The following is a 72,089-nucleotide window of genomic DNA, read 5'->3' as shown; positions in this document are numbered from 1 at the left end:
TACTAGACAAAGCACTTCAAGATTTGGTAGTGGACAGAGATATAGATGAAAATGCCTTCCAGTCTATGGTAGGAAATTTGATACAAGGCACATGTATTGCATTCACACAACAAGATATTCCTAGTGATAGACTGCTTCATAACGACCCACTACATCTAGAAGCTTACAGACATAAGAGAAGAATCATAAGAGTACTCATAGATGGAGGATCCGGTCTCAACATTTTTACTTTAAAACTAGTTAAGGCACTAGGATATTCTGAACTTCACATTGATTCATCCAAGATGATAAATATCAAGGCATACAATGATGAAGAACATCCATCAAAAGACATTGTAACATTACTCGTACAAGTGGGACCTATAACAACAAAGGTCGCTTTTCAAGTCTTGGACAAAGAACTGGGATATAACATGTTATTGGGCCGCCCATGGATCCACACCATGCAAGCAGTGCCATCCATATTTCATTAGTGCGTCAAATTCCCATATAATGGTATTGAAATCACCATAAAGGGTGATCCAAATCCCTTCCAACATTGCAATTACTTGAAATAAAGTATGGATAATTAGGTACCTATTAATCAAGAAGCACCTCTCACTACACAACTAGAGGCATTAACAATCACATAAACAAAAAAGGATATGCCTACAACATCCTCCTTACAAATACAAGATATGGGTTGTGGGGAGTATTCTATTGCAAATACTTTAAGTGGCAAAAAGTTGTCTCTTTCTCCTAAGTCTTTTGGGAAACCTCACAATACAATACAAAAACAAGACAAAGGAAAATAAATTGTCAGATATACAGACTCATGCTCTTTCATTAGATGGGATGACTTACAAGAAGAATCCTTGAACGAAGATGTTAACCATTGGATATATAGAGAAGAGGGTCATATGACAATACCTAGAATACCCACAGATCAATATGGAAATGGATTCAAAATCCTCCTAATGATAATCCAGGGAATCAAGGATTGGGGTGTAAGCATGTACCACATATCACAAAAGCAAGACAATGTACCCTTGATATACTAAATCGACTAATGAAACCATCAAACTACATACCACAAAGGGATTTGTCCATGTAGGTGCTTCCATATTCATCTCAAACAAGTAATCAAGTACCCACATCACCTAGTACAAAATCAGATGGAGAAGACATGAGACAACTATTACAAGAACCTAGCACTGAGTCACAAAATGATATAGTTGTTGACACAACAACACAAGCTAATGTTGCAATAGATGCAGGATTAATACTAGCGAATAAATATAATTCATGGTTGTTATCAATACTTTTGCCACGAGAAATGACTCAGGCTCAACCCGACAAATCAAATGAAGAAGGATTGCAAAGGCTTATACCAGGCTTAGGAAGGGTAACTATTAAGTTGGATACATTGGCAGCTAAGAAGAAGCATGAGGAAGCTAATGCATTCCTTGCAGAATTCTATCCTTACTGTAAACAATGGAAGAAAGATTACAGATGTAAGATGGTTGCAAACGTGGAAGTACCTGACTTCAAACCAGTTCAAGGTGAGGACGAGCAAGTCTTCTATGTTTCTCAAAAAAGATGAAATTTTCAAAGACAAGGTATGCCACCTGATCCACTTTCTTTTTCTGGTTATAGTGGTAATTCTTATGCACCAAATAACCAATGGCAACCATAGTATTCTCAAAATTTTGGTAACTATCCACATTGGTATGGTTCACAAGGCCAAGGGCAGCAATTTGCTAATCAAGTTCCACAGTGGCAGCAACCACAAGGGAATTGTATCCACCTCAGGGTTAAGGAAACCAGTTTCAAGGGAAATGGCAACCTACCTCTCAATGGAGGGGAAACCAATCATGGCCAGCCCAATCTTCTATATATCAGCCTCATGTTCAGTAGCCACAACCTCCCGCTTTAATGCCTCCTCCTGCAGCTACGGTTGCATAACCTAAACCAACACAATTTCCTACTCAATCGTTGCCAAATCCAAATATCAAATCTTAGCAACACAACAAGCTTATTCAGTTGATGTTAATCAGTACCCAACCTATTCTTTATCACTAGATGGCATTCACCTCTGATCCAAAACAACTTTACCTAATCCCTCTCATCCAGTTATCACTGAGGTATAGGAGGAGCAAGAAATCTCTAATCCACTAGATACAATACCCCAGAATAAAATATTGCCACCATTTCCCCATAGATTGCAAGACAAAGAAGTTCCCACTGAACAACAGCAAAGCTTTGATATTATTGATCAACTAAAGCACATTTGTGTTAAAATTCCATTGTTGGGAGCAATAAAGGATGTTCCTATATATGGTAAGGCATTGAGAGAAGCATTTCTAAAGAAACCTAGCAAAAAGAAAAAGGAACGACAAACAGTGCATGTTATGGGTCAATTGGCTGATATTATGTTAGGTAAAATTGCAATTCCAAAGTATTATGATCCAGGTAGTCCTTTTGTGATTATAGTCATTAATGGCAGTCAAATAAAAAATGTTTTGATTGATCTAGGGGTAGCCATTAATGCAATGACAAGGTAAGAAATGAAACGTCTAGAGATCAATAGTTTAAGGGCTACACCCACAGTTCTCCAACTTGTTGATGGTTCTACAGTGACACCTAACGGTATCATAGAAGATGTAGTAGTTATTTTATATTCATGGGAATATCCTGCAGACTTTATGATTTTATCTCCAAAAGAAACATGGGGAGGATATCCAGTCATTTTGGGTAGACCTTGGCTTGCCACAGCTGATGCATATATTGGGTGTAGATCAGGGGACATGACTATTTCAAATGGGAGTTCTACAAAAACATGAGACTTGTATTCTCCAGCACAACCACAGCTTGAGCAACAACAAGTTGTTTGGCCTATCTTGGGAGAGGAATCTGAAGAAATTGACTTTATTAATCACCTTATGATGATTAATTGAGGACTACTCATGCCAATATATGATGAGGAATCAATTCTTTATAAAATACTGATAAATCAATTTATAGAAGAGCAAAAATTGTAGGAATTGGTTTCGAATATTGCAGGTTTGGACTTTCCTGCAGCCACTAATATCTTGCATACTTTGTTGCCGCAGGAATTATCTTTTTTCTCATTTTTCTGATATAAACTAGATTGATCTTACTATTAAGATAGAGGTGGAATTGAATAAATATTTGAATATCAATAGAGATCTATCAGATACTCAAAAGAAGGGCATTGTGGATTTGTTGAAACTTCATAAAAATGCTTTTGCATGGGATTACAAGGATATGAATGGGATGATCCAGCTATTTGTACTCACCATATTTACATAAAGGATGAGTGTTGCCCATTTAGACAACCTCAAAGAAGAGTCAATCCTTCCTTGAAGGAGATAGTTAAAAAAGAATTACAGAAATTGTTGAAAGTTGGGTTTATCTATCTTATCTCTGACAGTCAATGGGTATCACCTCTAGTGATATTACCTAAAAAAGGAGGCAAATGGAGGGTATGTGTTGATTATAGAGCTCCGAATTTAGGAACAACCAAAGATCATTTTCCATTGCCATTTGTGGATCGGGTATTGGATTCTCTTGCTGGTAAGAGATATTTTTCATTCCTTGATGGATTTAGTGGCTACAATCAGATACAGATAGCCCCAGAGGATCAAGAGAAGACAACATTTACTAGCCCATGGGGCACATATGCATATTTTGTTCTTCCTTTTGGGTTGTGTAATGCTCCAACCACTTTTCAAAGAGCAGTGACCAATATTTTTTCTGATATTTCTCAAGATATTATGGAATTTTACATGGATGACTTTACAACTTATGGTTCTGAATTTGATCAAGCATTGGGTAATCTGAAGAAAGTTTTGAAGAGATGTGAAGACTACAATTTGTCTTTAAACAGTGAGAAGTGTATCATCATGATGGAAGAAGGAATAGTCCTTGGTCATCATATATATGTAGAAGGCATACAGGTGGATCCAGCAAAGATTGAGATCATTTAGCATATTAATGACCCTGTGAAGCAAAAAGATGTCAGAAGTTTTCTTGGTCATGTTGGATACTACAGAAGGTTTATCAAATATTTCAGTAAAATTGCAAGTCCCTTATATTCACCACTTACTAAAGATGAGGAATTTAAATGGATCCTAGCATGCAATGAAGTTTTCTTAAACCTTAAGCATGCTTTGACTCAAGCACTAGCTCTTAAAGGGCCAAATTGGTATTTATTATTCCAAATCCATACAGATGCATCTGATTATGCAATAGGAGCAGTGCTAGGCCAAAGAATTGACAAACTGGAAAATGCAATATATTATATTAGTAAGAATTTGCAGGGACCTAAATTGAATTGCACAGTTACTGAAAAGGAAATGCTAGCTATCATATATGCACTTAACAAATTTAGACACTATATCACAGGGTATCCCATATTTGTGCATACAAATCATACTGCAATTAGATATCTCATGAATAAGCCATCAATCACTAGTAGATTAGCTTGCTGGTTATTGTTAATGTAGGAATTTGATATCAAAGTTGTTGATAAGTCAAGGAAGTCTAATGTGGTTGTAGATTATCTTTCACGTCTTCAATTGCAAGAAGATTCTATAATAATAGATGACACTTTTTCAGATGAACATTTGTTTCTCATACAGGCTCACACTCCTTGGTATGTTGATATTGCCAACTATCTAGCTACAGCTAAGATGCCAATTTATTTCTCTCCTAAGGAAAAAAGGTTGCTAGTTGAAAAAAGTTTTAACTTTTCATGGATTGTTGATTGTCTATTTTATACTGGACCTGACCAAGCCATGCGAAGATGTGTCAGAGAAGATGAAACATATGACATCTTGCATGCATGTCATGATGAGCCATGTGGAGGTCATTTTGCTGCCAAAAGATTAACACTAAAAATACTCAATACATGATACTATTGGCCCACATTACACAAGGATGTAGCTCAATATACAAGGAAATGTGATAGATGTCAACGAATGGGAAAACCTACAAAATCTAATGAGATGCCACTATATCCTCAAATATCTGTTGCACCATTTGGCAAGTGGGGATTAGATTTTGTTGGCCCAATGGATCCACCTTCTAATGGCAAATCTTATATCTTGGTATGTACAGACTATGTAACAAATTGGGTAGAAGCTCGAGCCATGAAACATGCAAGAGATAATAAGGTGGTTGAGTTTCTCTATGAAGAGATATTTACAAGATATGGAGTACCAAGGGAAATTATCTCCGACCAAGGACCTCAATTTACTTCAATATTGATAAAGGCTTTGGTCAATGAATACAATATAAGACACAGGAAATCTACTCCATGTCATCCATAGTCTAATGGACAAGTAGAAGTTACAAATAGAGAGTTTGAGGCTATTCTTAGAAAAACAGTGTCTATTCACAAGAAAGATTGGTCTCATCGACTTTCAGAAGCAATTTGGGCATATAGAACAACTTGGAAAACACCAATTGGTTTCACACCTTTTGAGATGGTTTATGGCAAAACAGCAATGATGCCTATTGAATTTGAGCATAAAACTTTGAGGACAGCTTTGCAATTAAATATGACATTATCTGAAGAAGAACGCATTCAACAATTAAATGCTCTAGATGAATGGAGAAAGATAGTTGTTCAACAGACAGAATTGATTCAAAATCAATGAGCAAAATGGCATGATAAATATATCAGGGAAAATAAATTCAAAGTAGGTGACTGGGCACTTCTATATGATTCCAGATATAAAGATGCTATGGGAAAGCTTCAAACCAGGTGGTTAGGTCCTTATGAGATAGAAGAAGTTTTCCGGAATGGAGCAGTCTGTTTTTCCATAATTGATCCTATTCGATTTAAACTCTTAGTAAATGGCCACCGACTATGACTATATCATAAGTCATCTACTAAAGAAGAGTTCCTACAAGAGTTTACTCCACAAAGTGACATAAAGGTTCCTGCAACAACTAAAAATGTTCCTACAGCAACTGACATTGACTCTGCAGCAACTCATGAGCTTCCTGTTGCAATTGAGCAAGGTAATAAAGGTAATGCTCCTGCAGCCTCTGCACTGAACATATTTGTCATTTCATAATAAAATATTTCTATTTTATATGGGAATATTCTTCTCCGTACATGAAATCCCATCCACAACATTCCATCCCACGTTCTTACCTATCATTTCATTTCATTTCACCTTTATTTTCGTGCAATTGAGGTACGTGTATATTGTATTTTATTTTAATTATGCATTTATTAGTTCATTATGATTATATCTTGTTTAAATCCACTCCACTACCCAAAATCTTGTTAGCTTGTGTGGACACGTGCTAGGTTAAGTTTGGGGGGGGGGGGGGGGTGGGTACTTTATGGTTCATTTTCCAATATGATTAATTATTAGTCCTTTTTGGTACCCCGAATTGATTTTCTACCCATCATTACTTATGATGCTATTATTTCACGCAAGTGAATAATAAAGTCTACCACCAAAATTAAGATATGTAAGAAGATTTCATTTTTAGAAAGACTGTCAAATATTTTGGTTCAGCTGCAGAGTAAAAAATATCAGAGTAAAAGATGGGTGGTGATCTAATTCGCCATGAGCCAACGGTCCATGAAGGGTTGCTACAAGATGGTCTTTGTGAGCATTATTTTTGAAACCATGGCTGGTTGGATTACTTCTTGAAAATCAGGGATTACAACGAAGAAATTGCTGCAAAATTTATGCATTCCTTTAATGAAGGAGAAGCTACAGTTAAAGGTTTGAGGGTAATTGCTACGGAGCAGCGAATAGCAGAAGTAACGAGGTTGCTGCAGGAAGGGGAACTCTTTTTGGAATCAAAAGAGGCAAGGAGTTCCAGGGCAGAGTTCACAACTCCCACTAATGGACCCTTAATGGTGGATAGACAAGGAACTAGAAGGGTTTCTCTACCAGCACATTGGCCTCAAGTAGTTTTGTATGTTATGAAATACATTACATGTGAAGGGCGGTATTCAAATATGCATTCACCTCATTTTAAGATACTTAGTCATCTGTGGCATGGCCGGCAGGTTAATGTTCCTAATTTCTTATACCATCTCATTTCTACAAGTGCTAAAGAGACGCAAAAAAATGGAAATCGCTCTGTTAGCCATCATGGATTGGTTAAGCTACTTGTACAATGGTCCTTGAGAGATGTTTTGCAAATGGAATGGGGTGTATTTGAGGATATACAACAATTTAGGGCTGCTAATGCCCCTGTTGCAAATAATCCGCCGGTTGAAGAAGAGAATGTTGCAGATAATCCGCCTATTGAAGATGAGGGTTTGTTTGTTGCTGAAGGAGCCGCAGTTATTATGGAAGAAAATATTGAAGCGGAATCAATTGAAGAACGACCCTCTACTTCTCTTCAAAGAGATTCGCTAGTTTTGTGAAGGAAAGGAAAAGAGTTAGAAAGGGGTGAAACAGATGAAGAACTTATTACCCAGCCGTAAGTAATTTAGATTCCTCCTGCAGCCATTCCAAAAGTGTATGTAAGAAGAACACGAAGGAGGACACAGAAGACTCAACCTGTGGGTAATCTAGTAGAGGTTATTGCAGTAGAAACTTCAGAAGAAGGAAGCCCTGCGGAGGATGAAATTCAAGAAAATGTTGTTGAGGATGAAATTCAAGAAAATGTTGTTGAGGATAAACTAGCAAATCTTGCTTCTATGGCATTGCAATTTGAAGAAATTGTTGAAGATGTTCTATAGCAGCCTGAGAAAAATATGGGAGATATGCCACCTTAGAATGAGGAGTTTATTGAAGAAATCTTGCGATCTAAGGTAGTACTTATTAGACCTCCTTCATCCCTAAGTAGTTTATCTATTGCTTTAACATTTTATAGACAATGGGAAATAGAGAAGGATAGGTTGCAAGGGATTATTGATAAATAGCAAAAAGAGATTCAAAAGAGAGATAACAGAATTGAGGAATTAGAGGCTTGTTGTGACTTTTTCACACATCGCCCCATTGCTAACGAGGACCCCCCCTCTTTGCTAGCTTCCTGCGTCATTAGGTTAGGGTTTTGGTTGCTTAGTGGGCAATTTTGCATTTTCCATGCCCAAGTCTTAGGGCTTTGATCATGCCTAGTGTCGTCTAGGGTTTTTGAAGTGTTAGGATCAAGTTGCAAAAGATGATATTTTTAATGATCCTAAGTTTTGCTAAGTGTTTCAGCATTTGAACGTTAACATGTTTTTAAACATGCACATCAATAATTTTAAAGTGCTAAGATATTCACAGACCTTTTTGGAGTTGTTTCTCGCTCCTAAGGTAATATTTAAATTGGTTTCACACTTTATTCCAACATCTTCCTAGCGTTTGGCTCATATTTTTGGAAAATTAGTCTAAGTCCAATTTGAATTTAAAGTCGCTGAGTGATTTTGAGTGGTTAAAATGTTAAAATCCTAAGGGAAATCCATATTCCAAGGGTTAAAGGGTCAAAATCCATGCTAGAGGTGATTTTCCCCTCACATTCCAGACTACCCAACCCATTCCCCCACTCAAAATCCATACTACACATGGGTTTCCCCTGGAATCCATACTGGCCACTAATTTCCCCCATTGTTTATCCACACTTGGAGCGATTTTCCCCTGGAGATGCTAAAATTTGGCTAAGTGTCAGGATTTATCCAGACACCCATCGAATTTCCCCTGGGAGTGCGGACTGGAGTGCAAGGATAATTCCACGCCTGGGTCATTTTTCCACCAAGATTTTTGTGACAACTAAGTTACAATTTTTGTCCAGACAGGGATCAATTTTCCACTAGGAACATTATGAAGAGTTTTTTGAGTCCGGATTTTTGTCCAGACTGAGGTCGAATTTCCACCAGGGAGGTATTTTTTTCAAGTTAAGTGATTTTTGAGTGTGGATTTTTGTCCAGACACCCATCGAATTTCCCCTGGGGGGTGATTTTTGCAAAATGAGTGCATTTTTGTCTGAATTTTTGTCCAAACTCCTATCGATTTTCCCCTGGAGGGTGATTTTTGTGCATTTTGATGATTTTGAGCATGGATTTTTATCCAAGCATGGGTTGAATTTCCCCTATGGGGCAAATTTTGACACTTAAGCGATTTTTGAAGGGATTTTTTAATCCCAACCTATAGCGATTTTCCCCTAGAGGCTTTATTTTGGATTTAAATTGGAATATTTTAAATAAAAGCCCCATTTTGATTGCTTTTAAATAATTATTAAATGATTATTTAAAATTTAAAAGCAAATTTAATAACTTGCAATAATTATTAAATGCTTGAATCTTCTAGAAGCAAGTTAGGGTTTCACCAAGCAAGTATTTATACAAGTGTTTTTTTATCCCACATTGCTTGTGTGGTGAAAGTTGGACCTGAAAGCAAGTATATGAGAGGAACTTCAGCATTATTTTATTATTATTTCTGCCACGTGTCTCCATGAGAGCGATTTTGTTTTCAAGTTAGGCGAATTTTTTTAGCAAGGCACTTTTGTGAAGTGAGGGATTGAGGATTTATTTTCCTCCATTTTTTCCAGCTTTCTGATTTATTCCTCTTGGCTGCCATTAAAGACCAGTTTCAGATTTTTGATTTTGCTAAGTTTGGCGATTTTTTCCAAATTTAGCATTTTTTGGTGAAAGTTGGTGAATTTGTGTTTGGAGACCTTGGGCGATTTTTCCTCCACCATTGTTGCTTGCTGTTCAGACCTTCATTTCTGCAGATTGTTGCCATTAACAACAATTTTCAGAATTTTGAAAATTTTGATTTTTTTTGCTAAGGAAGGCAAATTTTTGTGTTTGGGGTTTTCAATCCCAACTTGGGCGATTTTTCCAGATTATTGCCCTCCTCCATTGCTGCAGATATGAGCTATCATTGGCATCAAATTTTCAGATTTCCATTTTAGTGCTAGACTTGGGAAAATTTCAATTTTGCTTGGAGGCCACATTTTGGTGGATTTTTCATGCATGTTTGTTGGTTGTCATCATTTCCAACCTGCTGATTCGCTTCAAATCTGTGGTTTGCTTCAGATTTTGACCTCCATTAATGGCTGCCATTAATTTTCATACTTAAGTTTTTCTTGCCCAACCAATTCTAACTTAAATATTTAGCATTTGGACACATCTTGTGGAGTTTTCTGTGCACTTTTTAGACCATTTTATCGCTGTTGCGGGTCCGAAACTCCATTGTTAGGCAGTTGTCCTCAGAAATTTTTATTTCCAACCACCTAACCAATTTTGGCAAATTTGCTTGTGGTTGTTTCCTAAGCCATTTTTCATCATTTTCAGGGATTTAAACCACTTTGCAAGGTGCTGGTAAGTCTGAAGTGTTTGATTTTCGAAGTTGTCCTCAGAAAACTAATTTTTACTAGCCATACTTACATTCCAAAAAATGATTGTTTTCATCAATAAAACTATTTTTTATTGATTTTATGCACATTTTGAAGATTACAACATATTTTTGAAGTCTTAATTTTCAGGTTGTCTTCAGAATTTTGACCTCCATTGTTGACTGCGGAAGGTGTCTTCAGACATTCATTGTGTGAAAACACAACCTTTCACACCTTTCTTAAGTCATCATCAATCTGGTATACTCCTTTGCATTCTTTGCTTGCATATTTTCTAAGCGTAAGGAGGTATAAATGAATTTTTATGGAAGGCTTCCATGCATTAGTGTTGTCACACATTGAATGTAATTGCTAAAATTTACCAAGTGTATGGATTATTTTCCTGACTCCATGCTCTAAACTAGCTAAATCTCTAGAAAGTCAGGAATTTTATTAAAAGTATTTATTTTTATCCTAGGACTAACTTCCAGTTTCGTACAGATGCGATGTCAAAGTCAAGATACAAGGAAAGAAAAGAGTTGTTGAAGACGTTGGAGATTGGATTTTATCCAGAGTTCAAGATTTCATCCAGATGGAGGGAGATCACTGATACCAACATGCATTTCCTGGACTTCGACCAGATGCGGCATCGGATATTCAGATCCAGAGATCAGGTTCCCTCTCCAACATATTCGAATATTATGAAGAGTGACATTTTCCATGCCGCTAGGTTTCCACAATCCATACAGTGCAGTGAGTTGATCTTGGAGTGTGCATGATGTTACGATCTGCTCACAAGAATGATCAAGAGCTCGAAGGGTGTTGTCATCGCCTACCTTGCTGAGGATGCCATTGCTGAGGTATTCAAAATTCCACGCAGTACAGACATGAAGGATGTGACCAAGGAAGATTATGCAGATAGATACACAAAGAAGATGGGTGTATGCAAGAGTTTAATTAATAAAGAATGGATGATTCAACCTAGGAATCATCATTCCAAGGCTCCCAAGACACTTATGTGCATAGATTTTAAGGAGGAATATAGTGATTTGATATTCCTACTCAACAGAGTGATGGGAATGCCGTATGGAGCAATATTTCATGGATGGATGTTCTACTTCATCCAGGATAGTCTTAAAGGAACACTAGTGAATTGGTCTAAGATCATAAGTGACAATCTAGATTTTTAGTTGAGGATTGTAGAGCGGTCCAAGTCATTCGCCATGACTTCTTACCTGGTGTACCTGCTTGCATGATTTGTTTCATACAGAGGATTAATATGAAAAGGTGAAGTCGGGAATGGGCAAGGACAGTTTAAGAGTTATGAATGCTAACCCCAGTTGAGTATGCACAGAATTGAAGACTACAAGAGAGTGAATGATGCATTCACTATGTACATCACACGGATGTTGCAGGGTGGAATCCACAAAAGATTGTCCAAGGAGGCAACAGAGTTAATAGAAAAATATGGATCATGGTATATACAGTTTCCCACTTTCACATACCTCAGGATTCATGGGTTTCAATCTGAACCCTGCAGACTTCCTAGGTATCCTACTAATAGAATGATATTGTTGGAAGTGGTAAGACAGCTTCTAGAGTTCGATGTTATCCAGAGAGAGAAGCACAGATAGGAATGACATTCCCTATTTCAGTTGGGAAGACGTCAGAGGTCTGCCAATCCGCCATAGCTGCCAGCACTGCAGGTGAGGAGATTGCATTCTACAAATTTGCTACCTACAAGAAAAGAGAGAGATTTGATCTAGACAAGAAGGTTGGAAGGATCAGAGGAGAGAAGTTCACTCACAAGGTTGACATAGAGGATTATTGGGCTAACTTAATGGACGAACAAGCAGTAAAGAGAAGAATGTGGTCCAGAATGTCAGTGGATTTCATGAGGAAGTGTGGACTTTTCCTCATCCCTGATCAGGTATTAGATGATAGAGATCATACACACTCACATTATGAGAATGAAATGAAGAAGGCAATCCTATTGCCAAATTGGTTAAAGTTAGAGGAGACTGATCTGAATATATTGATGAGAGAAGTCTTGAATTTCTCCCGCACATGGGTAGATATGCAGATGAACAGATTAGTTGACATGGGTGTTCCCTTCACTTATGAGAGGATGAAGATGGAAGAGTCTACTTTCGAGGATGATCAGAGGACTGTCAGTGATGTCAGGATTCATGCAGACGAAGAGAGTCAAGCTCCCAAGAGAAGGAAGAACATGCCTGGAGTCAAGGCTAGAGGGAAGAGGATTGAGGATGTGAAGAAGAAATAGAAGACTATCATTCCTCCACTTATCATTCTTTCACCCCCTCCCAGTGTCTCATCAATCGAAGTGATTGACGTAACAGAACAGAATAAGGAGACTCAGCAGTGTTCCAACATAGTGATACTACCTGAGAATACTCAGGAATTTCATGCCACAAATACATCTGCACCTCTTGATGAGAATGATGACCAGCCGGGATCCCCTACTGTCCTTTTGGAAGTTAGTTTGGGAAATGATGTATATGATTGGACCAGGAATAATCCTGATGATAATGATGAAGTTATCTCGGCACTGAAGGACCTTGATCAAGAAATATGTCTTGATGATGGTATGGAGATGACTGCTATTCCTGAATGGTTGAAGAAGAGTATGGAAAAAAGTAAACAAATGATAGAAGTACAACCTATTGAGGATATTGATGACTACCTAGCTAGGAGTGCTAAGAAGAAGGAGCCCAAGAGAGCGGAGATTTTGTCGCACATAGCTAGAGATGAGACAGGAATGCGGATTGCGCAGATTGTTGTTCCTAGAGTCGGCATGACAGTGGACACTGCTACTCCCATGGATTTCCAGATCACTTCAGTTGCCCTTGGTCGTCCATCCATAGGGCAGGAATTTTAGGAGATTGGTGACAACCTCCAAGCAATCAATGCAAAGTTAGACACAGCGATTGCGGAGAATGAAAGGTACAAAGAAGAAAATATTAGACTCAAAGAGTATATTGCAAGGACAAGGCGTGGAGATCCCTCCCTTATTTCCTCGATTGCAATTGACCATGGAATACATTCACACTATGAGGTAGCAAGAGGTACACACTCAGAGGTGGAAAAGTGGATTGAAAGCACAAGAAAGCAGGCAGATGATTTCCTTACTCAGTTTGTCCAAGCATATGATAAGACAACAACGCTTGTATTCAGGATCCAGTATTTGGAGGGAGTTTGGGAAGAATTCCGGCCTATCCAAGAGAAGACTATTCCATGCCTCCTGGCATTGAAGAAGGTTTCTAATTCCATTTTGGTCAATGAGAACATTGTGCACAGTGGAGACATATATAATTTTCATGGCTGGTATTGTGCACTAGCTTTGAAGAAATCAGCTTATGAGAACACCCAATTGAGTTGTATGGAGATGGAAGGATTAATTCAGGACATTCAGATGAAGATCCTTGCCTCGATTGAGGAATTATTGGGTGTTGATGTTAGTGATGCTAGTGGTTTACACTTAGCCGAATTAAGAGACAAGATAAAATTTATGTATTTTTGCCAGTTGGACTCTTTGCAGAAGAGTCAGATAGATGACTTGGTCTCTTTGTTGATTCATGTTCATAATTCATAGAAGCTCATGCCTGAATGGGAGAACACTTTGAATGCTTGCTCGGATTCATTGGATGTGATTGATTTACAGTAGGATACCTTGCCTAGCATTTCCATGGAGGAGTTAGATTCAGTTTTGGCTAGATTCTTGGAGTATGCTAGGAGAGAGAGAGATGCAAGGAGGAATCTTCTAGAAGATTCTCTATATGATGACTAGGTATCTTTCTATTGGGCCATATGTTGGTGGCACCATTTTTTATGTAACCCTAATTAGGGCAATTCTAGGGTTTTGTTGGCATGATATCAGCCGTTGATCTTAGATCAATCTGGGCCATCCATTTTGTAAGAGACTCTATATATGCCCCTTTGTCTCTCATTTGTAAGAGAGAGTTTTTGTAGAATTGTTGGTATATGCTACAGCTATTTGAATCCTAATCATTGTTCAATTGTTGGTGATTTTGCTCTTCAAATGTTGTATTTGCATTCATGGTTCTCAATTCCTCCAAGTTAGATTAGAATTTAGATTAGAATTTATTTTCATGTATGTTAGATTGAATGGAAGATTTGTTTATATTTGTGTGGAATCCTTAATCCATACCACTAGCCTCTTTCCACTAGTAAGTGCACCTTGTGTGGTCAACTGGAGTTTGAGCAAGCATAACTTCAACTATTATGCATCCGTTGACAAGCATCAACTTGGATGGTGTCTACGTTTGATGGTAATAGTTTGAAAATCATTAAGTATACCTTAGATGATTGCACTAAGCTTGTGTCAATACCTGATTGTGAGACCTTGCCTGGTTTGATTCCATTAAATCCATTCACCATTTCCTACATTCCTAAGATTATAATAGATTTCCTAAACCCTATTCTTTTTCCCCCTTTTTTTAGTAAGAATTAAACCCCGAGCCTTATGATAAATCTTAAGTTGTCAGCACACCTATTCCACATCATTCATGATAATCCAAACATTTGCATAAGTCCCCAAAGTGAAACACAGCAATTCACATCAACCACTGAACTTACCCACTCATCAAGACCTGACATGTAGAAACCTTGGAATCATTTTAGTTGATCTCATTCTTAGCATCTGAGGTGATTTTGTTCAAGAGAGGGTAAATTACTTTGGTAATTTATTCTATATTGTTATGTGCATAAAAACACATCAACAAGGCTAAGGTAGAAATATTTTATGGTATGGTTCCTGAGTTGATGCAGTGTAGGGCACCTCCAAGAGTTTATGCAGAACATTTGAAAAAGCAGTATCTGAACTTCAAACTAAACCGCATTGTTAGGGACCTTAATCCTTCCTTAGAAACAACTAAAGAATTCTTTTCTGCTTATCAAACCTCTCCACCTATTGTGAAGAATGCTATGTGAATTATATTTACATAATTATCTTGTACCTTCAAACAGGGAGTAGAATCCTTTATTGTATATTGGGGATATCCATATCAAAGCTTTAATGACATGAATCCAAAATGAGATTATCATAGGGCCACAAGCCAGGGAGTATGAAAAATTAGAGCTTGACTATCCATTACCATTAAGAAGGGAATCACAAGCACCAAGAGTTCTTTATTATCATTGTCAAAAGTTACTTATAAGAGATGATGTTAGTAAAATAGTGCTTCTAATGAGAGAAGAAGTCTAACTGGCAGGACAGCTGCAATAGAAGGGTTAACTCGGCGCTGGAATAATGTACCGAAACATTTAAAACAGGGAGAACCTTACTACAAAATTTTCATGCAGTCATGCAAAGAGCCCCCAGATACATACAGTTAGGCAGGGAGAAAGCCAACAACCAGCTACCATTTATCTTTCAACCTTCAATCCTTATGTGGCCACTTTTGGCATGCCAACCAATAGAGCAGAACTATGATGCAGTCACAGAAGAAACAGCTAGATGGTCTAGGCTGGAAAAAATGAAAGGATTTTATTAGAACTTGGCTTCAGGGGGGACAGGTCCGAGCACTATCAGTGATTTAAGGGTTATAGCGAGAATCAAAAATTTTCCTTTTGCTGCAGGATCAGCAAACTCTTAAAGTTGGGGGGCATGATAAGTCGATACTTTGTCATGTTTTTATCATCAAAACTCTTAGGTTTTTGGCATCTTTTCGGTTGCATTGTGGTAGTAAAGTATTGTGAATTGACTATATGTATTTCATGTGTTAAACCTGAACTTATGAAATCATGTTTGAACTTTGTCGGTCTATTCCTACAGCCATGCCAATTTATTCATGCAGCCAAGTGATTTGTTCCTGTTGTTATGCAGATTATTTGGGATAGTTTCATATGTGAGTTAATGAATGTATTAATCAAGTAAAATACATATGCATGTCCTTGTATGTTGTTTTTGTTTTAGTGCAGATAATAAATGATGTTGTGGTGGATGTTCTCCTTTCGTGCCTAAGGAATGAAGAATCACGTATGAGATAACTGGAGATCAAACTGAAGAGGAGTCGAGCGAGCGCAAGGTATGGCATAACCGGAGTAGCCATACATCACTATGGGATTTTAACTCTAGTGGGCATTAAATTCGCAAAATATCGCTACGGCGTGCAAAGACTATGGTTCGGTTTAGATCCATGTTTCCTACAACTAAGCTCTAGTTATCTTCTTCATTTGTCAATCATCTGTCTCTTCTTCTGGGCGTGATTTGAGTTGTCCATTGTAGTTGATCTTTTCTTTATAATAAGCTCTTCCTTTTTCTAAGAGGTTAGACAAAATAGAAAGGAATAGAGCAAAGAAGTTTTACAAGCATTCTAGAGTTTTTCTTTTAGAACATGTAATCATTTTCAAGAAGCAATGAATGAAAGATATATTGTTCTGATCTGTTAAAAGTATTTTTCTAGAAACTTGATATCACTCATCCAAGGGGGCCCACTTGGTGAGTGATCCTGTGTTTATGTTCATTGAAATTAGTTCTTCTTTAGTTACAGTAGAAGTTCATGCCTAGATTGTTCCTGCAGCCACTGGAAATAAATCCACTGACTATTCCTGCAGCCAAGCCAGAACAAAGTGATTTCTGTTATTTACATTAGATCATTCTAGCATAGTTTTTTATAAGCTTTCATGTAGTCTTCTATGATTTCCATTCTTGCTTTTCCTTTATGCATAATGTTAGTTACTACAGCAATGCAGAATAGCCATTGAAGGAGCTTAGTGCATATATAGTGCATACCCATTTCAAGTTCTACATCCCTAGGTTGATAACTAAATGAACACTAGCCATGAAAATAGTAACGTTACCAGATGAATGTCCAAACTTCGGATTGAGATTTCAATTAGAGTTATTATTATTATAGTTGGAGTAGACAGGCAGCACAAACTTGGTTCTGGTGGTTACATGAAATTTGCCGCATGAATTGTAAGTATCAATAAATGAAATATCACATCAAAATTATAATTGTAAATTTTTTTTAATCACACAATAGAAGCAAAATTCATGATATTATGCAAAAATGCAGGGCTTTGAATTCAATAGAGCGCTCGCAGAAGATGACATGAAGATTGCCTTCTAGCAAGGCTATGGAGTCTTGGTTGTGTTTATGGTGAAAATGGATAACAATAAACAACAATATTGAAAGGCTAAAATGAATCCAACCACTAAACCCTAGCCTAACAATGAAGAAAGATCCACCATAACATATGAAGATTACCTAAGACAATGCAAATAACTCAAAATCACAAAGATTATACCATCACATGTCCAATAGGGTTTTGATCTCCATTCTTCCTATCTCCATTGATCTTGCTTGATATATTTGCTCTCAGATTTTTATATGCACAAGAGCTCAACAAAGAACGGAATGTGGTTGCAAGTAGGATCGTAGTGTAGCCAAGTTGCATGAAAGATCATTAGGATGTGTCATTAGGGTTTGACAATGAAGAAAGCATCTCCTTAAATAGAAGACACAATATGAAATGGAGGGTTAAGATTGAGAGGTGTAAAAAGAGAGGTCGGCTAAGATTAGAGGGTAGGTAAAAGAAATAGTAAAATAATGAAAGAGGTAGGTAGTGTATGAATTAAGAGATGAATGACATGTGTCATGTGTAGAAAAAGATAATGAATTAATTAAATAAATAAAGATTTATTTAATTAATAGAAGAAGTAGGACAATTAAATAAATAAAATATTTATTTAATTTAGGAAAGGGATGATTTAAATAAATAAATGTATTTATTTAAATGAGAAATAAGGCTAGAAGAGGATAAATGAATTAATTAAATAAATAAAAATTTATTTAATTAATAGAAGAATTAGGCTTAGATAATTAAATAAATAAAATATTTATTTAATTAGACATGACAATTTTGAGTGTCTACATTTTGCCCCTCTTTGAGACAATGCGGCTTGTCGCCTTGTTTCAAAGAAGATAAGATGAACTGATACAGAGTTGCCCCAAGATGGGAATTATATGCCCCCTCGAGAGATTGGATGAAAATGTCTGAAAAGATTGCAGACAATCTCTCGATAAGAAAGAAAGGCTAGAATGGGTTGATCAGATAAAGTGACAAAGTCATGGGATAAGGAAGACTGACTCGGGAAATGAGGGCGAGGGCTAGGGTAGGCTATAAGATAGACCACGGGCAAAAGACATCCTCATTGTCATCCACACCCTTACAAGATCACAGTGCAGAGCGAGAAAAGAGCAGCAGCAGTCAGCAGCGATGGCTTTCATTCATAGATTCGACCGCGTTCGCCGATTTCAGCGACCAGCAGATGCAGAAGAGCCGGTAAGTAGAGGCAGCTTGTTGACAGGGTATGCAGACAGTTCGGCCGGATCCAGAGGATGCCGCGAGGCTCGGGCATGTATGCCCGTACAGTCAGAGATCAGGTACAGTTCGGGCCACTTCTATCATATGATCAGGCCGTGACACAGATGGCCGAGATGATGCCATTACCGTGGGACATGTGGCCGGAGGTAGAGGATGCAGGGATGGACGCAGAGTACTCTGCATATTGGGCAGAGCATCCATTTTCGAGGTTGACAAATCTAGGAGAGCTGCTGGAGGGAGAGGTGGGAGGGGATGATGATGATGATGGTGGAGGAGGAGGGGAGTAGTGGGGGAGAGGCGGGTAGCACCTCAGAGGGAGGGAGGACAGGAGAGAGCAGCTCAGGTGGTGAGGGGTCGAGGTGGATTGCCCCTACAGGTACCAGCAGCACAGGGTCCTAGAGCATAGGGACCTAGACAGGTGCAGGGACAGGAGCAGGTGCAGGGACAGGTACCTATGCAGGCACCTAGACAGGTACAGGGAGAGGCACAGGTACAGGCACCTGCAGAGGAGGAGCCATAGGCAGAGGCTGAGGGTGGAGATCCTGAGGAGGATGAGCTGTTAGAGCTGAGAGAGATCTGCCAGGGCCAGGCAGACGAGATTGCTGATTTGGTTTGGGAGAGAGATCGCCTCAGGATCAGGCTCAGGGACACAGAGCGGGAGAGAGACCAGGCCATCCAAAGATATACTGAGGCCGAGACAGCTCTGAGGGCAGGGAGGCGGGCAGCAGAGGATGCAGGGGCAGGCTACGCATATGTGCTGCGAGCCGGAGAGGAGATCGCCTACTGGAGGGATCTGTACTATGGTGTCGTGCCAGCGGATCAGCAGGCGAGGAGCTTCCATAGATCGTCGCGCATAGCGATGGCTACGGGAGGGAGTCGTAGGAGGCAGGCATCCAGCGGTGGGTTCATGGGTCCTCCACCACCACCAGACAGGCAGGGGGATCCTGGAGCGGGACCATCTAGAGCTCAGACTCCGTCGAGGCCAGGCGGCTCCGAGGGAGGGAGTTCATCATAGCCATAGAGGGCTCCCCTTTGTATCAGTATATGGACCATTTTTTGTATTGTAGACACCTGCGGGTGATTTTGTAGCCATATGATTCTTTTGACATCATTGTATCATGACACTTTTGGTTATATATGAGATGATCCTTTTTTGCGGCAACTATATGCATGTGTACCTTATGTGATGAAATGTTCTTTATGTGATGGATGCAAATATGTATATGATGCAATATATTTTTGTTCTTTTATGTTGTATATGTGATGCATGATGCAAATGTGAATGTATGTAATGCAAATGAATATGATAATGCAAATGATTATTTACATAATGAAAATGTGAGATGTGCTAACATGTGTTGTATGCAGGATGTGATGCAATTGTGATACCTATATGTATGTATGAAATGCTTATATGTGGTAATGCAGGTGCAAACTATATGAAATGCAAATGTTTTTGGTGTGTCATCATACTCAATCATGTGATAGCGGGCTACGTGGACTCGAGAAGGACAATGGAAGTCAATCAAGAAAGGGGGATGGAAGATAGAAGATATGAATGTGAAAGAGCTTCTTGTGCGTTATCATCATTGAGCTTTTATTATGGCAGAATGGGTTATGACAATCGAGGCATTTGTTCGGCCCAGAAAGTCATTGTACCTGTTTTGCATGGAGATAAGACAGTCACAAACAAGGAATGCCCCAGTTCATACTAGACTCATAGTGTCCTCATATCCTTGGACAAGTCATAGCATTACTAAAAGACAATCGACAGACAGCAAATGCAAATAGGTGACGATACCCCATCCTCGCCTTTCTAGTCAAAGACATCCTGGAGATAGAATCTCTAGTCAAAGACATCCTGGAAAAGCTAAAAGACATGTCACCAAAAAGATAAAATCAAAAGAAAACCAAGACTCGACACCAACATCCACTGTAGTCCTCAAGTTTAGTGTCTCTTGTCACTTGTATAAGTCATGTTCGATTGTGGTCACAATGTTCACTTTCACAAAAAGGATAGATAGCACTGAACCATATGTTGTCTGAGTCTGTTGAAAGATTTGATTTTGTTGAAGCTCATTGTTGCTGCTGTGTCTCATTTGAAACTGACTGAATCCATGAAACTGATACTTTATTGTGGAGAAGATGGAACTTTATTGTGGACTGGCGATGCAGATGTTGCTTTATTGCGGATTGTGCATGAATAGACTTGAAGGAAGCTGGAAGAGACTGTACTCCTCGAAACATGTGATGTTCTCAGTTCCATACCCATCACTAGATGTAGGAATTGGCCGTAGTCACAGATAGGATCTGATTTATTATGGATGGAAAGGAAGTGAAAAGGGAGGGTTATGGATGGCTAACCAATCTTAGGTAGATCAATAACAAGCCATGGTGGGAATGGGTAAGTTTATTGTGAGTGAATAGGTTGTGAGTGTGTGCAAAGTGAAAGATGAAAGAGAATCCTAAAAGAGGGAGGAGCAAAGTCTCTACGCATGGCGCTGGTGACCCAGTTTTCACCATGGTACTTGCCCAGGGCGCCACCAAAGTGGTTTTCACCGTTGGACGAAATTATTTCTCTTTACTTTTTTCGATTTTTCAATTCTTTTGTTGTCACAAGGCGCCTGTTTGCCAGGTTTTCACCAAGTGACGATTTTTTTTTGTTTTATAATTTTTTTTTGTATTTTTGAAATTTTTTGATTTTTTTGTATTTTTGAATTAGGATGTTCCGAAGAGCTTATGTGTAGAACCTGCGAAGGTGCATGCTGTTGATAGGATCCTCTAAGGGTTCACCTTCTGTAGTTGAGAGCTGATATGCCCTAGATCCATATGCTGCTATGATGATATAAGGACCAAGCCAGTTTGGTTCGAACTTGCCCTTCTTATCTCTGTCTTGCTGATTCTTGGGGTTCTCTATGAGTACTAAGTCACCTACCTCAAATGTGCGAGGCTTGACTTTGTGATTGTAACTGTCACTCATTCGTTGTTGGTAAGCCTTGAGATGATTAAAAGCAGTGTGCCTTCGTTCCTCCAGCAGTTCTAGTTCTTGTAAGCGAGAAACCCTGTAGTCTTCATCGTTGATTATGTTTCTTAAGGAGACCCGTAAAGAAGGTAACTCGACCTCAATAGGCAAGATGGCTTCAGAGCCGTAGACAAGTGAGTAAGGTGTAGCTCCTGTAGGTGTGCGGACACTTGTGCGATAGGCCCAGAGTGCAGGATTGAGTTGGATATGCCAGTTACGGCCAGCGTCATCGACTGTCTTTTTAAGGATTTTGAGAATTGTTTTATTAGACGCCTCAGCTTGGCCATTACCTTGGGGGTAATATGGTGTCGAGAAATGATGGGAGATATGGAAGCGCTCACAGAGTTCACGAACATCCTGATTTTTGAAGGGACGTCCGTTATCAGTAATAATGGAAGTAGGAATCCCGTATCGGCAAATGATGTAGTTCAGGATGAAGGTAGAGATTTGTTTCCCAGTAACTTGTGTGAGAGGCACGGCTTCAATCCACTTTGTGAAATACTCTGTGGCTGTGATAATGAATTTATGACCATTGGAAGAAGGAGGATGAATCTTGCCTATGAGATCGAGTCCCCACTGACAAAAGGGCCAAGGAGATGCAAGTGGTTGTAGTTCCTGTGCTGGTGCATGTATAAGGTCTCCATAAATTTGACACTCCTTACACTTCTTGACAAACTGATATGAATCTTTTTCCATAGTAGGCCAATAGTATCCAGTCCTGATAAGTTTCTTGGCCAAGGTAGGACCACTAGTATGCGGGCCACATATCCCTTCATGCACTTCTCGTAACGCAATCTGAGCTTCGTCACTCTCTAAACATCTAAGAAGGGTGCCATCTAGACCTCGTCAGTATAGGGTATCAGCTAAAATGACGTATCGAGAGGATTGGCGAATGAAAGTACGGCGTTGATTGTTCGATAGATCAGGAGGTAAGATATTGTTGCGAAGGTATGTGAATATGGAACCATATAACTGGGATTCAGGACCAACAACACATATCATTTATGTAGGAGTGATCTCATATGACGGAGTCAGCAGGTTGTCTACCAGGAATTCATAGCAGGTCTCATTTTGCGGTAGATCAATGAGCGAAGCAATTGTAGCCATGGCATCTGCAGCACGATTCTGTTCTCTTGGTATCTGCTCAAACTCTATCTTTGCGAAGTGCTGTTTCAGATCATCTACCAGTTGTTTGTAAGGCAGTAGCTTTTCATCTTTTGTTTGATAATCATCAGTTGCTTGCCGGATGACAAGTCGAGAATCCCCAAAAACACGAAGTTCTTGGATCTTCCATTGAACTGCAATTCTTAACCCAGTTGTTAATGCCTCATATTCCGCTATATTGTTGGTGCAAGGAAATGATAAGCGGTATGACTTTGGTATAGAATCGCCTTGAGGAGTTATAAAGAGTATACCCGCTCCTGCCCCATGCTATGTATATGAGCCGTCAAAGTATAATTGCCATGGCTTTGCATGTGATATTGTTAGAATGGACTCATCTGGAAATTCTAACTGTAGATGAACATCATCTATCATGGGAGCATCTGCCAATTGATCTGCAATTGCTTGTCCTTTTATAGCTTTTCTGTCCACGTATTCGATGTCAAATTCACTCAAGATCATTACCCACTTGGCCAGCCGCCCAGTAAGTGTAGCTTTGTTGAGAAGATATTTTAGTGGATCAATTCGGGCAATCAGCTTAGTCTTGTGAGTGAGCATATAATGTCACAACTTCTGTGAAGCAAAGACCACAGCGAGACATGCACGCTCGATTGGTGTGTAGTTTAGCTCATATCCCACCAATGTGCGACTGATATAGTAGACTGCTTTTTCCTTGCCGTCAGGTATTTGTTGTGCTAGGAGTGCCCCCAGTGCTGTCCGAGTAGCTGATATGTAAAGTAGCAATGGTTGATCGGGAATTGGTGGCATCAAAACTGGCGGGTTCAAAAGATAGTCTTTGAGGGCCTGAAAAGCCTGTTGACAGTTCTCGTCCCATTTGAACTTGATTTTTTTGTGTAGCAGGTGCTGGAAAGGGTTACACTTATCTGCAAGTTGTGCTATGAATCTTCGTATGGACTGGAGTCTCCCTTGTAAAGATCGAAGTTGACTGATATTCTTGGGTGGCGACATGTCCAAGATAGCCTTGACTTTTGCTGGATCAGCTTCTATTCCTCTTTTAGACACAATGAATCCTAGGAGCTTCCCGGAGGTTACTCCAAAGACACATTTCTTAGGATTTAACCTTACCTTGTATTTTTCTAGCCGATCAAAGACAACTGAAAGTATGTCCAAGTGTGTGTCTCTGTCTATTATTTTCCCAAAAGATCGTCAACATAATCTTCCACGGTTATGTGCATGAGATCATGAAAGATAGTAGTCATCGCTCGTTGATACGTGGCACCTGCATTTTTCAGCCCAAAGGGCATGACATTCCAACAAAATGTTCCCCATGGACAAGTGAATGATGTTTTATGTTGATCTTCAGGTGCAATCCTGATTTGATTATATCCAGAGAACCCGTCCATTAAGGATAACATCTCATGGCCTGCTGTGAGATCAACAATTAAGTCAATGTTTGGTAATGGGAAATCGTCCTTTGGACAAGCCTTGTTGATATCTCTGAAGTCTGTACATATTCAGATGCTATGATCCGGTTTGCTGACAGGTACTAAGTTGGAAATCCATTCGGGATAATCAATTGGGCGTATGAATCCGACATCCAGCAATTTCTCCAGCTCTGCCTTGACTAGCAATGCCACTTGTGGATGCATTTTCCTCAATTTCTGTTTTACTGGTTTTGCCCCCGGTTTGACTGTCAAATGATGCATTACTAAATCCGGGTCTAGCCCAGGCATATCCGTGTAAGACCATGCGAAGTTGATTTGTCATCCCTTAAAGAAGCTTATGAATTTTGCTCTCTCGGCCTCTGTCAATGATTGAGCCAAAAATATGTTGTGTGGAACCTCTGCTGTACCAATGTTTGTCTTTATAGTCTCTTCTACCAACATGGATGATTTTTCCTCATATGATGCTGGGAGAATGTCGAGCCTTCCATCTTCGGGCACCTTAGAGAGGTTTTCACCATCAGATACGTCCTTTCTTTTTACTTTTTTGGAGTCAGATAGCGCCACAGTGTGGTTTTCGCCATAAGACCCTTTTTTTGTTTTTATTTTCACATTTTTACGACTAGAAGGCCCGACACCCTCACCAAAGTATGCTATGTTGTTGAGCTCTATGGCGTATCCTGCTTTATGGTCTCCAGGGGGAAGATCATCTCGAATGCCAAGATAGTCGATAATAGCTTCGTCATTTTGAAATGTATCAAATTGTGCTGGTCCTTCATGATCCCAGTCAATGAGTTGGGGATGAACAAGGGGAAGGTCATTAGTGTTTTCAGAATTTGCTGGACGAAGAGTGAAGATGTGGTTATATTCAGGTATGTCAAGGTAATCGTCGAGGTCATCGATGGCACTCTCCTCATCAGTTTCGATTGTGAGCGAATCCAAATTGTCATCCCTAGTAGCGCCTTCCGGGACAGGTGTCCTCATCCTATGTGATTTTGACCTAGGACCTTGAAACGAAGCTTGTGAGGGATCCTTATGGGTTGGTTCTTGACCAACTCTGAACTTTTTGTAAAATTCCTCCTCCTCTGTAGGTTCATCTGGCTCTCTGAATGTCTCGGTGAGCTCATAGTCACTGGAGGATTTGTCTGAACCCCATTCCCACTCATTGGAGTCTGTGGAATAGTAATCCTCTTGTTGAACTTCGGCAACTTTAATTCACCATGTCTCTTTTGTTCTTTTATTGTTTGGTCTAGGATTCAGAAAACCAAGCCCCTTGGAGCGTTCCCTTCTTGTAGTTAGCTCAGGTTGCAAGGGCTCCATGACACCTTCTTTGCGTAGTCCGAGAGGGCTTTTTCCATCATACCCGAATCTTTGCAGAATTTTGAAGCCTTTGCCATAGTTCTCACAGGGTATAATAATCTGATCCTGTGTGTCCCCTTCAACGTCCTTATAGAGCATTTTATATAAATTTTCTTCTTCTAGTTCACCCCATTTTTGAAAGATGGTAGGATCCCATTTGAGTATCATGATGGAGATTTGCTTGTTAGGATGTGGCCTCCCATATTCCTTGGGAGAGGTCATGACTTGTCGTAAAAACATTGTTTGATTCAAAGTGTATTCTCCCATGCCTTTGTCTTGAAACTTGGCTCCAAGTTCACCTTGTTTGGATGTCGAGGGCTTTAATGACTCAGGATCAATATATGCTGAAGAAGGAGTAGCCTCACGATTGCTGGGAATGATAGTCTCAGTATGTGATCTCAAGTTATTACAATATATGAATGGATTTGGATCACCATTGACCATTACCTCGACTCCATTGTGAGGAAACTTAATGCACTGATGGTATGTTGATGGGACTGCCCTCATTTCATGAATCCACGGACGTCCTAGCAATATGTTATACGTGAGATCTAGATCTAGGACTTGACAAACCACATCCTTTGTGACTGGCCCTATTCTTAATGGTAAGATGACCGTGCCCTTGGATGAGCACTCTTCATCATCATAAGCCTTAATGGTGATTTGGTTTGTAGAATTCAGAGCTTTGTCAGAATATCCCAATTGTCTGATGGTGCTCAATGTACAAATATTAAGACCTGCTCCTCCATCTATCAGGACTCGCTTTATTCGATGTTTATGTATGAAGGCTTCAACATGTAGAGGTGCATTATGTGGCTGACTTATGGAGGCGTCATCGGCTTCTGTGAACGTAAGGGAATGTGGAACAGATAGGTATCCCACCATGGCTTGAAACTGGTCCACGTTCAGATCAGTAGGGACGGTAGTATCTCTCAAGATTTTATCAAGGATAGCTTTATGTGCAGGAGATATACGTAAGAGCTCAAGAATAGAGATGAGTGCAGGTGTCTTCCCTAGTTGTTCTACAAGGTCGTACTCAGGCTTGATTGATGAAGGATTGGTATTCTTAGTGGAGGCACCTGGCAATGTAATCTTACCTCGACGGGTTGTAACATGACATTCAGAGGTAGATTCGGACGAAGATCCCACACCTTTTAGGACGATCTTGGGTCTCTGAGAAGGATTCTCAGGATTTTTGTTTTTGATAGTAATGGTAGAAATATGATTGTCCATTGAGATGTGATTGATAGTAGAATCATAATTGTAAGGTGCTCTAGTGTAATTGGCTTGATCATCTGTGACTTTGCCTTTTCCTTTGTCATGTTTTGGGAATGGTTCCTTAAACACCTCATGTTCTTGATTAGATGAATGTCCCTCAATCTCTATATCTCCTCTGTCAATGAGATCTTACACAATGTTTTTCAATCGATGGCAATTACCCGTCTTATGGCCCTTGCTCTTATGAAACTCACAAAACTCATCATCATTCCACCAATTTGGTTTTACCTTTGGTTCATAAGGAGGAAAGTCTGGAACTGTAATCACTTTGTTTGCCACAAGCTTTTTGAATACTGATTCAAGTGGTTCTCCCAATGGAGTGTACTTCCTTCAAGGTTTAGAAGTTGTTTGGTTGTTCACCTGATTGTTGGTAGAACTTGATCCAGAAAAGACGAACTTTGGTCTCACTGTATTGGCATCAACAACGCCATCATTAACTGTATTCTTGTTCTTGTTCCAAAATTTTGGTTTGTCCTTTCCTTTAAAGTCCTCTTTGTTTTCTTTGAATAGTTTGATAACTCCTTGTTCAATTAAGACCTTTTCTGTTGCTAGGCCCTTTTCAATGACATCCTTGAATGTAGACAAACAAGCTTTTCTGAGATCATAGCCAATAGCCTTATTAACGTTTTGTGTGAACATCTCCACCATTTGTTTCTGCGGGATTTCACAAGAGCATCTGGTAGCTAAGTTTCTCCATCTCTGTAAAAATGTTGCGAAAGATTCTCCTTCCTTTTGTTTAGTATTGCACAAGGTAGTAACTGAGACATCTGTTTCAATGTTGTAAGAGAAATGCTGAATGAATGCCTCTGCTAAGTCGCCCCATGACTTAATACCAGGAGGTAATTGAGAAAACCATTCCATAGCTTGATCTCCTAAGCTCTGTGGGAACAACCTCATTAAGTATGTTTCTTCTGCCGCTACCTCAATGCAAGCTGTGAAGAATTGTCTTATGTGTGCCTTGGGGTCTCCTCTCCCTCTATATTTGTCAAATTTTGGTGTCACAAAGTGTGGAGAAAATGGAGGCATTGGAATGCTCTTATCGAAGGGATAAGGGCATATATCTCTCATAGTATATGTAGGTTTGGATGTACTCATGTCCTCCACTTTCTTTTGTAGATCTCTAATTTGTTGCTCCAAATTATTTTTGGGAGGAGATTGATTTCTTGTAGCATACCCCATGTTTGAAACACCCATTTGAGGAGGAGCTTGTTGCATATATGGATGATACTGATCGTAGACATGTCCATATGGAGGTCTATATTGTTGCGACATATATGGAGCACTTGGCATAACTTCTTATTGGGGAACCCCATATCTGTTTTGTGTGTATAAACCATATTCAATAGGCCTTTCATTTTCCATTGTGTTGCCCCCAATTTTGACATGAGGTCTCCTTGTGTCAAAATTTTGAGGATGTCCTTGAGTATCCACTTGTTTTGATTGATCCATACCTTGAGCATGTGGTTGAGCATAAGGCCTCCATAATGGTCTTTGAGTGTAAGTATCATATGTTTGAGCTTGTGTATGTGGGATTGCTGGCTTTTGAAGCAAAGCTGATGGTGACTCCGGCATCATATTATTCGGTCCTCTATTTCCTCCACTATTTGGTCTCCTTTGATCCATGTTGGGTTGAGTTTGTTGTGAGGGTCGACCTTCCATAAGTTGAGATAAGTCAAAATTATGCGGTATTTTAGCTCCACTATGTGCCATCATGTTTAGAAAGTATTGTCGATCTCTCCTCATTATCTCTTCAACCAATCTATTGAATTGAGGATTCATTATGGATTCTTCTATGTCTACTGATAGTATTGAAGAGTTGTCCACGGTGTCATTGTGTGTAGCATTGTTGTTTATAGTGTTTGCGCTTTCCACATTTGGATTGTGTCTATAAACATTCATGTCTGGTAATGTAGTGTGCTCAGGATTGTAGAATAGATCATTGTCATACTCATAAGAACTCATGTTTATGGATTCTTGAGCTTCTTTAGCTATTCTCCTAGATTTTTGAAGGCGGGTTTCAACCATGAACTAGGTGCTAAACCAAGATGTGAGAAACTAGATGAAAAATGACAAGAGTATGGAAGACCAAGAGTTGTATGGAGTGTAAATGAATCTTGGGGTGTACTTGCAATGTCCAAAGTGTAAGACCAAGTATGTAAGTAGTAGAGTAGGTGTGACTTCCAAAGAGAGGATAGTTTCTCTTGATGAGGTAAGCTGACCTTGACCCTAAGTAAGACCAAATGAGACCCAAAGGTAAGAAACCTTGATGAGGGACCACTTAGCAAAGTGTAGTTGTATGTTGTGTGTTGACAAAGTATGATGAGGACAAGCAAGTGACCCTTTTGACTCAAGTTTAGACAATTGTGAATGTAAAATGAGATATGAAGCAATGATGGACTGTGTGAAACCTTAGAACAGGCTGAATGCTAGATGAAACCTGAAGAGACAACCTAAGAAGCTCAAGTATGCCGAAAATGATTTTCTTTGTTCGCTTGACTGTTAAAGTTTTCAAATCCTGACACAGACGCCTCTCTGTTTGACGCAGACGCTGATAAAAACACAGACGCTATTCTGTACTTCACAGACGCGCTTATCTGACGCAAACGCGGTTTGAACAGACACAGACGCGTTTCTGTAACCTTAGTGCAATTTTTCCTGTCTGTGAAGTTGTTTTGTTGTGACCAAATCTGATTGTTCGACTGTTTTTCATGACAAGCGGACACAATGTTGATGACTCAATGTTTGCCAACTGTTTAGACTCCAAAAGTGTGTTGTTTGATGTAAAAAGTTTTTGCATACACTTGAAGACACAAAAGACACAATGTTTTGTTGTTTTGTCTTGAATGTTTGAGTGTTTAGCATAAGACAAGCACAAATCTTAGGGCTAGCCAAGACAATAGTTGTTGATCCCACATAGGGTTTTACCCCCGAGGCTACGCTATTCAGAGTGGATACTTAGATGCTTGACCTCACTGGCTCCACCCTCGGCACTCACTTCTCGGGTCAGCCAAGCATCAGTCCCCATGAAAACTCCCCATGGCGAACTTTGTATCTCTACTAAGAACCGTATGTGTGTGGGCCGCTACCAGAGGTCCGACCTCCTGCCTCAACAACTAGAAGGATTTGGGCTTCTAAAACAAAAAGGTGCTAGTAAGGGCATCCGCTCATGTGGCCATACATGCGGCACTTTCAGCTCTGTAAATACAGAAGGCTCCCAGCCGGTAGGGGTTACGCCCTACAAATGATCAAATAAATTTGATCAAACGGGTTTATGGGGAGACATAGTGTCAGTATGAACTAATCAGCACACGTTATTCATAGTTTTCACCATGAATACATTTGATTATAGTGGTTCGGAAGAGGTGGGTTTTCCTCGCTACCACTTGGGTCGTTCTCTTCTCACTAGTAGTCCTAATGACCACACGGGAAGACAGGCCCTCTAAAGATTAAACAAAAAGAGCCTATTGCTCAAGACACAAAAGACAATGATTCAATTTTAGTGCACCAATGGAAGTGTTTGCTAAGCTATGAAAACAAGGCACACAACAAAATTACAAAACCCTAGCTAAGGCCCTGCAAACAAAATTGTTAGTAGTTTAGGTTGTTTCAAATGATAACCCCTTCCTGCAAGCACACAAGTTAGGTAAATTTTAGAAAACCCAAAAGACTTTGTGAAAAGGGGCCTTCAACAAAAACGTATTTGCCTCCAAAGCAAGCTGCACAAACTAGGTTAGCTGGATCTGCAAGGGTTAGCCGAAAAATAAACCAGATCTGAAACCCTAAGTACGAAATCCGAAAACCCGATTCAAAGAAAATTGAAATTGCAAAACAGAAAACACAGACGCTTCTATACCAGACACAGACGCATCTGTATGACACAGACGCGGTTCTGTGAAGCACAGACGCGATCAGAGGTCACAGGCGCTGTTAAATGACACAGACGCAATCTGATGCATCGCAGACGCGGTTATGGATCGCAGACGCACCTTTCGGAAACCTGCAAAATAAAAATTGCAAAAAACACAGACGCGATTCAAGAGTATACAGACGCCTCTGAAACACAAAAACGCGATCCGAACACTCGCAGACGCGGAAAAACCTAAAATTTCGTCGAAAACTGTCCGATCTGCAACTTCAAAAATGCAAAATTTGCAACAAAATGTTAAATGCAAAGGGACAAGGGTCCCACCGAGCGTGCCAAAATGTTTATGGTGAAAATGGATAACAATAAACAACAATATTGAAAGGCTAAAATGAATCCAACCACTAAAGCCTAGCCTAACAATGAAGAAAGATCCACCATAACATATGAAGATTACCTAAGACAATGCAAATAACTCAAAATCACAAAGATTATACCATCACATGTCCAATAGGGTTTTGATCTCCATTCTTCCTATCTCCATTGATCTTGCTTGATATATTTGCTCTTAGATTTTTATATGCACAAGAGCTCAACAAAGAATGGAATGTGGTTGCAAGTAGGATCGTAGTGTAGCCAAGTTGCATGAAAGATCATTAGGATGTGTCATTAGGGTTTGACAATGAAGAAAGCATCTCCTTAAATAGAAGACACAATATGAAATGGAGGGTTAAGATTGAGAGGTGTAAAAAGAGAGGTCGGCTAAGATTAGAGGGTAGGTAAAAGAAATAGTAAAATAATGAAAGAGGTAGGTAGTGTATGAATTAAGAGATGAATGACATGTGTCATGTGTAGAAAAAGATAATGAATTAATTAAATAAATAAAGATTTATTTAATTAATAGAAGAAGTAGGACAATTAAATAAATAAAATATTTATTTAATTTAGGAAAGGGATGATTTAAATAAATAAATGTATTTATTTAAATGAGAAATAAGGCTAGAAGAGGATAAATGAATTAATTAAATAAATAAAAATTTATTTAATTAATAGAAGAATTAGGCTTAGATAATTAAATAAATAAAATATTTATTTAATTAGACATGACAATTTTGAGTGTCTACAGGTTGAATGCCTAAGAGTCTTGAGTGGGAAAGCACAAGCTTCCAGTGCATCTGTCACATGGGTAAATAACCTAAATGAAGATTATTTAAAACTGAATACTTGAGAAATAATCTATTCGATATTAATTTCCACCATAAAGTGACTATATTTGTTTTAAATAAGCAAGCAATGATAAAAATGCACATGACATTAGAATGCAACTTGTTGAGGGTGGAGCATAATCTGCACATGATGAAGGTCATTATGTGCATCCCGATATTGGAGGTATTCATGTGCTATACAATTTTTTTTATGTAATTATTAATACAATTAAACATCTTTAATTGCAATTGGTGTAGTAATTAATGTAACCTTTTTTCTGATTTTACTTTAGACATATAGAGTGTGATAAAAAAGTTGAGCATGATCAGGCTAGACAACATCAGGAACGTGATGTCCCTCCATTAGGTAAAGAGGACCACTGTTATTCTTTTAAATGAATTTAATTGCAATTGGTGTATTGATTAATGTAACCTTTTGTGTTTCAACTCCAAAGGATTTAGAGGGTGTTTAGCATGTTGAGGATGAGACTAGACGAAATGATTAGGAAGATGATATGGACCCATTAGGTAAAGAGCACACCTGTAATGTTCGTTTAATTAATGAAATACTTGTAACAATAAATAAAAAACTTGTCAATTTAACCCATTTCTTTGTTATTGCAGTGGACCCCCCTTTGCATAGGCGTCCACTTCATGACTACAAGACTAAGCATACATTAAGATCACGAGAAGAGGGCACAACAATTGAAGAGGGGAAAATGATGAAGAAAATGATGCTCCACTTAGTCTTTACTTCGCTTCAAAACAAAAAAACAAAAAAAGAAATGATTGTAATCATATTATGTGTTAATGAATGAATTTTATGTGTTAATGAATGTTACGTGTTAATTAATGCTATGCGATAATGAATGAATGTTATATTTTATTAATAGGTGAAATAATGAATAAATGTTATATGTTAACGGGTAATTTAGAGTGATGTTGGGGGTGGGGGGCAAATGAGCTTCCACCTTCATGTGGTTGGTTCTATTAAGTAGATAATATTAAACTGTTCTTGAAACAAAGAGAAGCTCAATAAGGTAACACACTTTTCAATATTTCATTATGCTCCACTATTAATCTTATTGAATAATATGTATTGAATCTAAATTGTAGGGTCCAACGAAGCCAACACGAACAACAACACAACAAGTTACTTAGTGGAGACCATCATAGGTAAGGTCCTTGATTAAGATTTCTGATTTTTGTTTCAGATTTTTGTTTACTTATCAGCGTGTTGATTATCAATCTTAATTCAACATGTAATCAGTTTAAAAATTTGATACAACTTGCATCAAATAGCAAATGTATTGGCCAACATTCACCAATTATGTATCCTTCATCCTAATGTTGAGTATAATCTTCATATACCATTCATCCTTCCATCAAGTATTGACACCCTTATCTCTTCTTCTTGTACATCATCTTGTGTAAGATCTTCTTCTACCCTAGGTTCCCTTTCTTTGGTTATCTCTTCCTTAACATTAACTTTTGAAACATTAGTCTTTTTAAGAACTCGTTCCTCAATATTTTTTATATCAATGGTCTAAGATTTTTTGCTGAGTGGTATCCTTTTCTGGTATTATTTAGAGTGGTTGGTCTTCTTGTCTTCTTTAGAAGATTCAATAGTCATTTGTTTGGAGCCTTTTCTTAATCTCTTATGGGCCATTGGAATGTCTGCAGGTGCTTCCTTAGTTCTTCTTTAGCCTTAGAGGACCCTGTCCTTTGATGGATTAAAAAAGGAGTTGTAGTAGCAATAGTAACAAGTTTCTCCTTTCTAAGCTTATCCTTGCTAAATGAATGGATCTTTTGAGCTCCTTGCTAAAAGAGAAAAGGATTCATGTTCTCATCATTGTCTCTATTAATGCCTCAACTCTTGGACTGATCCTTTTGGGTTTGACTAAGACCATGGAGGCTTTGAAGCCTTTTCTTACTATCATATGTCTGAGCTAATGCATCTTAGATTGTGCGCATATTTTTTCATACTGATATGACCTCCTTGTTCATTGTCTTTGAACTTGCTTCATAACTATGTAGAGATTATTTGTGACCTTTGCCTTGGTTGAGGTCCTTTTGAGATTTTTTGCTATCCATAGCTAGTTTCTTTTCTCACCAACTCAATAGGTGAAACTTCTTCTTTGACTCCTCAACCTACTCACTAGGCTTCAATAGCTCGAACTCACTCAAGCCTTCTCAAGCCCTTGTCCAACCACTCACATAAATTCTTCCACTCATAATCAACCTTCTTGAACTCTTAACCATGCTCCTAAACTCTAAGACAATCATCAACACCATTTTGGCTACTCAACTAGGACTGTCCAACTGGGATCTCATTCCTTATTTTGTAGTAACTCGTAACATGTAACAACTCTTCCTCAAACCATGGGAATCAAGAGAGAAACTATCAAAACTCTCCTTTAAGGTGCTCACTGACCCATACAACCTGCACTTTGATAGGTTTGAGGCATCCTCTCAACTACTCCCGTCAATGGAGTATCCAATGGTTGCAACTCAAGTGTTCATCCAGACATCCACCTCTCCTACTGCCACAAACTCACTTCCCTACCTCACCTAGGAGTCACTTTATCCTCTCACTCTAGTCTCTTGGCAGCCACAACTAGGTTCTCTCCTAACCTGTTCCAACACCTTCTCTACAGTTAGGTGGATCCACACCTGCAACCAAACACAACACAAACCACAAAATAACTTTTCCAACCTAGACCTTTTGCTAGGCTCAATAAGTTAACATACTTTTCAATATTTCATAATGTTGCATTGTTAATCTTATTGAATAATGTGTAATGAATCTTAATTGTAGGGTCCAACAAATCCAACACAAACAACATCACCACAAGTTGCTTGGAAAGGCTTCTTAAACATAGAGTTATAGATTCCCATGAACATCAAACCTTAAAGGAAAAGATGAGAGAAAAGATGAGTACACTAACGAGTCTATACTATGAACCATTGGATGTGTTTGTGTCTTTGGGGATCCAATGCTTCATGGTATAGAATATTTAGTCTATTCATCTTTTCTTTTAAGGTTTGGCATTCATGGGAATCAACCTCTCTCTCTCTCTTCCTGTCTTTGGGGTATCCGATGCTTCAAGTCCTGATCTTTCAAACTAAGAGAAATACTTGACATCATCAGATCGGTTGAGAACTTCAGTATTTTGTCTTCAACAAAATTGCCAGAAGAAGGTATCTGTGAGCAGTGTGGCTAAATTTGAAGCTAGGTAATTTGACTAAATTACCTAAATTATTGACTAAATTAATTTTATATTCTTGTAATTTGTTTGGTTAAATTTTTCACTTTCTACCACATAAGCTAACATGTAATTGTTAATAAATGTTGGTTACAGATTAGGCGAGGAACAGTTCAGGTATGCTTACCCTTTAAAGACTCATTGATGGCTAACTTTGACTATGGTTTACATGGAAATAACTCACCATTTCTATTTCATTTTGTTACCAAGGGTTGAATCCATTTATGTTCATATTTTCTTTAAGACGGATCAATACAACTTGTGTGGGAAGGTATATATATATATTTCAATTTTTCTTTTCTCTCTTTAATTTTCAAGAGCTATTATAACCTCTTGATGTTGTATTGTTGGATACTTTTCCATGGGTAGGATAACATGATTGTTTTGAGATAGGGTTAGATATACTAACTCTATATGCTAATGTAATTTCATTTTATAATCATGATCCATAATTATAGATCGGCTTCTTACACGTAGAGTTATAGATTCTCGTGAACATCAAACCTTAAAAGAAAAGATAAGTAGACTAACGAGCCTATACTATGAAGCATTGGATGTGTTTGTGTCTTAATTGGGGCATCCAATGCTTCATAATATAGACTTGTTAGTCTATCCATATTTTCTTTCTTCTTGTCTTTGGGGCATCTGATGCTTCAAGTCCCAATCTTTCAGACTAAGAGCAATACTTGACATCATTAGATTGGTTGAGAACTTCATTATTTTTTCAACATAATTGCGAGAACAAGGTATCTGTGAGCGATGTGGCTATATTTCAAGCCAGGTAATTTGACTAAATTACCTAAATTATTGACTAAATTAAGTGTATATTCTTGTATTTTGTTTGGTTAATTTTTTTACTTTCTACCACATAAGCTAACACTTATGTAATTGTTGATACATGTTGGTTATAGATTAGGCGAGCAATAGTTCAGGTATGCTTACCCTTCAAAGACTCATTGATGGTTGACTTTGACTATGGTTTACATGGAAATAACTCACCATTTCTATTTCATTTTGTTACGAGGGGTTGAATCCATTGATGTTCATATTTGCTTTAAGACGGATCAATACAACCTATGTGGGAAGGTATAAATCTATATATTTTTCAAGTTTTCTTTCCTCTCTTTAATTTTCTTGAAGCTTTGCAGATGGATTGCTTTTTTTTTTACAATAGTAGCATCTTGTAAATGCAATCATTAGGGTTTGTCACTATCAAATACATATGGATATTTTGAGCTTAGTCAAGCTAAGGATGTAAATAAGACAAAAACATATCCCCTCATATTTAAGGCTTCCCATAAATAGTCTTACATTTCAAGATTTTAGAGCATCTTCTACACAAAACTTGCAATTATTGAACTAATAATTTTGCAATTAAAACATTACCCAAAATTACATAATAGTAACTTGGTTGCTTCGAGTCTTCCTTTGATAGTGTCTCTCTAATCTAAAACCTCTCATTACTATCACTTCTTGGTGAGTGATTGAACTCAAGGGTTTTTTAATCGTATTCTTGGAATTTCTTTCACGCTATCTTTTATCACCTCATGATACTCAAAAACCCTTATCTCTATTTGATAATAAAAACCTCATAGCACTGATGTTTCGACAGCACTGATGTTTTCCAAAGTTAAGTTTAAGTTTCGACAACCTTCTATAACCCTTAACCAAATTAGAGTAACTTAACCATCTATAAGCCAAGTAAAATTTTCCAAAGCTAAGTTTAAGTTTGTACTGATATGTAATGCAAATAATATGGATATAGAGAGTTTGTAGTGAACCATCAATCCCCAAACCTAACTCTCAACCTTGTAAAGAAAGGGAGAGATAGAGATAGAGGCCGACAGGGAGAAGGGGATAGAGAGATAGAGAGTGGGAGGGAGAGAATTGATAGAATGGGATAGAGACACCTAAGAGAAAGAAAGAGGCAAAGAGAGGGAGAAATACAGATAGAGGGCGAGAGAGAGAGAGGGAAAGAATGGATAGAATGGGATAGAGACACCTGAGAGAGAGAGAAAGAGAGGCAAAGAGAGGGAGAGATAGAGATAGAGGAGAGAGAGAGAGAGAGAGAGAGAGAGAGAGAGAGAGAGAGAGAGAGAGAGAGAGAGAGAGAGAGAGAGATTGACTGACATTTTTTTTTTTTTTTAATATTAACTTTTCATTGGAATTTCGACGAACACCCCCAAAATGCCCCGACAAGACTACTAAATTTTCGACGAAATTTTTCGTTGGAGGCACAACATTCTCGTCGGAGTATAGTGGCAGTCTGTCAGAATTCCAATGATCGATGTCATAGAAATTCGCCACACGTATAGCATGGTTTCGACCGGAATGCTATATGTGCGACGAAAAACTACCATGGTTTCCGTTGGAGTTTCGACGAAAATTGTTGCATGGTTTTGTGCGAGGTGAAATTGGTTTCCGATGGAATGTTCATTAGTTGTTCGATGAAATGTCCTATGCCGGACGCTCTGACAAAATTTCAACGACAAAAAACTCGTCACCATTTCGTCGAACCTAGGACACATAACCGTCGAAATTCTGACAATATTTCATCGAAAAATGTGTCCAAATGTGTTAGTGGAAGCAATACAGGTTTTCGGTGATGGGGGAACTATCAGGAAGAGAAGTTAGTTGGTTACTACGTGGAGTCCAACGGGAGATGCTCTGGTGGTTGTGTGGAGCCCAGCGAGAGAAATCAATGTCAGGAAGAGAACCTCCCAGAGATGCATCGAAGCACGGGAGGTGGAGCATGTCAAGAAAGAGGGGGCCAGTGATAGCGGTATGGTGAGAAGAGCTACCAAAAAATTCCCTACACAATTTTTAAATGCGCAAAGTACAGTGTCAGGAGGAACCCATCGTAAAATATATCTTTTTTATTATTTTTTTTAATAAATAAAACTTTTACAACAATAAAAAAACTCTGCAATTTTTTTTGAGAAATAAAGAATGAAAATATTTTTTGCAGTATAATTTTTTTTTAAATAAAATCGTACCGTACGCCCAAATTAGGCAAATTTTTCCTCCAATGCCCCGAAATATGATTTTCACCAAATATAGGCAAATTTATACCCAAAATTTATGGAAATGGCCTCCCAGACTCAACGGTGAGGTCGAAATCACCATAGGATACCCCCAAAATGTGAGCTTCCTAGATCCAAAAAAGCAAAGCTCCAAAATCTCTCCAAAAAGACTAATTAATGAAGCCCCAATGGCTCCGATACCATGTAAGAATTTTTCAAATATAGCCAAGATCTAGAAGCACATTAAATAGCACAAAAGAGAGACAATAGATTTGATAAGAATATACTCTATTATAATCAAGATGCAAAATATTGATCAACTAGATCATCAAAAATTTCATGCGATGTAGATGAGTCTTCTTATAAAGGTAAGACCATATGGATATGTGATCACACAATCATGACATATGGCTCAATGAGAAATGACTATGTAAGGGTAGGTAAGAGAAATAATAAAATATTCCACAAGAGGTGGATCACCCATCGAAGGTGGAATGTAACGAGAAGATAAGACCACAAAAGGTGGAATTTCTCTTACATACATTATCCCTTTGTGCACACTTTGTAAAAGTTGTAGAAATACAGCCTCATAGAACCAATGAACACCTGTATGCAAATAACCTGTCACAACAATGGAAGATTCACAAAACACAAAGATTGCTTTGAAAACCTAGAGCAAAAGAATGCAATAATGATAATCAGATTTGTTAAGGATTACAAAGGAATCAATCCTTATATAAGGAGGTCAAACCTAGAAAGGAAAAACCCTACAAGAAATTAATAATTAATATTCCTAAGTGTAGCTTCCTAAATTTAGCTTAAGTGAAATAGAGAAAAGGTGACTTTATTATTAAATCAATATGATTTAATTAATTAAGTAAACTAATACCTTTTACTCTAACACCCCCCCTTAATATGAAGTTAGGGAGAAGCTAAAAAAACTAAGGACTAGATGCTAGAAAGATAAAATGGGTATCGGCAACAAAGCCTGATGAGGCACCCAAGTACAATGAAATCTCTGTAAAGTGGAGAAAAAGGAGAAAACCCAGTGGGAACAAACTCCTCTCCAAGAAGAGATGAAATCTCAAGTGAAGGACTAAGAAGCCTCCAAACAAGAATGTTCCAAAAGATAGAAACAAAAGACGAGCATGAAGAATCATTGAAGCATCAAGAAGCTGCAAACTTTGTCGTAGAGTGATTGCTAAGATGCTAAAATAAGAACCTCCTCTGAAACAAAAGATGGGCAAGATCAAGAAGACATGAATCTACATGGGTGCCTACAATGAAACTACTTGAATCTGAATCAGATGGCAAATACAAGCAAAACATTTGGAATCCAAAGATACAGATGGCATAAGTACCAACAGTCTGAAGAACTTATCAAATGAAAAATGGAAGGTTGCCTTCAAAAAATAGGAATGCAAGAGTGTCCATATGGTAAGTATTTCATCTCACAAAAATGCATGGGTAACCAGTCACTGCATCTGCCTAGTACATAGGAACAAATACTGAATACATAGCTCACTCCAATGCGAAACTAGGGAAGCATTAGCACCAACAATAGAAACCCCCCCCATAATGCTGACAAGGGAGAGGTATGACATGTACACTAAAACTGAAATCCATAATGTAGTGCATGAAGAAGAACCAAGAACATCTAACCATGCAGACATGAAAGTACAAGCAAATACAAAGGGTGTGCAAACCAAGGCACACACGCATGAGAAAGGTATGAAGGCAAACATCAAACCCCCATGACACTTTATATCATAGTGCAAGTACAATAAGGCACAAAATTGATGTGCAAGATCTCATAATACATGTGCAATACAAAGGCATTTTATCTCAGTGCGATTACAAAATCATAAGTGCTTACAATGGAAGCTCATAAAATCAAAAAAAGATATAAGATTGGAAATACATGAAGAACAACCAAAAACAAGTCATCCCATGTAAACGAGAAGTTTCCATGACCTCATTTGTCCAAGTAATTCACCAGAGTTTGAAAACACAAAAACTAAATAAAATGTACCTAGAGTAAAATCTAGAAAAAATTTATGGATGGTTGTGAAGAGATCTGAAACACCATCCCAATGCCACTGGAATTGTGAAAATCAGAGAAACTGGCAAAAAATTATGGACTTGGGACTGAAAACAATACCTCTGACTTCAAATGTATGTAGAATACACCAGCAGAAAAACCAGGTAATGAAACCCACATATTTGGAAAGAAGATGAAACCAGCTTTCCGACGATATCTCGTTTTTCAAAAACCGATATCGTATGCCCAAGTTATGGCCAAAAGAAAGAAAGAAAAAAAACCCTCTTTTAGGACACAAAGAGGGTCACAGGAGCCATGCATGTTGTCCGTCATGCTGACTATACCACTGACATCAGCATGATGTCATGTTGATGTCATCGATGATGCAATGTACTTTTGCTACAAAGGGTTGACTTTGTTTTTTGTTAATTACAAATAATCTTTTAACAACTTGCACCAACTTGATTTTTTTTATTTTTTTTAAATTAAAAACCTAGCTATCAAAAATTTATTTTTTTACCACCCAGTTGATTTTTTTTTTGAAAATATTTCTAACATAGATGCAAGTACGGTCGTATGGATTTGTGTGTCTCGAAAATGTGCCAATAAAAAATCATGTTCCAGATGCCCCTGTCACTGAAAATAGTCAAATTATATATCAAAATTCATGGAATTGACCTTTTAATCCAATCGTGAGGTCCTTTTGGGCCCAAATTTCTCTAAAAACAGGTGCCCCCTAGATCACAAAAAAAAATTGAGTCTTCAAGCCCTCACAGATCTGGCCCCGTGAATCAAGAATTGACAAACAAAAGGTCAATCTTGACTATTTCCCACATGTCGGATTCAACGGTGAGGTTCAAATCAATCCAAATTGCACAAAAGACCTGCTCTGGTAGAATCTCTCAATCAGAAGAACGGGAAAGCCTCAGGTCTGAAGCTCTGATACCATGTAAAAGTTGTAGAAATACCTCACAGAACCCAGTGAACACCTATATGCAAATAACCTGTCACAACAATGGAAGATTCATAAAACACAAAGATTGCTTTGAAAACCTAGAGCAAAAGAATGCAATAATGATAATCAAATTGGTTAAGGATTACAAAGGGATCAATCCTTATAAAAGGAGATCAAACCTAAAAATGGAAAACCCTAAAATCAATTAATAATTAATTATTAATATTCCTAAATTTAGCTTAAATGAAATAGAGAAAATGTGACTTAATTATTAAATCAATATGATTTAATTAAATAAGTAAACTAATACCTTTTACTCCAATACACTTCTTTAAGTGTCTCATATCCAAATTACTATGAAATGCATTACCCTAAATCAACTTAAGTAAAGTGTAATTATGAGACATAATTTTACACCAACACCTTCGATGTAATCACAATTTTCATCATGTATAAATAATAAGATAGGGGTGATAAAATTAGACTAATTGTTAAACATAATAAATACTCAAAATGTCTACCCAATACCTATTAGTCTAGAATATTCTATTTAAAACATTCCTTTTAAATACGTTTTTAGTAGATATTATATTTTTAGAACAATGTTGTTTAGATCTCAAATTGTGGATATATTTTCCTTGAAAAAGAAAAAATAATCTCTATATAGATTGGAATATCTTAAGTCTCTCTATAGCCTTGTTTGTCACCTAAATAAAAGTAAAGAGTATTAAAGAGTATTAAAGAGTATTTAGTGATCCAATTTAATAACATTGCATCATTACTAAACATTTTCAAATTATTATTACATAATTAAATAGATATTATTACTAAACATTTCAAAGTATTATTGCATAGTTATTATTCTATTTAACTGTATATTTAATTCAAAACTTTCACATCATTATTCTATGCATTAATTATTCCTATCATATTACATCCTCATGAAGTAAATTTATGATTTTGCTTATATTATACTTGCTCACTTAATACATGACTAAATTTGGTCTTGTTGATGTTGATATTAGCATGTGTGGTATCTTCTAACAAACCTAGAACTTTATTTCATCTCTCGTTTAACTTAAATTACCAAGTACTATGTATATGTCTACTTAATGGTTGAGCTTATTATGACAACAAAAAAATTGCAAGTTTGAAAGAACTCTATGAGTGAAAACACTTCATATTGCAATATTTGTCTTTAATCAATGAAATGAAAGGGTAGAGTCGAGGGGGGATAGTAAGGAAGTGAAATTCTCAAAAAAGGTGCATAAAAAATTCTAACCATGCGAATTTTTATGTTGGTTTATCAGTTATGTAGGTTTTAAAAAAATGACAAATGTATAGGGTTGTAGTTGGAAAACATAGAAGGTATGATATTGCTATCAAGGTTCAACTGTGTAGTTTTTAAGTCAAACTCATTGACCCATGTTTCATGAGTAGTTGTTCCCAAGAACTCATCTCTCGTGAGAATGAATGGTCCACTTAGCACTCATTACATCTAGGTGATGCTCATAGGGGTGAAGCATTGGGACTTCCCAAGAGGTCACCCATCCCAATACTACTCCAACTCAAGCGCGCTTAACCACAGAGTTCCCTCCAAGGTTGTACTGGGATGGGTGACCTCTCGGGAACTCCCAATGCTTCACCCATGTGAGCATCACCTAGATGCAATGAGTGCTAATGGACCATTCATTCGCATGAGAGATGGGTTCTTGTGAGCCACTACTCATGAAACATGGGCCAATGAGTTTGACTCAAAAACTACACAGTTGAACCTTGATAGCAATATCATAGTTTGACTTGTGGAAAATGCCTCCTACTTATCAACATAGAAGGTATTGTTGTAAACACAAAAGTGTGAATTATTTACTATTGGAAGAAATTTTTAAATATGGTTAATCATGTGATGGGGTACTAAAAAATTGAACCAAGTGATTTTTTTTTTACGTTTTCTCATTTTGGGAAGAGATTTAATTTTAAATTCAACAAGTGAATTGCAAGGTTGAAAACATGATGGATTTTGAAAGCAAGCAAGGGAGAAAGTAAAGAAGTGTTATTCGATTGACATGTTAGTGGAAAGTGAACTAAATCTTTTTTATTTATTTTTGTAACATTGAACTAACTTTCCCACTTTGGGTTTCTTGTTGTGTCTCTCTCGTCCTATGATATTTATTTATGTTGTATACCTAATCATTTTTTTTTATACAATTACTCTATTCATTCCCATCACTTTAATGAGCATTTAAATTCTACTTTTAAGCTCATTTTAATATATTGGTAATTTATGGAATAAAAAATTATCATAATACCTTTGTTGTTAGTTCATTTTCTAGTTGGGGGTTTGGCTTCAACAGGTTGCACAACTTTTTCATGGATTTGGTATTGTTGGGTTTGGCTATAATTTGCATATAAAATATGTAATATTAAATCTAGAAATGATAACAGAGTTGATGATTAATAATTTAATGGTGATTGGCAAATATTTTTTATTAATTAAATAGGGAGAAGGGTTTGAATACATAAGAACAAAGATAGAAGAGCCCCTTAAACAAGAAACGATACCGAAAGGAACACCATAACTATAATGGAGAAATGCCAAAGTGGATAACAAAAAGAAGGGCAAAGCGCAGTACTAGAATCAGCACCAATGGACGAAAGGAAAAAGTTACACCCCATGATGGGCAATAAGGTCTCTCTAATCCTTGCACATGGTCTTCAATTTATCCTCCCATGAACAAGTTGTAGTATCCACCTAGAATCCTTTTCATTTTAGAACTAGTTTTATCTTCATGCACTTGGTTGCATTTTTAGAGCTTTAGTACAAAATTACAATATCAGAAGTAGCATGTCTCATCATATCATCATTAGTGTTCACAATATCATTCAAAGCATCTTCAATCCTATGTAACTCGTTTTACAAAAATATGTATCTTTCCATGCATCTCTATTCATTTTCCATTGCTAACCTCACAGTCGTGAATCTTGTTAGTAATGTCTTTGAACTTTCTCATCCTTCTTGGAAATCATTCAAGTTGTCATCCATCTCAATCAATTTTTCATTACAATGATTGTAGTTGTGAACTTTATCCATATTGTTGTCCTCATTAACACTCCTTTGTAGGAGACTAATACGCATCCTCATTTTTCTCATTAATAGGGGAATTATAGATTAGCTCCTCACAATCAACATGAAAGAATGCCTGTAAAATATGCACCAACAATTTCAAAAGAGAATTTATGAAAAAAATAGTACTACAATGACAAAACCCTTATTCCAAATATTGCATCAATGTATTCACAATACCAATCTTGTTGCAATATATCAATAGGCTCCACTATTCAAAAGGGACCAACCAACAAATGTTTGGAGAAATTTTGACAACACAATCCCTGCAAAAATTACAACACTACATCTTCATCCTAGGTATAAATATGTAGAAGATATAAAATAGGAAATCGCAAATAGCAAACCATAAACTATAGGAGAATAGTACCCCAAAAATAGTGTCTAACCACCATGATTAATCAACATGCTTATATTAGAAAATCCTCTTATGTTGTCTTAATCCATCATAACCAACTTAGATTTTTATTTTGGCCCCATTATTCTCATTCAAAGATGCCTTATGACACATCATAGCATGTGCCCTATTGTTAGTCAAAATTTCAATGCAACTCTCTTAATAATCAACGCTCTTATGCACCATAGAATCTATAATAAGTAACTCCCATCTTACAATGTCATAAGATGCTCTCAAACATCACAATAACATTAGATGCTTTTACAACCTCTTGTACACATTACAAAAGATCAACACATGACTAGAAATGCAATAGTGGAGTGCCCTCTTTCCATCGAGGACAACATAACAAATAAATAAATAATATTGGGATGCATGTTTGAGATAGATTTCTTAACAAAATTGTCATATTGAAGAATATATTATGTTTAAAAGTGGATACATCCTTATAGCACCATTATTGTTTGGGAAGGCATGAAATGGTTTGGGGTCTCTAGAGAATGTTCACTCTTTTTAAAAAACAACTTTCAATGGACTCATAATAGGATTAAGTACACTCTTATTATGGTTATTCTAGCAAACAATATATATATATATATATATATATATATATATATATATATATAATGCAAACATTATATTTTTTAAGCTTTCACATGGCTCGTCATTAATGAACATATAACTAAGAATTGTGATCCTATGTACTTTGTGCAGTAAGGTTAACCTCTTGGTCTTGAGTTGTATGTGTTAGCAAAAGAATCCATTTACTATTTTCTTTCCCATTAAATTTCTCAAATCTTGGGCAAGGGTATTATTATTCTTGACTATCTCAACTAATTATTAAATAGACATTTTAGTAGTTATTTTCACTTTTCCTAAAAATGAACTTTATATAAAGCCATGTCTTGGCCTTGTAGAAGAAGTTCAACATTCAAGGACATAAAAATTGATGTTATCAACAAAGAATAATGAGCATGCCAAATTGGTTGGAAGTGCTCCATAGACATGGACTAAACTAGTGAATGTATTCAAATTCTTGGGCATCTCTTTTTCTTTTGAATGATTTTTTATCATCCCTCTAGAAGTACATTCTTCAACAAGAAAAGAAGTCCCAAACAATTTCGTTATAAAATCGACATTAGAACCTTTGTATGCTTTCAAAAGTTATACATTGTGGTTGCTTTGTAAAATGTTAATCCCTTTTTTTTTGCCATTTGAAAAGAATAATGTATGTTGGATTTCATAAGATCTCACCTAAGGCTTGTGTCATCTACACACATGAGATGGTAAAGGAGGCAGAAAAGAGCTCATTTTTCATGGTGCTTAGTCAAAGAATTGTAGGAGAGCAACTCCCTCATCATAGTGTTATCAATCTAAGTGTCATAAAAGCATCAAGGTGTGGAGATATAGTCTCTTTTCTAGACTTGCTCACATACCTAAAATGCCTTGACATGGATTCATAATTGGGTGGAAAGCTTTTGGGAAAATTTTGTTTCATTCATGTGTCTATGTTTCAAATCGTACTCTGCATTCCATCCTTGGGCTTAGGTAGAAATAATATGTTGATTGCAAAAATATTTCAATGTATATAGTATGTGATCCTATAACTAATATTGGTTCTTGATATGTGCTTTGGGTTCCTTAAATTAGTGTAAGGTTTCATCCTCATGCTTGATGCAAAAAGATCCATAGATCTATGGAAAATCAATAGTGGCATAGTATTTGGACCTACCTAAAGAGCCTTCTTATAGGTCCACAAATGTCGACATGGACAATAAGTAGTTTTTTTTCTCCATAAGCTCCTCTCATTGGTTTTTCCCAAATACAGTGTTAGGAGGCATATAAGGGGAAATTCATAGACAGTTCATTTATTTATCATTTGGCTCAATTTCACATAGTTGATGTGACCCAAGCAATGATGCCAAGAGTGTTGATACCTCCCTCTTAGCAACCAATACAATGAACCAAAAAGAAGAACTATAAATAGAAGATGGAACGAAGTATAACCTTCAAGGAGAGAGGAACTTATTCCTCCTAGTTTTCTCAACATCTTTTTCAAGATCTCAAATCCCATGATAACAAATTGTGTGCTCATGGCAACATGTTGCACTAGTCACATTTTTCCATGGAAAATGTGGCCTACCTTTTTGTTTCTTCTCTTATAAATAAGTACCTTGAACTTGATGGTTTTCCTCTTCCATTTGTGTTTCTTCCGGTAGGTGATCCAGTCCTTGAACTCTAGATCTCTATGATCTTATTTGCAATATTGGGCAAAGAGCTTGTGAGAGCATGCAGATAAGTTGCCTTTGGACTAGACTGAAAATGCCTTCGTATCTAAAAAATCAGACGATGTGCCCTTCAAAATGTAAATAAGTCAGATATTTTCCAAAATTTGTGACACGTAGAGCAAATTTATGAAAAAGCACTAAAAATGTAATAACTCTATCAAAAGGATGGAAGAAATCTGACATTTGGACTGTAGCGCCCTTACATAGATCCCCAACTTCCCTACAAAAATCACTATAAAATTTGCAACAATTTATAATAGATGCACAAATCTCTCGGTGACCCTCTTTAGGTTGAGATGCCTTCTAAGAAAGTTGTCTACCCTAATACCATATAGAAATTAGCAGGTATGCACCCTTTGAAATGAAGTAACTAAGCATTAACAAAACAAGAAACAAGAAGGAAAGGGAACAACAGCATGCAATAGTGCTCATAGGCAATACAGTTCTAAAAAAATGAATCGAATGAGAAACAAATTTGGGCTTGGATTTGTATATATACACACATCTAGACATATATCCAAAGGAAGCTGAACTAAAAAAGGCACTTTGCCTAAAATACATTAGAATGTCCATAAAGAACAGTAGAAACTCTCCCAAATTAGGTCTATATACTCTTAATCATCAGTAATCATGCTTGTGAGAACAATGTACAAGGCTACAAAATCTTCGCAATGTAAATACTCAGCACCGTTGAGCTTGAAGAATGCTCCAGAAAAATCTGAATTCAATTCAAAACTAATATATAAGCTGTCATTTGGCAAAGAATGCTAACATAATTAATACCTTTGTCATGCTTCTTCCCTTTCAAAGAGTAAGCATAAATTATGTTTTCCATGGGCTCCAGAGCCAGACCAATAAAAGACTATCTTCAACAGGCTATCTAAAAACTTTTTTAAGCATATTATATATTACTAATTTACATAAATTGCAATGCCAAATCATACAAAAAATTGAGAGTTTACTCAACAGTTCATCAATCAATTTATGGCTTATCTCTAGAAGCTCCGCATACTATGCAAATATGACAGCCATTTGACCCTACCTTTTGATCACCTTATCGTCAGGAAAATTACTGCAAAGCACATTTGAATCAAACCTTGCATATCTTTTCACAATCTATTGGAGTATACAAGAAATTATAATAATCACTAAAAACCTTCCCACAGTGCTTAAATAAAACTATCCCTCTGCTTTAGATTAGTGACCACTCCACTTGAACAAATAAGCCTTTCTGAACAACATTCTAAGCAATTGCATTATAAGACTTATTTTTTGTTTCTGATATCAAAAACTGTTCCAATGTCCAATAAAAGAACTCAAGTTCCAATCAGTCGAAGTCGTTGCCATCGTAGTAGCACAAGAATTCTACTACTTCCTAAGGCTAATATTTCAATGAGAGTAAATATGATAGATGCTCAAATTCTACTGAGATTTCTCAGGGCATTTATTTAAAATTTTCACAACTATTAGGTGTTGAAGGTGTTTAGCTGGTAGTGTTATAGTTAGAAGTCAAAGATAAAGAGGCTTGTGTTTTCCTTAAATTACTGCAGCTCCTCCACCACAATTCAACATCATATACTGATTTCTACATATTTTACAAAAGTAATCCAAATAGTAGATTACCATTAGTTCCTAGATAGCATATTGTTAAATATTGAGCACGTTTAAGCTCAATCTGATATCATAAAAGGAAGAAATCAAATCCTATATAGCATATTGTTAGATATTGAGCATGTTTTACCTAAATCTGATAGCATTGGATGAAGAAATTAAGGTTTAAGAGATACGCATTTCAATTATCACTGCAGGTTCTCCACCACAATTCAGCTATCATATTCCAGATAGCTTACTAAACAAAGTAAACCACGTTGTTACTCCAGTGTCACCCAAGTGATTAACAGATGAAATTTGCCCGTTGTAATAATTTCCAGGAAGTAATTGCATGGCACCTCCTGTGCCTAGAAAAAGTAAAAAGATGGAATTCAACACATATACCACCAACCCATTAACGTGGACATGATTGATAGCTGAGTTTGAGATGCATATTCAACTAAAAAATGTAGCTTGCATTCTAGATCAGCCCTGCAACAGATTCCATACAAGCAAATTCATCTATATATTCCATGGCTTGTGCTCTCCAAGTGGCAATTTTAAGAGTAATATAAATATTTCATAATTGATAAATTAATTGCTGAAATCTCCAGCTATTCAAAGGGATTAAGGATATACATTGTAGACAATAAGCAGTCTAACTTTCAAAAAAACGATCCAGAAGAGCAAAAATTTAACATAATTTAGAATTAAGGTTCATGGTACAGGACTTTGATTAAACTTTAAACCTGAATGATATCCGTATAATTCTAAACACTTCTAAAACAGCATCCAAAACAATCAATTTCCTCATATAATTACAACAGTATACTATAAGTTTGGTTGGCAGGTTATCAACCAACTCCTGGTGACATGATAGGAAAAAATCTCCAATTTTTCATTCCATTTTCTGCAGATCTTTTCCCTCCATGTTCTACCCACAAATCTCCTTTTATGCTAATGTCACCATTTCCTTCCACCTTATCAAATTTGAAATCACCAGTACTTGGAAATATCTCATCAGTTTGAGAACAATATTTTGAATGATTTAAGGGTGACTTGTCTTTGGTACCTGAATTGTGTAAATGTGTTTGGTTAGCTGTCAAGGGATACTGTAACTTGTCAGCATCATGACACACATGCTCATGTTCAGCATGTTCTGAACTATCTGATATCCCTGGTCCAGTGACCTGTTTATCACCACCTGTGATATCAAAGGAGTAGTCATCGCTAGTTGGAGTTGCAGACCTTTCTAATAAAACAGAGCCTAGAAGGCCATCCCCGGAGTCTTTTCTAGCTTGGACCTCTATAAACTGGCTGAAGCAAATGGTAGAGTTATTAGCTCTACCATCTGACAACCCTAACTGTGTCATCTGCATCTCTTCCTTCCTGCTATACTTCTCAGATGTAGCTATATTTCCTGAGTACAATTTTTGTGCCCCTAATTGGGACCCAAAAAATATATCACCTGAAACTAGTGAATGGGAATCACAAGTACTCACAACTTCATTGGGACTAAGTCCAAATGATGCCCTGTTTGCTTCGAGCTGATCAACTTCAGATTTACTTGAACACTCTATTCCAGATTCATTCACTGTACTTGTACCACATGTATCTGTTCCTGTTACTCTCTTTTGGTGCACATCTTCCCCACTAGAAGAGCACATATCTGATAATAAAGTAGAATTATATTGTTCACTTCCACAGTGGATATTAGAATGGTATATCCCCTTTACCTTATCTACACGGAATGTCTCTGACATAGCAAGGCAGGAAACCTCTGAATCATGAGACAATATAAAAGCTCTTGGCGGTACCTTATCAAGATTAAAAATCTTTGATGGCTCGTACTTTGGAAAGGAGGCATCTTGACCAGAATGTGTACTCCACCTTGGAGGAAATTCTGAGTCAGGGAATGGAGAAGAAGCACCTGATCCAGAAACTGCCGATTTTGGTGATATTAGATGACTGAGAGGACTCCCTGGATATAGCTGGTACGCAGCCTGAAGATCTTTTGTTTGAATATACCGTGGTGATGTAAGAGGAGAAGGCAGGATTAACCCATTCTTTTTAGAAGCACCTTTTGCATCTAACGGGGATGCAAACAGCTGTGCAAAGGGCACTTCAGGTGAAGAAGGAGTGGTAAGATGAACGGACTCAGGTGGTGGAGTATAGGGAGCAGTAGATGGTTCTGTGTTAAGTGTTGAGAAAGCAGGAGGTGACACCAATTGGGTTTCATGTGCATATGGCCCTGTGACAAACATGTTTGATGTTGGTCCACCAGGTGAGTATACACTTGCTGACATAGCAGAAAGAGAGAAGAAGGCAGCAGGAGACTGTGCAGCAGATGGATTGCTTGAGTTTAAAAATGAAGCTGGTGATGAGGGAGGTGCCAATATTAACAGAGTTGATGTTGCAGGTGGATTGTCACCATCCACTGGTTGAACTCCGTTTCCTGGTACAGGTCGTTCTGGATTAATTTGTTTTGCTTGCTTCTGTGACCCAAAACACCAGAAACCACTCCAGAAACCTCTCCATCTTCTTTTCTGTCAAACAAGGCCAGACTCCAAATCATTCAATGCAATAGCTAAATATATTAAAGTTGCACCAAAACTTCATAATTTATTAAAGAAAAGAACTGTTTCTCCGCTCTCTCTCTTATAAACATGATAAACAGAGATGTGACAGTTTGGAAGATGAGGTTCACACAAATATCAGAAACATTTTTCATCCAGTTCAGCTTAAAATGAATGATTACATGAAAACCTTCTAGTTTCATCTCAAGACCTTCAACAGTTTAACTGAGAGACAACCACCATTAAGGCAATCAATCCTGCCACTTCTGTAACAGATGCAATTTACCCAATTCTCTGATTCCAGTGGACATTGCAGAACCCAAAACTAAAAAAACCAATAGACATAATCTGTCACTACAAAAATGTTGATTAAACAACTATTCAGAAACCTGTAGTGCAAACCCACAGCAATAATAGAGAATTTTGTTGTGTGGCTAGCATCTAATCGGTGGAAAAAATTTAAAAATCACATTAAACGGACATACAATTTGACTTAACTCTCCTGGAAAACCAGAAAGAAAAAAGAAGAAATTATATTAGTGTCCACAAATGACCAAAAGTAGATCAATGGGACTCAAAAAGTAGAAAGTTCTAGAATAAAGGAATCCTAGATTGCTAAAAAATAATTAAACATTAAGTAAGAAGTAAACGTAAACATAGCAAGCTGTAACTTAAAATGGTTACCACCCAAATTATAAGAGTTAAGTACAAATAATCTTGTAAGGGAAGGATCCCAAAAGGAAACATGGAGCTGACAAAGATAAGAACATAAAATCATGAACAGAAGCAATTACATGTGTAGCAAGGTTTGAAACAAAAAACCTACGTCATCTATCACCGTGAAAAGGCCAATGCAGAATCTGATAATGATCATAAAGGAATATCTAAGGCTGAAGGTCCTAGGCTGGACGATCCTAAGAATAAGTCAATGGTACCTCTAGAACCACTCTTGCGAATACTTAAATACGATGACAAAAGCAGCAAGCTGCGATAAGAAATGGCCATCTATATTGAAAACCTATTTACATCCTAAACATGAACATAATACTTTGCAGCAGTTAAGATTGCAATATTTTAAAAATAAAAGTGACTTTATTGATTACGAACTAGGATATCTGCAAATAGTTTTGTTCTATTTTTAAAATGTATTGTTCTTTAAAAAAAATACTCTCAATAATCTACTATCAATGTTTTACTTCTTTTTGAATAGTTCAGCACTCAATTTCTTCCTGAATATTTGATATATAAAATTTAAAATTATACAAATCTCTGTAGTATAGAAAAAGTTTAGCTTACGATAATTGACAATGTAATTTTAACTGACAGCACACTATAAAGCTTATCCTCTGCAACAAACGTTCATAACAACCAATTCCAAACACGTTCTGGTTATCACATGAAATCCACTTATAGTTTAGCTTTCAAAAACAATCAAAATAAACTCTCCTAAAACTTATCTCTCTCTTCATGCCAAGCTTTTGTACTCCTTGCAACTTACATTCTCTCATATCTTTGTATATTTAGCCAACCTGTTGATACCACACCAAACAAAATTTCCAACTAGAGTTTTAGGAATATGCTTAGCTTATAGAAGATAATAATCCATGATTGAATGAGAATCCAATGAATCACAGATACTTGATTTTATAATTTTATACCTTTTGGATAAAGTCTCATGGCTGTTACAGTCAAGCACCTAACGAGATTTTTTCAGGAGAATGGACACAAGTGACAAGCTACCTAGTCTCACTTCACCATCTAATTCCATATATGGCATTCTGCCACCTGCCTGGTCTTCCACTGGAGTTAATACCATTAAATTTCATTGCCCACTGCTCACCTTCTACATGTTTAGCTACCTCTCAATTTCATTCACATATTGACATGTAGCCTGCATGTTTAGCTATCCCACAATTTCTCATTGCGTACCACATGTCATGAAACCTTGAGAATTGATCTTAACATTATTGTTTCCATAATAATTTTTTTCCTTGTAAAGATTTATCCCACAAAGAGCAGATGCTAATACGCAACATAAATTTTCTCCATTCATGCAGGCATTTAACACTTATTCATCTGTCGGAGACTTAGGTGAAGATTAACGAAGAGAATAACAAAACCTCATTGATGAAAGTTGAAACAACAACCTTTTGCAAAACATATAAAGTCTATAGTAACTGACAAATCTAACAAATAATGAACAGTTTGCATGACTTTTTGAGCATTTTGAGCCAAGATTACAGATCTACAAACTTCCATAGAAGAAGAGTTGGAAATTGAAAAGGGGTAGGAAAGTAAGATTCAAAGCTAATATGTGTTAGCAGACTAAGGAAAGGGATAGATGAGAAATTGCAAATCAAGAAATTATTCCACCAAGTCCCATTTTGGAGGGAATGATGAAAGTTGAAACACAGACAAGAGAAGGCAGTGCCACGATGTTCTACCAAATCCTACAAACAACATTTGAATACCAAAATAGCATGGGAAGAGGAATAGGGGAGAGGGGTTGGGGGATTCAAGTTACCCTGTTCCTTCTAGGATATTGAGGGGTGAAGATGCATCCCTTTGTAACACCAAAAAAAAAAATAATCACCCTTCAAATATGGTTTGATACTTCTTCAAACTACAAACTGTATTCAAGAAGAAGCTAAAACCAATTCTTGGTCAAATTAAAATAGTGGATTGAGTCAGAGTTCAATATTTTGTAAAACTAACAATAATGCAAGCTTAGATTTGAAATGATATATAGAATAATATGATCAAATATATTTTAAGTTGGCTTTACTTTCAGCAGATACCATAGCTTTACCTCAATCCCCTTTACCTGTCATTGGATAAATCCTCATTTGTTTTCGGTTCTAACAAGTGCTGTGCAACTTGGTTAAGCATGTGACATATCATTGATAATTTTCTAGTTTATAAAAATGAGCATGGCAATCACAAAAGAGCTTTACACAGTTGTATACACTCACCTAATCTGGCCAGCAATATGCTAATAAGACTTGGGCTCTATCATTGCAAATTTAAACAAAAGTTTGACGTTTAGGTTCTTTTGTAGAGATGCTTGGGACAAAATTCAAACTTTAGGCGCAATTATTGAATGTCTATATGATTAATCTGACCTTGTTGAAAATAACTCTGGTTAAAAAAATATAACAGCATATTTAGCACCATTCGTCTATTAGTGTTTTGACATTCTTCTTCTTTTGTCAGTGATAAAATATTATCATTCATTAGCACATGCTTCCTTTGACATCAGCGTCTTCAACCAGATCATTTTGATGTGAGATTTCTTTAAGTTAGTTACAAACTACTTTGAAATTTTATTCAATAGCAATAAATTTTTTAAGATTATGTTTATCCTCAACTTTATGATGAACAGTCTTCAGTCTAAGACTAAGATATATCACACTGCTACTATGAAACAGTCCTTTATGAATGCACACTCCTCCATTTTCAACAAGCAAAAAGAAACGTGTCTCCTTCCTGCCAAACATGTTTAGCTTCAAGCCTGCAATTTATGCCTGGAAAGTGGAAAGCAGATCTTAATAGCAATATAAACATGAGGTTTTCAGATTGAAATTTTATGCAACTCTTATATAGGTTTGTATGATATCCACAATAAATATTTTACGAATCTAGCACAGAGGTCACAGATATTTATAGTATTACCTAGAAATTAGACAGCCGATCTGTCAAGATGAAATGAACAGTTTCTTGGATATCTAAACTGCATGTTTCCTATCTAGCAGGAGATGAATCCATGTTCTTTGTGTAGCATTTCTTAGGAAGTTTTAAAATCTAAAGACAACACAGGGATTTAGAGGTTGTAAACTCACACAGGTAGCACACTGTCCAACTGAAAAATCCTTTTGACTAAAACTCCACATCCAAGGGGCATCTTGTTCATCAAAAGCCACCTAAGACTTGCACCCAACCTCATATGGCAGTGGTTCATTCAATCACCGGACCACAGTTTCAGAACAGGAGTAGGCCCAGTGGAATTTGAACCCAGGTCAATAATATGATAATCGCTCCTGCCTCACCATTGGCACTAGACAATGGCCAGCTCGATTAGGGAAGGGAAATTCGATATTCACAATGGATCCCAGTTAAAGGAACCGAGAGTTCATCCCCGTGCCCATACCCACATCTGCTGGTGATTATATTTACATATATTAGAACTATACACTTACTGATGTACTCCGTACCTAGTTTACAAATGTTCTCCCCACCATCATACCCATAAAACATGTCTTTAACTGATTAAGACCAAAAAAATTCATAAAGACTTAAAGTTCACAAGTTTCAGAGACCTGAACAATTCAGGGTTACATGTCACCACGAGGCTTTTAAAAATATGTTTAACTGTTAATAAAGTTTCTACAGCTTTCCATATGGCATAAAGGGACTTCGCAAAGGAGCTTTATGGTTGGACAAACTAAGTAACGTTTCTACAACTTGAAAAACGTGTCTAACAATAAAGCTATAAAGATAACATGGGATGCACCTATTTATGAATTTCAGATCAAATTTTATAGTGTTACAGACAAGACAAGGGCTTCAATAGTAGAAAAATTGATCTGGATGTCTTTCCAGAGTTCACAGCTTTACCCACAGCACTCTTCGTTGCACGAAACATCTACAGCGCGGGGTTTCGAGGGCATATAAACCCTAAAGATTTCCACAAATGTCCAGAAGGCTTTAAACACCACATTTTTCCACTTGGGTATTTAGACTTCTACATGAGCCTCGGGTTTCCTTAACATTCTAGTACAGATATCAGAATTTTAACCGCATATGAAGATTTTAAACAAATAAAGCACCAATAAAACACCACATTTTTCCACATGGGTATTCATATTTCCAACCGGTTATCAGATTTTTTTAATATTAGCAATACAATATTGAAACTTTAACTACTCAATAAGATTTTAATTAAGATTTTGAACAAGCTGAGGCAGAAAACATGTTAAAATAAAGATAAAAAACCTGGTTCAATGTCTGATTGCTGATGGCATCTGCAGCAGCGGTCAGAATTTCAGTACTGTTCACACCATTGTTGTTGTTGGTGGCCATTATTTTCGCAGTTCATTCTTCTATACCAGTAGGTCTTTTTTCCTCACATAATTAGGCCTTCTGGCTTTACCAAATAACTGTATAAAGAACTGTCCAAATTGGTCTTAAACTTGGCATACAAGCAATAAACAAAGGTCAAAATGTATCGAAAGGACTTGCAGTGGAATCCCGATTGGTTATTTGATAGTGGAGTAGTCATGGCTCATGTTGACCTTGACCTCAGTTACAAGTCAAACACGGCCACCTCTTAATTGTAGTTTGTTAACCCTGGGTGTAGCTATGGTGGGTCCATAGGAATTTTGTGGGTGTCTGGTCGGAGTGCTTTGGAGGATTGGTGGGTGACCAGAGCAAGTGGGGAAGAGTGTTGATTAGGGCTCTGTATATTGCCTATTATTGTCTAGTGAAGGCAATGAAGGGGAAAAAACTCCGACCCACCAATGGAGGAAGGGGAGGAATCTTGCTTTATACATGTGCCAATGGACTTCATACTAAATTGGATCAGCTTTTCCTCTCGAGAGAAGGGAGATTTGATTGACATTTTGAAGATAAAAGTTTGTTGGGCTAGGTGGATGGATTAGTTGAGTCTAGATTTTGTCAACTAATTGTTAAAAAGTTTAATTTTAAGTGACATTAGTGTTTAAGTAATTGTTGAAGAGTCAGTTTTAAATGAGATTAGTTTTTAAAAGTTTAACAGTTTTAAGTTTGTGTTAGACGTAATTTTACAAGCAAATAAAGTTCAAATCTAAAAAAAGACAATCACAGTCAAAGAGTCTATTGATTTTTGAGATAAGAAACAATTTAAAAAGACGTATTACGAGTTACAATAAGAGATCATACATAGTTTTTCTAACACTTGAACACTAGTGATAGTTATGAACAAGGTCAATTTATATTGGTAGGAGCTAGAGGAAGAGCACCCGTTACCAGTTACTGCAGATGTTCCAACTACCATTCATTCTTTGCTCATCCAACCTCACAATTACTAATTTTAAAGAAACTTAAAAAATGATAACTCAAAGCGCATTAATAAATTTCACATGTATCAATAGCCACCCACTTTATCCCTAGTAGTTAGAAATTTTTTAACTTTAATTAGAGGAATTGTGACACTTTCTTGGCACCATAGCACATGACTACTAGGGCATTTGTGCATAAGTATTGACCATTATTGAGGTGGTTGTAGTGTACAGATATTGGGGCATCTTTAAGTAGGTATCAGGTGACACTTTGAATGACCACTTTTTGACCCTTGCGTGCATAACGGATCCTATAATGTGTGGTGTTACTACTATGAAGCCAAAATAATAGCTATAAGCACTTAAGTTGCATACGGAGACAACAAAAAAAAAATGTTGAAATCTGATGTATCGTTTAGAATTCGTGGGTGCGCGAAGTTAGCTATAACAGCTATCGGTACGCTTCCCCTATTGAATCTTGAAATAAGAAACAATTGAAAAAGACATTACAAGTTGCGATAAGGGATTATACATAATTTCGCTAACACTTGAAGACCAATGATACTGTTGTTAACTTAATGAACGGAGCCTTTTTTAATCTTTGACAGGAGTTACATTGAACATTGAACATTGATTACTTAAGTTTGGAGCTCAACACTACCTTTCAACACCACCTTCATTTTTCTAATAAATGTTGATCGCGGCAAAATAATATTAAAGAAAGAACTGAGCATGATTACTTCTATTTGTGCAAAGGTATTAGAAAAAATAACATTATATCTAAACATTCATATGCATAGTTTGTTGTATATATGTGATGTATTTTCGTTTAAAGCTATTCATAAAGTGTATGCCTCTTTTGATAGAAAACTATTTATAAAGTGCATATTCCTATCATAATGACAATAAGAATATCTATTGTCCTTTACATTTCAAAAGAAAAATATAATTGTAAGGAATTAAAGAGCACATCTAAAAAAAATTATCTTTTCATTTTATACTATTTGATGTAAATATTATAAATAATGATTTTAGCATTTGAATTGGTTTATTAGCACATTAACTAGCTGTAACCTTAAATTTATGATTCACTTTTGTATTATCTGTTATCTTAGTCAAGATATGTCTTAATCTTTTGTCTTCTTAGACTAGACCATCATACCCACACCTTATCTCTTGAATGAGACATTTTATGACCTAATTCTATCAATTCAAATTTTAAATATTTTACTTTTCAAATTAACTTTTTTCAAATTCTATATTTAAAATTTGTATTTAGCCAAGGGTTGTAGCTCACTTGGTTGGGTACAATTAGTGAGGATGATGGTATGAGATATAGAAGCTACCCACCAAGATTCAAAGCCTTGAAGTTATGTTCGGACCACATTCGACTTCTGAGTGAATTTGACGGACTGGATCTCCCTACGTGTGACTTGCTTAACCAAAGAAGACTTGTAATTTAGATGTATGCTTACTCAACCCATTGTAATTCTCTATAAAAAAATAGCGATATCGACATCTTAATTAAGTAATTGCTTCCCCCTCTTCAAGAAGACAATCTATAACTAGTCCTACTATTCTAAGCATTATTCTTATGAGCTGATGTATGGTTTTAAAGCATCTTGGACTGCATTCATGGCTATACCCATCATAGTCTGATGTAATGGGACAATGCTTAATCCAATTTCGGTGAAACTCACCTTTATGTTCTGGTGTACAACTCACCTCACCTCCTTGTTTTATCTGTGGAAACTCTCGTTATGGCAACTCACAATGTTGTGTATAGAAAGAATATAATTGTGCACGAAGCAAATGAGACAGTGAGTATAAAATATAAAATCCTTAGTAGGATGCCCATGTCAATATCAACAAAAAGATAGTAGGTATGAGCTAAGCATTATTTGTTTTCTCAGAAAAGGTTGGGCTAAAGTCATTGTTTTGAGTTCCGTATTGGAGTTGAAGATGACAGTGACCCTGGTGGTGTAAATTATGCACAGCTTTGACAAATCCTCAATTGGGCATAGCAAGGAAACAACTTTAAAGAGAAAGTGGAGAATTGCAGGACTTCCATTAAGGGGGACAAAGATTCAAACCTGCACTTTATCTAAACTTAAAGAATTTGTAGAGTTAGTGGTATTCCAAAGTAAATTAATTAATATGGAAGAGACGTCCATATATTGTGTGGATGTGATTGATTTTGTTGTGAGCACCTCAGCCACATGACATCAAAATTGAGTTGATTTACAGTGGAGCATTCTATCATAATGAAATGAAGAGGTACACGTTTGCATATTTAAACTTTAAATTCTCTGTCTGATAATACAGCTAAAGCTTATACTAGAAGGAAAGAGACTTGGCATCAAATTAGGGAGTAAACCCGTGAAGAAGTGGCTCAAATGTCCAAACAAATTGAGATTTGGGTAATTTAGCTAGGGGAATGTGAAATAAATGAGAATGAAGGTAGAGTTTATTTAGTTTATGATTTGTTGTCAATTTTGACTTCTTTGATTGATTGTAACACTGCTATGAAAAATTGTAAACTGGAATATGGTATTGGAATAGGAAAGAAGATTTGGTATGAAAATGTGTTGAGACATTTTATATAAATAGGATATGTTCACATCCACAACTTAAGTTGGAATACACCATTAAATTAGTCTACCATAGATTTTCACCTTCAAGAATTGCAAAATTTGTTCTCTTACATATGTAAGTGTATCTAAGAAATTGGTTGTGTGGAAAAACACCTTTGGAGGTTTGATATAGATAGCGAGAAGATCGTTCACTTCCTTGATAATAGTTTGTTGGTGTGAATGGGATATATTACCTAATTGGTTAACCTCCTAGGTCCTATTCAAACTTGTCTAGTTAAGTTTATTTAGGGTACACATAAGATTCATATCTCTCTGTGTCCCATGCCATATGATTGTGACACATGTCATGATCTTGTGCTATCTTATTCTTTCACCTTGTCTATATAAGCAAGACATTGTATGTACTTTATATAGCATTAATTATTTTAAGCATTATATCATTTTGTAGCGTCATAAATTGTATCCCTATATAATTTTGTCCTCACTGTCACAACCCTCCTTTATCACTTTTTGATTTGATACAATTCTATTATATTTTTGGTTGAGCTATTGAAAATGATTGAATAAATATTATAAAAGAATAAAAAAATGGACACACACACACACACACACATGGAAAATATAATTATTTTTATTTTTATTTTCTCACTCCCAATTATGGCACATGTTGTAGGAGAAATTAGAAGCTTCTAGAGGAATCTTCAATGTCTTGCATGTAACTCCCCCACTTGGTTTTTAATCAATTTGCATGAGTCCAATATTGGAAAAGAATCTCACTCTTATTTAATTTCTCTAGATAGTGGAATTAAGGGATTTTTCCTATATATTGTATGCAAGTTTTCAAAAAAGGGAGTTGATTATGTTTTGAAGAAATTTTTCAAGTTTCCTTGTTGTTGGTAGTAAGATCTCCTTTGGTAGTCTCATTTTCGTTGTAGGAATGTTAAGTTGTTCTTGAAGATTTCTCTCAAGTTGCAAGGAAGGATCTAAAAGGGATAGCTAGAAGATTGGAGAGGATTCAACATCAAGCTTCGATAAGCCAGGTTCTCTTCTTTTATCATCTCTCATTTACATATGAGAAATTTGTGTTATCAAAAATATATAGCTTCTAAATTATTAGATTGTAAATCTTTTCCTCTTATTTAGGGATAAATATTGATAAAAGTATTTTTCATATAATGAATGTAAAAGATAGTTTTATCATTTATTTAATTTTTCTTTAGAAAATATATACATGATCTTGCTTTTGCTTTTCCAAGAGATTTTTTTTTTATATGTGCAAAAATCTTAAATTTCTTTTTCTGAGATTAAATCTTCTCTGTCCTTGTCATTCTTCTCTTAAATTCATTACTGGATTGGGAATTTAAATATAAATTTGTTTCTTACAGTCAATCTTACTTTCCTATGAAAAAATCTCACCTCTGTGCGAATACAAGATGATATTCTGCATATGAAATTATTTAAACCTCATTGTATTCATTATTCTCTGTGAAAAATGAAGTATAAATCTCTCTGTGCAAAATGGAGAGTATAAATCTCTCTGTGAAAAATGAAGTATAAATCTCTCTGTGCAAAATGGAGTATAAATCTCTCTGTGAAAAAAATGAAGTATAAATCTCTCTGTGCAAAATGAAATATAAATCTCTCTTTCTGAATGTAGATTTGATCATAAATCTTAATTCCTTAAGAGCAGTCTGACTTCCCTATGAACAGAAAAACGTCTGGAAATAAAATATAAACTTCACTGTATCCATTATTCTCTGTGGAAATAAAATATAAATCTGTCTCTGTGAATATTAGTTCCTGAAAATCTTTCTCTCGAAGCTTTGTTTATCTCAGCATAATCATTTTGATGCCCTCCTAAATGGCACAAGGTTAGTCAATGACAAAATAACACAAAAGACACAAGAACCGTTAGTGTTAGTCAATCAAAAACTAATCTAAAAGGCATACCAAGAGAGACACTAAAAGCATGTTAATGTATCTAATAAACGAAACAAAGATTATGAGGCATCTCCAACTGCCTCTTAGCATGGCCTTAGCTCCTTCTCCCTTGTTCTTCTCCTCTCCAAGTTCCAAAATAGTGTAGCTCTCAGCAGCCTTTTGCACTAGGGATGCTTATGGAGGATTGAGATTGTAGTATAGCTCTAAATGTGAAATGAAAAGCTAATACTATGCTATTGATGCTAAAATGATATATTTTAACCAAAATAACAAGATATGAGTTAATTATGCTAAAATGTTCTCTAAAAATGTCTATAGCCTAAATGCATACAAATTTTCAGGATCTGGATTATGAAGGAATGGGCTCTATTTATAGGAAAAATGGAGCAATGGATGGCCAGGATTGAAGGGTTTAATCAAAGGTCAAGCTTGAAAGTTGGGAATCCATGTGCACAATTTGCACCAATAAAATGGTGACAAGTGTCAACATGTGGTTGGGTTGAGAGAAGGGGTTGGAGGCATTGAATGCCTGAGAAGACTTCATGGTTATCTAGAAGGTAAGGGTCAAGCCTAAATTAAGATTACCCATTAGATTAAGAGTTAATCCAAGGATAAACCTTTGTGCAAATGATTAAGAGATAATCATGGTCAAAGCATTAAAGGCTTGATGAGACCCTTGGGTTGGGTAGAGGTTGAGTTAAAACAAATGTTTTAACCATGTAGGAGGGTTTGAGTAAACCATTAATGGTTATTGGAGACTTTGGGGGATTAAGTGGTTGAAGGTTGGAAGCCTTTAATGGCTATCAAAGACTTTGAGGAATTAAGTGGTTGAAGGTTGAAAGCCTTTAATGGTTATCAAAGACTTTTAGGCTTTGAGAAGTGACTCCATTTTGCTTAGGAATGTGACAATAATTAGGGGATGGATTAGGCTAATTAGGCAGGGGTTAGAAGAATCTAGAAAAGGATTAGATTTTGCAAGTGGAATTGGTGGGTGAGGGAAAATAGGATTTTATTAAAAATAAAAATTCATTTATTTCAATAAATGTGTGCAAATTGCATTTGTAGGAAAATGCAAGTGGGGGGGGGATAATGATTTAAATAAATGTTTTATTTAATTTATTTAAAAGAGGAAAAGGGGATTTTGTTAAATAAATAGATTTTATTTATTTAATTAATTGGAATTTGATTTTAATGAATTAATTTAAATAAATTGAATAATTTATTTAATTAATAAGAGAATGTTTGGGGATGAATTAATTAAATATTAATTTAATTAACTGATGGCTAGTGTATTTTTAATCAAATAAATACAAAATATTCATTTAATTAAGCTGGACAGATTTGTGTGATTGCATTTGCCCCTCTTTGAGACGGTGTGGTTTATTGCATCGTTTCAAAGAAAGAAAAACTGGTGTGAAGAAATGCCCCATAAAATGTAAATTTAATGGGTGGTATGCCCCCTCGAGAGATGGGCCGAAAAATTTTGAAAAATCGAGCGATCTCTCGAAAAAGAATGAAAATTGGCAGGGTGGTAGAAGAGAAGAAGTTAGGAATGCTGGTGAAAAATAGAAGAAATCGGGGGAAATATGGAGAAATGGGGGCTCGGGAAGTTCACGGGGACCACGGCGATGAGCAGGGCGAAGTTACGATGACGGCGAGGGGTATAAATGGGGTGAAAGGGGTGAAAACAGGATCATTTGTGACCGCGACCAGTTGAAAACGAGAGCTCTGATAGTGACATTTGGAGGAGCAAGGAGTAGCTACGATACCGATTCCGATCACCGAGCACAGATTCGAGCGAGTCCGACGGTTCCGGCGCCCAGAGGACTATGGACCAGCGGTACGCAAATTCGAAAACTTAATTTTCATGCATTTTTGATAGGTTTTTAGCTGAGTCCAAGTCAAGTCGGAGCAAGAGTGCTGGAACTCTGGTTTTGGCGCTTTTTCTCTATAAACTAGCGCTATTGTGCCGCAATGGCGCTATTGTACTTTTGTTTGAGCGCTTTTGCCATGCATTAGCGCTACTGTATGCAAGTATTAGCGCTATTGACTAAGTAGCGCTATTGGGGGGTGAATTGAGCGTTATTGTTGTTAAGGAGCGCTATTGTGTAGCTGTTTTAGCGTGGTTGTAGTTGTAGCGCTTTTGTATAGCTTATTGAGCGCTTTTGTTAGGATTGTAGCGCTATTGTTGAAAAACTAGCGCTTTTGTTGGTTAAATAGCGCTCTTGTTTTAAGATAAAAAGATGCCCCAGTTTGAATGAAGAAAATCTCTCGATGCCAATGATTGATGGATGGCGAGGTGAAGTGGGAGTTATTTTGAACCATAGCAGCCTGATGAGACTTAGGTCATTTGTTAGGATAAATGTCCGTTGAAGTCTAGGTGGCCATGATTGCTTATCTGTTGAGACCCGAAGATATTTGATCAAAGTATCTGATGATAGTCTAGGTTTAAACTTAAGAAAGTTTGAAAACAAAACAACTGATGGTGAGTTGATGAATGTCTATGTGTAGGAGGATCTGTGCGTGTTGCAGTTACGCGAGCATCATCCTGCAACACAGGGGTTGCGGGACCGCTTGACACAGACGGAGATTGATTGTATTGTAGCTACTGGTCTCTACGAAGTGATGCACATGCCCGTGATTCGGATGAATCACAGCCTGATCACAGCATTGGCAGAGCGGTGGCACAGTGAGACGTGCACCTTTCATTTGGCACAGGGGGAGATGACTGTGACCTTGGAGGACGTGTGGCGCATCCTTCGAATTCCGATTCGAGGGGAGCTGGTCACATATGACAAATCTCGGGGGACGCTTTCATGTCAGAGAATTTTTGATGATGACGTGTATATTGACGATGGCTCGATCGCATGGGAGGATATAGCGGCACTATATGAGCCTCTTCCAGCAGTGTTGTCAGGGATTGTGGGAGGTCTTTTGTGTCCAGACAGGCGGTCACATGGATTGGCAGTGGGATGGGGACAGGTGATAGAGATGATGATGACCGAGGGGACCCAATTTGCATGGGGGTCGTGCGTGCTGACGCACATGTATCAGGAGCTCCACGAGGTAGTGTACTGAGGGAGGGGTTCTCTAGTAGTGGGCATGACGTTGCTACATGTGTGGGCATGGGAGCACCTACCAGTGACCCGACCGGTGAGCCTTAGATTCCGTGCGGTGGATCAGCCGTACATGTTTATGTACAATGGCATGATGAGTCAGCCCCACTTGGGGAAGTTAGAGTGGTGGCGGTGGGCATTGGATGACTTAGATGCAGTGATATGGCGGCCATACTCGGAGTGTGAGCCATGGGATGATGATGCAGAGGCACTGCCGTATGTCTTCATGACTCGATTCCTCATTGGGAGGACCTCATACCATGTAGAGAGACAGGTGCCTGGACAAGTGATGAGGCAGTTTGGACGGCAGCAGGGACTGCCTAGCGGATCAGGGGGTATGCACGGGTGATTCGAGAGAGGTATGCATGGGGTCTAGTGCTACCTTATGATCAGGCACTGGCAGAGTTTCGGACACTACAGGCGAGGCCATGGGATCTACGACCGAGGGTCGTTGATGCAGGGGTGACAGCGGAGTACACACAATATCGAGCGGTGCACCCGATCCTACGTATATCGGACTCAATTGAGCCGATCCCAGCATTTGAGGATGAGAGGGGACGGGGACGAGGATGGAGAGCAGGAGGTTGAGGAGGAGGAGGAGGAGGAGGAGGAGGAGGTGGGGGGGAGGAGGAGGAGATGGAGGTGGCGGAGGAGGAGGTGGGGGAGGAGGAGGTGGGTTGGGGATGCAGCGGCAGCGGAGAGGGAGAGGTGGACTACCTCTTCAGATATCACAGGGACCTTTGATGCAAGGAGGAGTGCAGCTGAGTGGGAGGGGGATGGAGAGAGAGATCCCAATGGATAGAGGAGAGGGGATTACTGGAGAGGTTGGTGCAGGGGAGGGACATACTGGAGAGGGTGATACAGGTGAGGTAGCGAAGGACACCGAAGAGGGAGCTACTGGAGATCTGTGGGATCATATGATAGTTCATTTGCAGACCCAGATAGAGAGGTTAGAGGAGGAGGTAGCAGCTAGGGATGTGCAGCTATTTGCACGAGAGTCAGAGCTGACGGTGGTGTTGTGGGAGAGAGATACTGCGGTGAAGAGATTGGCCGAGCTGCAGGAGAGGGTTCGGATTGGAGTAGGAGCACAGGGTCCTATAGGGGAGGTGATGAGGGAGATGCGGCGAGCGTAGGCAGAGATAGAGTACTAGCAGGGCTTATATGAGCAGGTTGTACCAGTGAGCCAACGAGCTCTTAGCTATTCGCAGATGCGGCAGGCTAGATTCGAGCGATCACAAAGGGTGCAGAGTAGTGGGGGTGTGATGGGTCCTTTGAGGCAGGAGAGATCAAGGGATGCAGGAGGGAGTGGGGGTTCGATGAGGCCTCCACGACGAGATGGATCAGGTGGTGCAGGGACCAGTGGGAGAGCAGGTGGCGCTGGTGGTGGTGGTACAGCATCTGGCCAGAGTGGCATTTGAGAGAGCATTTTTGCATACATGTATTGTATCATTGTTTATTTATGGACTGTATTCTTGGATGGCTCTTGGTAGCCGATTTTGTAGACTTCATTGTACTCTGATATATGAGATGATATATATGAGGAGATCCCATATTGTGATGATATGCATTTGATTATGTATGGATGTTTATGCAGGATCATGATTTATTGCTTTAGATGGATGTGTGTATATGTATGTATTTGATGAGATATTTCCTTTTATGCATGTTTTTATGATGATTTATGATGTGGGATACTGACATATGAATGCAGGTTTATATATGTATGATGTATTTGATTTTTGATGCAATGCTTTATGTATGGAATGCTATGATGATGATGTATGTTTATGATGATTTTATGAACAGGATTTTGATGTTTCCTATTGCAATATAATGATGAGATGATTTATGTGATGATGTTAATGCAATGGTTGAATGAATGATTTTATGTATGGATATGCATCTAGATGTGTTTTTAGATGAATGGAATAAGGATAAACCAAATGTTAAGTACAAATGTTTATTTGATAATGTGTTAAATGAATGCAATATATAAAAATGGATATAAAATATTATGAAGTAGTGGTTTGTAAACAAATGGACTTATGAATCTAAATGCTTAAATATGAAAATGTGATGATATTATAACTGATAGGTTTAATAACTGCACCTTAATGCAATTAAAAAAGAGGATAATGAACGCGATGTGAAATGAATTCTAAAATGAGCATAATACTTTAATAACTGGATGAATGAATGCAATGTTTTAATTATAAATGAATGTGATACAATGATAAATGATAAATGATAATGAAATGATGATGGATAATTGACCCTAAATGAATGCCTAGTAAAGGACTAAATATAATCAAAGACAATTTAATCCTACAAATAAATCGACCTATTTATGATTAATGCAATGATGCAAAATGATTGATGAAAACTTAATGTCCAAAATGAACTATATGCAATATTAAGTTAAAAAATGACATGAATGTTTAATGCAAGATATAACTAAACGTTTAATGCAAGATGCAACTAAATATTTAATGCAAGATGCAACTAAATGTGAGGATGACATGATCATGAGGAATGCAAGGTTTGTAAGGCTTTGCGTGATGCATTGATGATGTATCAAAGTACTCGATTGTGATTGTATCAAAGACTAGCTTTATTGGTCATTTTTGCATGTAAATCCTACATATGAATGAATGAATGAATGGGTGATATGCAACGGAATGCAAGATATAAACAGATGAGGCGAAATGATGATCCATAGTGCTCTATTTTCATTATTGAGCTTTAAAATGTTGGAAGAGAATACAAGCATCTTGACACAATGATTCAAGATGACCTGAGTATTTCTTTCATGGATTTTAATATAGCAAGTTAATACAAATGACTTGATATAAGGGTCAAGTCGACCAGAGTATTGCTTGTGGAACAGACAAGGATTATCTTCGTTCATGCATGACTTGGATCGTCCTCCTTGATCTTAGGCTGATCAGATCCTGAGACAAGTGCATACCATACTAAGAAAATAAAACCTTTATCCAAATTGGATGAGGAGGAAGCAAAGAATAAACATTGTACCTGTAAACAAACAGTATATACATAAAGAATAAAAGAATATGGATCCCTGGTTATGGTTCATGTCCATATGGTAGAGGTATATGCTGTAGTCAGCAAGCCGTAATGATCTATGACTGCATTTTTGCCTATGATCACGTAGCTTGGTGAACTGCCCACGTAGACACCATTAGTACATGCCCCAGAACTTCATCGGAAGTAATGCATAAACAATAAAAACAATGCTGAAAGATTCTTATATAGATAAACAAATGAATTACTCATGAATGAACCAAGCATTTGATAGCTTAACATAATTTTCTTGTCAAAGAAAATGTCACTTTTGTCTTTGTTTTGGTAAGGAAGGATGCATCCTTGTTTTAAAGACAGTTTCTGATTTGTTGGATGTTGATTGTGTGGTCGATTGGTAAATGGTCATCATGTGAGTATTATGTCAATGTGTAAAGCGGAAAAATCACGATCGAACCCTAGTTGCTCTCCCCTCTTCCAACTCTGAGGAGAGAGAAGGGAGGTTCGCTAGGATTCGATGGTTTTTCACTTAGGAGGGAGACTTTACATTCAAAAGAGGGGTTGAAACTCATAAGATCCAATCCCACACAATGTAAGATTGGATGCTAAATGAATTTCAAGGGTTAGGAAAGCAAGGCTACCCTCTTTTGTAAAGAATGTTGTTAAGGAAATTAAGCTAGGAATGCATAGAAAGTCATAAAGATTCGCTTATAAACTGAGTTCAGGTTATAGGATGAAGTTGCGGACCTGGAATTAGCAGTAAAATGTCGATACAGCGCTGTCCTGCAAATTTGAGCAAAAGTTGTCGGGACGATGGCGCCCGGCACCACGGTCCTCCGAAAAATCCGCGAAACGAAGTGGGATCTGTTCGTCTCTGCACAAGGACTCCAGATCTTCAATCTCAGCCGCGTACCTGCAACCTACACACAGAAAAGCGAAGATGATTGGGGGTTAGGGATTAGGGGTTTGCCTTTAGGTCAAACCTCGGTTTTGGAATTAACCAAGAAATGAGCAAGTGCTGTAAAATGTAAATGACTATAATGTAAAACAAGTACTAATACCTTGTTCTAAGGATGTTTGTATCCTTATGTGCGAAGGTTTAGATGTTGTATGTTGTATGTTGTAGTAGCATGTAGTAAGTGATCTCCTCTTCAATGGTTGAATCCTTGACTTGAATGCAACACTTAGCCTTGAATGGAGACTTGAAATGATCAATTGCTTGAATGCTTGAATGCTTGAGTATAGTTTCCACGCCTTTTCCGTCATATATGTCTTATGTCCAAATGAGAGAGGAAAATGTAGTTTATATACTTGTCAATTAGGGCTGAAAAGACTGATTTTCCCGACCTTAGGCCGACCAGGGAAATATAATTTCCAAATTGCAAACGAAAAGACCTGAAGTCCAAAAGAGACCGGGCCCAAAATAGGACCCAGGGACCAGGGCGCTGGGCGCCCTGGTCCTGAGGGACTAGGGCGCTGGGCGCCCTGGTCCTGAGGGACCAGGGCACTGGGTGCTCTGGTCCCACCTCCTGGGACAGCAGGGTGCAAGGAGGTTCAGGCCAGGGTGCTTGAAAAATGCAGTTTTTGGTGTCGCGAGCAAGTTTCAGGGTCTCCATTCAGGTTGCGTGTTGCGTCACCATCGTGAAGACCGAAATGCAGTCGAAATTGCAAGTGTCGCAATTTTAGGACGCTACATTTAGCCCTCACTTTAGCGGGAGTATGTATGCTCATACTTCCGGTAAAGTACAAGGAAACAACATTGAAAAACTTTCACCACATCAAGGAGGCAAGACACACCAAGCCCCCAGTGGACTAAGGATCTTACGACTTCGATTGACAAAGTAAAAGGGAAGATCACGAGGGAGAACCATGACTATCAGTAGTAAGGTTCCCTCACTATGAGTCATGCAAAAGAAATACCAAAAATTTTCAAGGCAAAGCTAAGTTCGCCAAGAAATTTTCAAGTATCTCAAAGGGTAGAAAGGGTGTATGCCCCCCTACGTTAAAGCGATCGCACACGCCTCAACGGGGGTGATTGTTTTAACGTAGTGATACACATAAGAAATGAGAAGGGAAAGGAGCACGTTATCGCAAAGATTTAGCCCCCAAGTGTGAGATAAACCCAAGGATAATAGACACAAAACACAAAGCACGAGGTGACTTCGCTTTCCTCGGGGTCAGTATGCTGTATGATAAGTCATGTATATATATCATATGTATGTATGCATAATTGTTCTTCATTCCCCAATCAAGGAAGGTCACCTAGAAGAAGGGAACACATGTGTCTTTTGAGTCAACATGAGAGAGACCAAAAGAGATCTCAATGCTTTGCATCGTCCTCAAGTAGACAACACTAAGGACGACAAATAGAAGAATGAGAATAACATATAGAAGAAGTAACAAAAGAGAGGGGGAGAGAATCTACTATGCTAATGTAACTAGTCTAGCATGTCATCTACCCCCCGATCTTGTTGATCAATGTTTCGAGAAGGCAGGGAACACGCTAGAGGAGGAACATCCAACACAGCGGATGGAGCTATCACAAGATCCAAACAAGGGCTATGTTCATGTTCCAAGCCACGTTGTTCTTGTCTAGGAGCTAGGATAAGTGCTTTAGAAAATTCATGAGATAAATGGTTATCAACATCAACAAGTTCATATTCACTATCAGAAGCAAGAGGAGTAACATTTTCATCATAAATAACATTTTCATCTATATCATCATCAAGATTTATAAAAATAGGATCTTTAACTCGCACAGGATCAAGACCATCATGCATCTTATGTTTAGGAGATTTAGGCTCAATGTCCGGCTGAGGAGAAAATGGAATAATGCTTGTTGAAGGTGTTTTTGGAGATTGTAAATTTTGAGAAGCAGCTGCTTGAGCCCTAAGATGACGTTTTCGTCGGCGTTCACGTGCAGAACGATTTCGTCTAGTCTTAGTAGGAAGTGGAGAAGATTGAGGAGGAGGAATGTTCTCATCCTTATTACTTGGGTGTTTAGGTTGTGGTCTCTTAGGCTGGATAATAGGAGAAGAAGAAGGTCTCTTCTCTCTATAAAAGGAAGGAGGAGGAACTGCTCCATATAAAGGAGGAATTTTTGGTTTAGGAAGAAGACCAAGTCCACCATGACGAGGAGGGATAGGTCTACTTTTAGAAGATTTATCAGGCATAGACATAGTCACATCCATAGGGACGGGTTGGGAATCTTCTTGAGGAAAGACATTAGTTTTATCTCTCAAAGGAAGAATTTCCTTCTCAAGAATGATAGGAATGTCAAGTTTAGGTGTTCTAGGTTCACTTAGAGATAGGATCATATCTGTTTTCCACTTTTGATAAGATTTAAAAAGATGATCACTTCGCAGAGGAAGGGATTGGAATTGTTTAGGCCAAAAGTAATCTATAGCAACACTAGAGGCTCTTTCAGCTGGTTTAAAGAGACTATGATTGACGGTAACAACTTCACCATTATGGGGAAATTTCAAACATTTATGAATAGGAGAAGCAATAGCTTTCATGGAAGATAGCCAAGGATAGCCAAGCTTCACACGAAATTGTTCGGAAGATGGAATAATAGCAAAGTTCACATCAAGGGATTTGTTATGGACCTCAATAGGCAATGTAATAGAACCAATTGCAGGAGAAGAAAATGCATCAAATAACTTCACAACCACATCTATTTTGTCATAGATCACTTGATTCAATTGCAAAGTAAAAAGAAATTCCTTAGTAATAATATTAACCATGCACGAAGGGTCAATAAGCACTCCACGGCAAGGTGTATTCTTGACTTTTGCAACTATGTATAAAGGACCATCAGGTGCTCTAATGGTTTCACTAGAATCAAATGTGATGGAAGGTTCTTTAGGGTTTTCTTGCTGCTCTACAAAGTTAATCACATTCGGAGTCATAGACACAAGACCATCAGATGAGAGAGAGGAATCATTAGCCTCAATCGCATTAGAAGTATGAGAAGTATGAGAAGGTAATGGATCAGTAAAAATCTGAAGATTTTGGTTAGGAGGAGCTACAGATGTGTTGCCTTTATCATTTACTCCAGAAACAGAGATAGTATTATTATCAATCAAATCCTGAATTTTACCCTTTAAAGAAAAACACTTTTCAGTATCATGACCAGGCTG

General features: G+C 37.5%; 1 protein-coding gene across 1 annotated transcript; it reads right to left on the bottom strand.

Moving 5' to 3' along the window:
- Nucleotides 1-49,204: 49,204 nt before the first annotated feature.
- On the bottom strand, nt 49,205-56,658 carry LOC131071291 (uncharacterized protein At1g76660). Its single transcript, XM_058007083.2, has 2 exons — nt 56,215-56,658; nt 49,205-51,192 (listed from the first exon to the last, which is right to left on the bottom strand). Exons 1-2 carry the CDS (start codon nt 56,299-56,301, stop codon nt 49,501-49,503), a joined length of 1,779 nt encoding a protein of 592 aa, XP_057863066.2. The 5' UTR covers nt 56,302-56,658; the 3' UTR covers nt 49,205-49,500.
- Nucleotides 56,659-72,089: the final 15,431 nt, after the last annotated feature.

Source organism: Cryptomeria japonica, chromosome 8, assembly GCF_030272615.1.
Source record: "Cryptomeria japonica chromosome 8, Sugi_1.0, whole genome shotgun sequence".
Classification (NCBI taxonomy): domain Eukaryota; kingdom Viridiplantae; phylum Streptophyta; class Pinopsida; order Cupressales; family Cupressaceae; genus Cryptomeria; species Cryptomeria japonica.
This window is presented reverse-complemented; position numbering and strand designations above follow the sequence as displayed.

What these genes read in the sequence shown, in the direction of transcription:
- LOC131071291 (XM_058007083.2), bottom strand. Translation starts at nt 56,301, where the DNA reads ATGGCCACCAACAACAACAATGGTGTGAACAGTACTGAAATTCTGACC. An exon ending in GCAATCAGACATTGAACCAG is followed by an intron (nt 51,193 to 56,214) that starts GTTTTTTATCTT and finishes CTTGTTTGACAG; the next exon opens with AAAAGAAGATGGAGAGGTTT.